The following is a 61,434-nucleotide window of genomic DNA, read 5'->3' as shown; positions in this document are numbered from 1 at the left end:
GGGACAATAATTTTCATTTGGTTAGGACAGACATGTCTGTTGCAATTGTAGATGCACCACTTTCTCAAGTATTGAGAGACAACGGTGTTCATGATAATGGAGATGAGGAAGAATTAGATATTATGTGACTGTTAAACTTGTTGAACATTGCTAGTTATTTATATTTGAAAACAATTCTGTAGTTTCCTTTCCCTCTCTTTCTTTATTATTGTTTTTGTCAATTTAATTGATTGTTTGAAGAATGAACAATGCATTTTACATTTAACTATGTCATTTACATATGTGGCTACAAAATATTTATTCATTATATGTTACATTTAGTCACTATGAAGATAGCAACGTAGTAAAGGTGAATACACAATTGTTCTTTGTTAATTTTCTTCAAGTATTTTATTCATTTGCAAATAATTTATTTGGATCATTATAAATTTACGATTTGACTTGTCTATTTTGCTTGAATCATACTAGAATTCATATGTAAAGCAAAAAGCCTATGGACCCATATCTTCAGTTTCGCTCAGGCAATGTTGGTGAGTTTACTGAGTCAACTCCATCTGAGATTCAGCAAAACTCTAGTCAGCCCAATGATAATGCAGGTATGCAAATTCAAACCTTATAAAAATACCATATTATTTTTTCATATATACTATATTAGTACTATTATTTATTTATTTTTTATAACTAGATGGTGCTAGTGAAAAAAAGAAAACTAGAGGTCCTACTCAAATGCGTAATATTTGGGGTACTCGTGATGATGAGCGCCTAACAGTCAATTGGAACAAACTTGGCCAACCTGATGACAAATTGGCAACAAAATTATCATCGTTCATTGGAACTATTGTGCGTGATGGGAAAAATGCACCACTCATTTACAAGAATTGGCATAAAGTCCCAGAACATTACAAAGATCACATATGGGCACTTGTACAGGTAAATGACATAATATTGTACGAAGATCACATGTGAAAAGTAATAAACATGAGTAATATGATTAAAATAACACTCTTTATAATCTTTTGTAATTTTAATTTTGTATGTGGAAAGATTAATTATGTATTATTTTATTCTTCTCTCTCTCTCTCTCTCTCTCTCTCTCTCTTCAGTCAAAGTTTGATCTTCCAAGTCATGCTAGGACTTGGGTTATGAAGTGCACTGGTAAGAAGTTAAAAGACTGGAAGGCAGACATAAAGAAAAATTATTATAAAAACCACTTGAGTTTTGACCAACAAAAGCATTACAAAGATAAGAGAGTATATGCTGATAAGTGGGAACACCTTATTAAGTATTGGGCCATCGAAGAAGTAAAGGTATATTTGATCTGATCATTATATGTTTTTTTTTACCTGCTATAGTTTGGACACCATTAATTTATGCATTTGTAATTTTAGGCACAAAGTGATAAAAACAAAGCAAGTCGTGCAGAGCAAAAGTATAATCATACTACTAGAACAAAAAGTTTCCCACGTGTTCGAAAGGAGCAGGTTAATTAATCTTTTCATGTTGTATATTTAATATGATAATGTATGCATGATGTGACAAGAAGATATAATTTATATTTTGCAATATATTATTTTGTAGAAGAATAAGTTGGGACACTCTCCAACACGTGCTCACATGTTTAAAGTATGTTATACAAAGGAGACTGGAACCCTGAGGCAACAAAAGCAATGATAATATATATCAAATAATTATATGTCCGTTTGAACTTATAGATTAGTTAAAATTCCCACATTATAGTGTTGAGTGATTCAAATGTATCTATTAAGTTATGTTTATTGCAACCTTATAGGATGAAATGAATGAGAGGACAACTTTAAATGCAAATTTATCAAATGAGGGCCCAAATGATACATTTGGACAAGTGATGGGTAAATAAAAACATGGACGAGTTCGCATGTATGGATTAGGTGTCTACCCGTCTAATTTATGGAGAGATACATCTGGCCATAAAGCAAACCAATACATAACAATGGATGCTATGGAAGCTGAAAATTCGGAGCTAAGGTCCAAAGTTTCCCATGTTCAGTATGTTTCGAATAACTTGACAAACACATCTAACCAGGTAATTTTGTTAATAGAATTTATAAGTTATTAATGTTTTCCTACACATATATATACATACATATATCTATGTGTGTGTGTGTGTGTGTAAAATTAATTAATTCAAATTTGGTTAGGTCACAACAGCTTCTAGTCCTCTTGACATGGTTGCTCGACATCAAGCATGGTCCTTGTCATCAATACAAGATGCCTCTCTTACTCAGGTATCCACTAAGAGCTAATCATATATATCATATTACTTCCAACTTTATTTTAGAATAGCATGCAAAACTTGTCTTACAATTAACCAATGAATGAATATTGTGGACCTAAATTTCATTGTTTAAATCTAAAAAAATTGTGCTACATAGTCAAAATCATGACATGACGAAGCATGTGCTTTTTTTTTTTAATTTTTAATTTTTATTTTCTTGTCAAGCTTCAACAAGACATCTCTCCATCATTTATTACCGCATGGGCTCTTTTTGATTCTCTTAAAAAATATTACTTGAAAGTAATTAGTTGATTGTCATTATAATATTTGTTTTAGTGTGGTGAACCTATTAAGTGATTAAATCATTTGGTATCTACTAGAAAAATGAATATCACTTTCAGTTGTTATCATCTTTACTCTAGCACTTTGTACTAGTTTATTTTTTAAATATTATTTATTAATTGTAAATATATAATTACTTAAGTAATTAAATCTTGATTTGCAAGTGGGAGATATAGTTGTTCTAAAAAGTATCATTAGGCCAACAGAAACAGTTACAATCAAAGTACTTAAAAGCACAGATGCATCTAAAGAAGTAGAAGGAGAAGAATTAGGACTTGACTATTGGGAGGTACATGTTCAAGTGCCAATCAAACCTAATGAGAGCTTGATCCAATCATATGGACTTGTCAAAACAATTGGACGAGCTATTGGAGCTCATGTTGCTTGGCTTGCTCCATTTGTGGTATATTTCTTTCATAAATAATAATTTCATTAACAAAGTTTTATTAACTTAATATAGTGTCAATTACCTTTATAAGTTTATCTTTTGGATGCAGATTTTGCAACTTAGCTGAGAATATTTATACAAGTGAGGCTGAGAGTTTGGGAACTGATTTTGTTTTGATAATTTGTCTACCCGGAATATGGATGTCTCTTCATTATAAAGCGATAGATCAAAATTCAAACAAAATCATTATTAATAAATTTTTTGTATTGATTTTATGTTTGTATATCATTCCTTTTTTAAAAAAATATATATTTTTAATAGTTTTTTCATATCATGATATGTGTTAATTGACAGTTGGTGCAGAACATTACTTCAGAGGCATATAATAGTTTTTCAAAGTTATAGAAAGAAAATATTAATTTTAATCAATTTTTTTCAAAACTATTAGAGTTGTTAGTCAATTATTTAATTATTTATTTTTAATATATGCAGTTTCTCATTTCCTTTATGATACTTCTCTCTCTATTCCACTATGAGTTCATATGTTTTTTTAAAAAAATCATATGTAATTTAAAATTTTGAATCTTTTTATATAGGAAGTTAAAAACTAAATTTTGGAATTTAAAATACAAAACCATATCCTTTAAATATAGCTATATTTATAATTAATTTTAATCTATCTATTACCTATTCTTATTTATATTATTATATAAATAAAAATATTGTACAATAATTGAAGTTCAAAGTCATAATCTATTTTTTTTTTCAAAATTTAAAATTGTTAAAATGCATATCTTGCAATATTATTAATTTATTCCTATTATAAATTTTATTTTAAATCTTATAAGATTTGTTCAATGACCAATATTTAATTTTTGTAAAAAAATTCCAATATATTCCTTCCAAAAGTTAATATAGCTAGTCTACAAAATCATATTTTAAAACTCAGAATTATCAATACATTTATTTATTTTTGTTTTTGTTTTAAATAAGCATGTTAAAGTACAAATAGATATTCAAATAAAATTATACATATTAATAAATATGTCATTAGTTTTAATTGTAATCCCGTATTTTTCATGTCTTTATTGATTTTTTAACTTTTTTTGATATTTTAAATTACATGTTACGATAATTCTTTCTTACTCATTAAGTTTTTAAAATTTCTTTAATTATTTCGCTTTCAAAAACCAACATAACAATTTTTTAAAATTCATTTATTTTTATTCTAAAAATAGTGAAGTATTAGAACTATATCATTTTTTTTTTTAATAACAAAGCATAATTTTAATTGTTAACTGTCAATACAATAATTTTAATCTATCTATACTATATTATAGTAAAGGAACATTTGAAACAAAACTCTTAAACTTATATATAAAATTTTATTTACGAGAGACAAAATAAAAAAAATTAAATATAAATATCATATTTTTAATAAATAATATATTATTTTATCTCGCGCATAACACGGGTTGTAACGTCCTAAAATAAATACACTAGGGTGGAGAAATCAACGGATCTAAGAGAAAATGTAGAGGGAAGATGAGTTTTAGAGAGAGAAACTCAAGATCTAGGTTTTCGAAAAGTTCTAGAGAGAGAGAGAGAAATGAAAAAAAAAAGTGAACTAAAAAGTCGTCCTCAAGGACTGATATACACGCAGTTCGCTTATAGCGATCCCGGGTTTTCCCCTTGATGTGCAGTATTCCGGACTTAGGTTCCGTGGTGTTGATTGTTGTTGATATCTTGTTTCCATCCTTCAATACTTTGTATTTGAGTTATAGGATGTGTTGGGCAGGTTTGTTACAGGTTGGGTGTGATTGGGAGCAAATGGTTGTTGCCCAGAATTTTGGTCCTTCGCTCAAGCGAGACTTTTGTCGCTCGAGTGAGCTCTATGTTCTAGATCCTTCGCTTGAGCCAGGGTTCCTTCGCTAGACCAAGAGTTGAGTTTTGTATCTGGTGGCTCGAGCGAGAAGTCCTTCGCTCGAGCTTGCGTCTGTGTCTGGTTCTGGACCTGAAAGTTGCAATTCTTTGCTCGAGCGAGCGAGGTCTATGTTTTGGGTGTTTCTGGGTTACAGACCTGAAGCTAGAGCGAGCATTCTGTCGCTCGAGCGTGCTTCTGGGTTACAGACCTAAAGCTTCGCATTCTTGGCTCGAGCGAGGCTTTCTACGTTCGAGCGAGGGTTCTTTGTGTCTGGTCGCTCGAGCGACCAATCCTTCGCTCGAGCGAGCCTGTGTTATATCAGTAGACAGCAGCGAGTAAGCACTTCACTTTTTCATCTCTTTTACTTTCAAAACCCTAGATCCGACTGTCCCTCTCTCTCTACACACCTTCTCTCTAGGGATTGATCTACTTATAGTGTGTTTCTACCCTAATCCCTTTGTAAGAAAGATAGAGGGTTGTTTGGGCTACGTTTTAATCTGAAAATTTGTGAATTTGGAGCACTTTGGATTTTCACCATCTTCTCATTTGGTGTCTTCATTTCGAGGTAGGAATACCCTCCTCCATCTTATGAGTTTTATCATAAATTTTGGGCTTTTTGATATGTTGGGGTTGTTGGGTAATTTTTTGGAAAAGTTAGGGTTTGATTTGTAATTTATAGAAAAGGGGGTTTTCAAAATGTTAAATCTTATGGGTGTTTGAGACCAACAAAAATGGAATTAATGTTGTTGTATTGTTGAATTCGAGCCTTTGGGTTGAGATGTGATAAAGGGGGAAAAATGCCCTAATTATGAACTAAATTAATTTGTATAATTAATTTTGGAAAAATGTGGAAATATAGAATTGAGTTCAGAATAATGAAATTGGGACATTATGGGATTGATTGGTGTAGTTGAATAAATTAATCACTCACCTATGGAGTAAGTTGATATTATATCTATTTAATGCATTTATTTTCAGTTTAGAAATAACTGCTTTGGGTTGTCGGTGGAGGATAGTCTTGATTGTTGTAGACACTGTATGTTGATTAGGGAAAACTGAAACTAATCACATTAAATATGTCATTGAATATGACGGTTGGAATAATACATTAAATATGTGTATTAAGTGATCCCTGTATATGATAATTGTTTATATATTTGGAATTTGTGTATCGTGTGGGAGGAGATAGGGGATGTACTCCATGGTTTGAGGGAAGATAGTGGATGGACTCTCAAACCTGTTTGGGAGGAGATAGGGGATGGACTCCATTAATACAGCAAGTATGTGTATTAAATTGAAGTATTGATACAGCAAATATGTGTATCTATTGTGAAATATGGAAGTGTTAGTATATGTGTTATAGTCTCATTAAATTGTTTGGCCAGGTTCCGAGCCATGTATATGAAATGATTCGGATTAAGTAAAGGAAAATGGAATGTAACATGGACACAAGTGTCATGGAACTATGTTGTGATATAACTGGTTTATAAGTGTTAACCATCTATCAAATGCTATTGTTTTAGTCATTGCTTATATTTGGTTTAGTATATCTCTACTGGGCTGTGGCTCACCCTATATGGGACATCATTTTTAGGTCCAGGTAATATGCCACCTCCAAGGACATGGCTTGGAAGGTTTTGGGAGTTGAAGACTCTTTTTGTTGTTTTGTTACCTTTTGTTGTATTATATGTAAATTCAGGCCAAGGGCTTAATATGATATGAGTTAGTACTCTCTTTTGTGTAACCAAGTGTTGGCTTGGAAATTTGTAAGCCGTTGGGCATTTACTTTTGTTGTCAACATGTAATACATTTGCAAGGACTACCCTGATGAATGGAAAAGTGTTTATTTTTCTTATATCAATGCATGTCAAGAATGTGGGGTTTTATGTATTTTTTTTAGGGCGTTACATCACTCGAGCGTGAGAAGTGACGCTCGAGCGTTAGACACATTGTTCCGCTCGAGCGCAAGAAGTGACGCTCGAGCATAGAATACACACTTACAGAATTTTTACCGACGAAAGACATTGCTTAAGCTCAAGATTGGCCGCTTAAGCGTAAGAAACGACGCTCGAGTTATAACGATCTCGGTTTTTACCCGACTCTTGTAATGTCCCGGGCTCGGGTTTGATACTTTTATATTGTTGTCTATCTCTTTCTTCCCTTGTGTACCTTTTAAATTGGTCTTTGGGTTGTTGTGGTTGTGTTTAGAACAGGTTGGTTACTTATTTTTCCGAAACCTTGTTGCCCTGAATTTTGGTCTTCCGCTCGAGCGGGGTTCATACACTCTTAGTATTTTGCATGTCTGCAAAAGTGCTGGAGGAGTATTTTCTACACTCGAGCAGGTGGCGCTTGAGCGGCGTTTATACTAGAAGTGTGCATTTTACGCTCGAGCCGGTAGTGCCTTGTTGTTGTGTCTTGGCGCTCGAGCGGGTCAAATTTATGTGTCTTACGCTCGAGCATCAAACTCTCCGCTCGAGCGGAATGCGCATATATCAGATTGCGAAAAGCACTTTTTACATCACTTTTTCATATCTTTTCAGCCAAAACCCTAAAGTTGAGAGCCTCTCTCTCTAAAATACTCTCTCTCTCTCTCTCTCTCTCTCTCTCTCTACATTTTGGCCTAGATCTAGTGATCTCCTCACCCTACATCCTTTGATAAAAAGTTAGAGCTTCTCAAGATCTTCTCTTTGAACCAATTAAAGTTGGATTTCAGCACTTTTGGGGTTTCTCTCTTGCTTGGCCCATCTTCTCTCTTTGAGGTAGGGATATTCTATACTTTAGTATGGGTTTTAACCTAGTTATTTGTGTTTGTATATAAATGGTGGAAATTTGGGAGTTTTTGGGTAAACTTAGGTTTTGGTCCCAAATTTAAAGAGAGGTTTCTACATTATGTTTCATAGAAGATTATGGGGTTTTGAAAATGAGGTTGACTTGTGTTAAAATGGCAAATTTTATTCTTTGGGTTGATATTTGAATAAGGGAGAGGTTTACCCTAAATGTGTGTTGAATATTGTTTGTATTAATAATGAAATTGATGTAAGAAAGGTGAAATTAGGGAAAAGTATAAATGAATGGTGTAGTTGGATTTGTTTAATCACTCACCCATGGAATTTTGACAATTTATCTGTTATCAAGATTGTATATCTGTTTAGAAATATGTGTATTGGGCTATCGGTGGAGGATAACTATGATTGTTGTAGAAATTGCATGATGATTAGGTAAATTGAAACTGATCATTTAAGTTTGTCATTGAATATGATGGTATGATTAAGGCATTGAGTACGTGATATAGATAGTCATTGTATATGACGATGAATTTGAATACATTGTAGATGTATGTTGTTTTGGGAGAAGAAATGGGATGTACTCCATTATTTGGGAGGAGATAGGGGATCGACTCCATTGAGAATTAAGTTGGCCGGAGTGTCTAGGGTGAAAGTCTCAAAATCTTATGAATACATGGGTGCCGATCCCGCAGACGAAATTTTCGTAAAATGGCAAGGTTGAAGTGTTTGTATGATGGTTATGTGGATAGGGAACCACTGAGTTGTAGTCTCAGTTGGATCATTTGGAAAATTATATATATTTTTCGTATGACTTGAAATGAAATGGATTAACTCGAAATGAATAAATGAGGATGGATTAAGGTGTGAATATCAGTATTTAATGGTTATGGAAGAAATGTGAGTTGATCTTGAATATTGAACATTTATCTGGCACTTATATCTTAGTTAAACTTCATACATTGTTTTAGACTGTTTCTACTGGGCTTTGACTCACCCTACTTAGGAAACCATTTTTAGGTACAGGTGATATGCTTCCTCCAAGGACATAGCTTGGGAGGACGTAGGAGCTGAAGGCTCTATTTTGTCTTTTTGTGTCTAAATGTTTATTCAAGCCAAGGGCTTAACTTGTGTAGAGCTTAGAACTCTTTCTTTTGTTGTAACCAAGTGATACCTTGGAAAGATGTAAGCCCGTAGGGCATTTATTTTGTTATCGTTAATTTAAACTACATGCTGAAGATTCAGAATGGATGTTTATGAATGTATAATGCATGTAATTCCCTTTTTAATAGAAACTCTGATGAATAAAGTAGATAATTTTATTATGTTCATAAATCGTATGGAATGGATTATCGTATTATATTTTGGGGGTGTTACAAGCATAGAATACACTCGTCCATTATTTTGCAAATCTGCAAAAATACTGAGAGTTTGCAAAGCCCGCTTGAGTGCAAGAATGGCCGCTCGAGCGGAGGGGCAAAAATCTGGGCAACAAAGGTTCGAAAATCAAGCAACCAACCTGCTCCAAATAAGACCAATACAATCCAATAACCAAATTTAAGGGAGAATAAGAGGGGAACGACAGTGAACAACATTCAAAAACCATAAGCCCGAGTTCGGAATGCAACAAGAGTTGAGTCAAAACTGGAATCGTTATACGGGTGACATGCTAGTATTATTTAACAAGAATATTTAGCTCTCATAGCAAACACAATCGACAATTTCTTCACCAATTACATCCATCTAAAGAACAAATTCATAATATTCGTCTATAATAGTACAAGTTTATTCAAATCTGTAAATGCCATATCAGTTTTTTTTGGTTGGTATTATAATAAATATTGCCCTCAGCAGCATCACATCTCCATACTTCCAAAATTAAGCAATTCCTATTGCTAATAAAACATTGTTACTCTTAAATGGTGGCAAAATTAAATCAATTCACCATCCAGGAAGAACTATTTCCTTAATTGGAACCGGACTTGTATAGACTTAGTAAATTAAAGAAAATCTAAAATCGTTTCGATTTAGGACAACATAAAAAGATGATATTAGGAGAAACCTATTTAGGAGAATAACTTTTGATAAAGTATCGAGAATTTAAGATTTTTTTTTTTTATGTCATGATTGATATTACCAAATGAGAGAATATAAAATGAGATTTTATACATGTTTCATCACGTTTCTACTTAAACATTAGACTCATGACTCACGTTTCATCAGGTTTTATATGCTCACAACAATCTATAGAAATATGTTATCAAACTTTTCTAATCATTTTGACATATATGTTTCATTAAGTTACCAAACATTTTAGGACAATGCTATAATACATATCAAGTTATGACATTTGTAGGTATGATTATCATAAATGTCATAATTTAATTCTATGATATAGTCACAATTAAAAATCAAAAATGAAACATAGCATGAGGCATATAGGGACCCTCTTTCTCTCTATTCCCAGTAATAATCTCCAATTTGATTCCTTATTGAAGTGTGTCAAATAAGAAGAAAATAAATTATGGTATGTATGTTACATGGTTTGTTTCTTCTTCATTAGAACATTTTTTGAATTCATTTCAAGGCTTTTAATATAATTTATTAGTCCATTCTAAACTTAGCAAATAATTGAATTTGGAGTTTTACTGTTTGTGGAAATTACAGCACCCAGAGATCATGATTCAGTACCCATATGAAACAAAGGAAAATGTTTCAGTGCTCACTATTTTTTATGGTCAAATATATTCAATCTTATTTTCTTTTGCGGCAATGTTATTTTCATAATGTGAACTTATGACGGAAAAATCATAGTGTGCAACTTTTTTCTTTTATTTATATGGAAATTCTATATATATTGATGTAAAGTAATAAATGACTACACATAAAAGTATGATTGAGTAAAAAATCAAAAAAGTCAACCTAATTGCACAGTTTGATTTTCATAATATACGGTTTAATCCTGATTTTTAAAATAGGTAAAATGTAATTCACAGTTTGATCGTGATTTTTTATAATTATTGTAATTCTGGTTTCATGTGGCATGGTTTTCTTTTTTGATGTTGTCTCAATGCTTTATGTAGATTGAATTCCAACAATATTTTTTTTTCTGATAAAAAAAAAATTGTGGTTTTGAACTGGACCAGCCCTTTTAAACACAAATATACATATATAATTTGTTACGTATTGTAGACACTTCTAATTACTATTCTGATTATGATATGTTATTTTGTTTTAAGTAAATTGTGAGTAATATTTGTAATTATGATTTGAATAAAAATGACAACATTTTTAAAAATTATTGTTTTAAACTGAACCAAACCAGCTTTTATTTGTTCAATTTAATTTGATTTGATTTTAAAATTTTCATAATTTGATTTGGTTTATAAATTTCGTAGGACTATATGTTTAATTCTTGATTTACTTCTTAATTGAACCAAACCAAATCATACTTGATGGGCATGACCCACATGGCCCAGGAAAGCCCAACCAACAACTATCTTGGGTGGCCCAAATGGTCATTTAGTTGTGGCCTAGTAGGTGAAACTCAAGAATAGAACCACCGAAGAACTTGCACTGGTCTAGGCCCTGTGGCATTTGGACACCTATTAGATAGGAAGTTAGTCACATGGCAGACAAAAATCTTGTAGAGTTATTGAGCCCATATATTAGGTATTAAATGAGGCTGTCATGGCATTAAATGCAACAAGACCTCTCGTTCCCTGGTATGGTGAAACTGCCATGACTGACGACGAGTAGACCATAGACTTTCGGCTAATAAGATAGCTTAAATGGATAAGGAAATGAACAGTAAAAGATATAAGGAAGCTTGTGAAGAACATTTTAAAAAACAAGTAATATTCTCTCTTTCTCCCCTCTCTCAACCCTCAACTTTATTTTCTCTCTCTTCTTTCAACCACTTCATGTCTAACTTAACCATCAGAGAGTCCACAGGGAGAAACCACTCCAATTTTGGTACCTTCCCACCTAACCTTTTGCAGGTGTGCACCAAGAAGACAAAGGCCAGTAGACCCGTGGAGCACGTGAATCAGTCCGACTCATCTCTCACTGACCGTATTATATTATCAATTGGCGACAAATCCTTTGAATGCATGCTGAATCTATTGTCTATATACCTAGGGTTATTATGCATAGACATGGTTACTAATACCTTTCCCTTGATAATTCTTTCCATATTCAATTTCATATTAATCTGCCTGATCCAAAACAGAGCCATAATATAATATAGTAATCCTTTTATGTTCTTTCTTGTCTTCCTTGTTACCACCACAAGCCAATTATATTTGTTATTCATTGGTTGCAGCTTTCAATCCAAGACTAATAAATAAAAGTCATCAAATGGATCCAAGACTAAAGAGTTGATGAAAAAAATTCACTTAAAAAAATATTACTATATTTAGCTTATTTTTTCTTCTTCTTCTTCTTCTTCTTCTTCTTCTTCTTCTTCTTCTTCTTTTTAAATAGATCTTTGTAGGTTAGATTGACTGAAAAAATTTATAACCCAAAAAAAAAAAAAAAAAAAGTGATATAAATGTAGAATAAATTCACTAAATTAAAGAGAAAAAAAAATATGACTTTTTTAATTGATCCCAAACTTAATTCACTAGGCCAATAACTAGGGACGGAATTAGGAGAAAACTATGGGGGTTATGGCTCCCCGATTTCTGTAAAAAATATGTTTTGTGATGACATTTTACAAATATATATATATATATATATATATATATTTCATTTTATACATAAAATGACCTCCTAATATAAAAAATACATATCTTATTCTTATCCCATCTTGCATTCTCTCTTTATTTTGCACCAATTTTTTTTTTCCATCCTATTAGAAATTGCTTCTATGGTATTTGATTTTTTTTTTGTATATAAATATCATTTATAATATCATATTGTACATACATGTGTACTTATGCATATGATGAAAAATTTTATTTATCTTTTGACCTTTCCGGTGATGAAATCCTGGTTTTGTTCCTGCCAATGACCAACCCAAATAACTTTTCTTTGTGTTTGATTCTAGCTAAACTAGTTGACAACCCTATATATCCCCATGTACCAATTAGAATCCCACCCACCCAAAATCGCCAACAACAAAATTTCAACATTAGTTGAACACGAAATAACTTTTTATTTATTTATTTATTTATATCACCAAAAGAAGGAATTATATTAAGGAAAATTTAGTCAAAATCCTTCTATTGGACTCTTGTTTGATAAAAGGACAGTTCAATTTATTTTACTTTATAAACCCCTTCAGGAGGAGGTTCATAATTGAGTAATAAGAAAGTTAAATATTTTTTTTCTTGGACAATATTGTCAGAGTAACTGTAACACCCCAAATTTCTAGCCCAAATGATAATACAACAATCATGGCTCTTTCAAGGAAAACCAAATATAAATCTCCAAACTTACATTACATGATAAAATAGTTCTCCATGCAACAATACATTAATCCAACAACAAGTGAATAAACAAATAAATACCCCCAAGGGTTTACAAGATTCCAAGGCTTGAACCTGGTTACACAAAATGGTTATTCAAACCCAAACATATACCGCCCTTGGCTTACACAAAGAGTCACAGCAAAATGAGAGTCTCGTACTCTCAACATACATTTGCTCGCCTTTAGTTAGGCGGCATCACCACATCTTTTCCTGCACAAAAATCCCATAGGGTGAGCATAAAGCCTAGTAGGAAATCCTTAACAAAGTATATACATTTTATACAAGTCTCAAGAGATGAAATGCACATACCATACTATGCCCTTTTGAAGGAAAATCACATCTTCATCTTTGAAAACCATCATGCTAAATGATGTCATGCAATTTTAATTCTTCAAAATTTAATAATTCATTTCAAGAGCGGTAAATACGACTCTGGTAATCCCTAGGTCGGTGTCTGCAAGTAGACTATACAAATACTACCAATTTGTCATTTTTACCAGCATTGACTGGAAGGCTCGACACTTATAATCTGTCATTTTCACCAGTATTAACTGGAAGGCTCGACACCTATTCAATTTCATCTACATCACCTGTCAAGACTTAACCACTGTATTTACCCCAAAACCAATTCATGGAAACTTGTTTCTCAACATTCTTTTCTCAATGCAAGTTTTCAAATCAACTTTAAAAGTTTAATGTAATCAAATGAATTGATATGCCAATAACACAAGATGAATATAAATACTTTTATTCCAATTCATCATCCAAGGAATAACACAATTCCCTCTTCTCAAGTATCCTCAACAATTAGTCATTTCAAGACTATTTCAACGTTTTGAACAATAATTTACAAAATGAACAACAATTCTCATATTTCCTGAAATTCATCTTTTATACAAATATAAATAAAGTGAGCTACAGTAGAATTCAAGACACATTATTGTATCTCTAACTGTGATGGAAATTATAGAGGATTGGTACTCTTAAATTAGGCATATAAAAGTTTGTAAAATGGTAATTAGTAGAATAGAGTAGCAAAATAGACTGGAACACAGGGTGCAATTGAATGGTATAAGAAGACAATTGAAAGCAAGAATATCATGCAATCCAAGAATGAAAGGGAAAATAAATACTCAAGAGCTTGAACAGTTGATGTCAAAGAGTTGTCCTAATGTAATCGTGTAGAATTGATTTTGCAATGTTGGCCTTTGCTTTGATAGTATCGTAGCAACTTGTTGCATGGTTGGCCGAGACTGTGGAGTGGTGTGTAAACATGCAAATGCTAGTTTCGCAACAACAACTATTTGTTCTGCCACTTGATTCCTCGGAGGCAGGAGGCGTTGGTCCAAGACGTCCTTCAAAAATATCCCTTGCGCAGTTGATGTTGATGATGAGGACGAGGATGATGATAAAGAGGAGATTAAATCACATGGATGCTTCCCCATAATCACTTCCAGTGCTAGCACCCCAAAACTATAAACATCGCACTTCTCATTCACTGCCATTGTATAAGCAAGTTCTGCCCAAAATTAAAAATGCCCAACAGCAGAAAATTATTAAATAAAGAAATGGTGGAAAAGTAAAGAAAACAGCTCCTGGGCCATTTCCAGACATTAATTAAATTTCTTGGAATTCTTTGATAAATGATACGAATAGTTTAGGGTTCCAAAAGAAGGAAATTATATAAATGCTTGATCAATGCCAATGCCAAAATTTCAGAATATGAAAACCTGAGAACCATGAATATCTTAAAATAGGATAGTTAGTTCATTGAAGCAACTACCTACCTTTCCATACATGATTTTCAAGACATCAATAGGATTGTTAGTCACCAATATTAACTAAAGTCTTTCAAGTGTTATTAGTCTTTCTGATTTTATGAGCAACCAAAACAATTTGAGAGAAATACAGAATTAATGAAAATTTGCTCACTGCCAAATGTTAGCAGTAGAAATATAAGTTTTTGAAGTAATAAACTATATATAGTGGCCTTTGAAGGACTGTTCACAACTGCAAGGATGGATGCATGATTTTAATCATAGGGGGCAAACTTATAATCAAGGAGAAAAAAATACTACTTGTGTTGCTTAGTTTGGATAATTTTCACCGACAAAAATGTGCATTTTGTTGTCACTGTAGACATAGGTAAAGTTAAAAGATGACGATTCAATCTATTGACAAGAGGATAAATTATAGACTTTCTTGCTTTACAAACACTTTGGCACAACTCAAATATTATTAATACTTTTTGAAATTCGGAATATCTAATTTTTTAACTAGAATTTCAAATGTAAATTAAATTTACTTGCAAGCTTGCAAATATCTTTAATTGTGAAAAATCAATCAGTTTTTTTAAATCATTTTTTTTTTAATTCTTGTAATTGAGTATCACATGTAATTGTAAAATGTCAACTCGAAAATGCTCAATGGTAATGTGATCTCTTTGTTGGCAAGTACGACTTCTATCGAATGTAATTAAGTCAAAGAAGAAGAAGAAGAAGAATGAAGAAAGACAAAATTTAAATACAGAAATAAGAAAATGAGGAAGAATTGAAAGTATAAGTTGTTTTAAAATAGAGATGGAGAAGAGGAAGAAAAAGTGAAAATGGAAATTGAGTTCTAGGCAAAATTTAAATAAATAAAAAAAAAAGACAGAGGAAAAAATTGAGGAAAGAGAAGAACAAGAAGAGAAGATGAGAGCCGAAACAAACAAGAAGAATAAGAGGCAGAGAGAGAAAAGAAATCCAGAGTTAGAAAGGTAAGATTGAAACTTAACACTGCAAATCGAGTTAAAGAAAATCAATAAAATCTTGAAGGGGTGAGCCTATATAATTTATAAATATTGATAACTAATACCACTATATTTAAGGAGTTATTTCAAAATTTTGGGGTGGTGGTCGCCCTGCCAGCCCCCTCGATCCATCCCTGCACAAGTGGTAGGTCATTAGAGCGGGCCAAAGTCTCAACTATAACCATAAATACCAAAATAAAGGAAACACATAGAATCCGATTGAAATAATCATTTTCTTAAATGAACGTTAAACAAAGAGAAAATATTCCATGTCTTGCAAAAAAGAGTTTTATTTTTTACTTTTGGTAAATCTTGACGACATAGGGAGAAATTTATTAATAATCTAAAATCGAGAGGGGTAATGAGCCTTATCTCTCAAACAATAGAAGAAAAAAAATATTCATGCAAAAGAATGGGCAAATCACACTTTACATCCTTATACTTATAATCTATTCTCACCTTACCTTCTGACCTTTTAATTGTTTTAGTCAACCCTCCAGACTTCGAGTCAAATTGGAATTGGGCCCATTTGCATAACCTTGTTTCAAAAACTAACAAAGAATAGTCATGTGATAGAATTAATTACAATTAGCACCCCTGCACTTTCATCAAAATCTCACTTTATTCCTTATCAACTTGTATTTTTACCAAAATCTCATTTTAAGACAATGTTATATGCTTAGGCCCAATTGATTGGACTTGAAGTCTAGGGGCTAATTGAAATAATTTAAAGTCAAGGGGCAAAGTAATAAACGGTGTAAACTATAGGGATACAGTGTAATTTGGTCCAAAACAGAATCAGCACTAACAAACTTGAATATATATATATATATATACAAAGTACCCAACCTATCTAAAGCCACAATAGGCTTAACCAATGTACAAGGCTCTTAAAAATTAGAGAAATAAGAATTATTATCACAACCCCAAGTAGCTAACACATCTGCAACTCTATTTACTTACTTCAGTGCATATTTTTCATCTAAAATGGCTTTTCAGTAGCTATGTTCATCATACATCAAAATTTAAGGGTATGCATATTAGAAAAAATGGAATAACAAGCTTAAATCTAGCAATTTGTCATCATTAGCAAGTTAAAATGAACAAACACTACATGGGTAATTTAATTGGAAATAAATCATTGCAATAGAAAAATATATACCAGGAGCAGCATAACCAAAGGTCCCAGCAAATGAAGTCCAATTAGATGAGTTGAGATTCATAAATCTAGCTGTGCCAAAATCAGAGATATGAGCCACATACTCCAAATCAAACAAAACATTCTTGCTTGATATATCTCGATGGATGATTGGTTGAAAACAATCATGGTGCATATAAGACAGAGCATTTGCCACACCTTTAACAGTGTTCACTCTCTTAATCCAATCAAAGACTACTATATCATCGTCCGTGCTTAGTACCTTTTCCAAGCTTCCCCCTTCCAAGAACTCATAAACCAAAAATGAGTGCCTTGGGTGTGAACAATAACCATACAACTTTACAATGTTGTGATGCCGAATCTCAGTTAATGCATGGATCTCACTTGTAAACCCTTTTAGATTAGCCCAGTCATCATCAAGTGTTGCATGAAGTTTCTTCACAGCAACTACTTGACCATTTGGTAGGCCAGCTCTATAAACGGTACCATATCCTCCCTCTCCAACACAATATTTGGCACTGAAGTTCTCAGTGACTTCAATGATGTTTTCATAGACCATTTTTCCATCATAGCTCCATATTGCAAAAACATTATCATGGTTAACTCGTGATGGCTTGTTTTTTGTGTTCCTCACTTTCTTACAAAAAGCCATGAGAATGCCAAGAACCATTAGCAAAAGAAACAAAATTCCAAAAACAAGAAGTACAGTTAGTAACGTAACTTTCTTGCCCTTTTTTTCAACATCCCCATTGTTCAATTTTGTCAAGCAAGTCTTCAGACCAGTAGCATTACCACATAAACCTTTATTACCTTTGAATGCCTCGAATGGAGCCTCTTGGAACGCCTTGATGTTAGGAAGAGGACCCTCTAACTGATTGTATGACACATCAATGGAAGTAAGACTTGCCATTTTATTGAAAGATGATGGTATAGAACCAAAGAACTCATTGTGGGAAAGATTCAATGTTTCTAAGCTTTGCAGATCTCCAATCTGTTGTGGTATCTTACCAATTAGCAAGTTATTACCAAGATCAAGACTTTGAAGAGTGTTGATCTGGCCTATTTCAGTAGGAATGCTTTTCCCAAATCTATTATTGCTCAAATTTAAGTTCAATAATTTTAAGTAGTCTCTAAGTTCTCTAGGGATTGAGCCACTTAGATTATTTGCTGCCAAGTTAAGGTTCTCTAAATTGGACAACTTACTTAATTCTGGAGGAATATTGCCGACTAGATAGTTATCATCCAGCTTAAGGTTGAATAGTGAAACCAACTTTCCCAATTTCAATGGGATCTCTCCAACTAGATGATTTGAAGAGAGATCAAGAATGGATAGTTTAGTTGCCCCTACTAAATTAGATGGTATCTTACCAGAAATTTTATTGTTAGACATTTTGAGACTAGTTAAATTGTGGCATTTTCCCCAGTTTTTAGATAGTTCACCATAAAAATTGTTATGACTCAAATCAATGTAATCCAAGCTTGGGTATATGCCAAAATCTTCTGACATATTTCCCGAAAGTTGGTTTCTTTCAAGCCTAACTCTATATAAGCTAGAGCAATTTCTCAAGCTTTTTGGAATGGGACCTATGAGATTATTATCATTTGCTGTAAAATTAACCAGCAATCCATTAAAGCATAGGCCTTCTGGGATATGACTATTGAGCATGTTTCCACCTATATCAAACTCGGTCAAATGTGTCAGATTGTTGAACACTAGGGGAATAGATCCAGAAAGTCTATTGTCGTAAAGGTACAAAGTGGTTAAGTTGCCCAAGTTCCCTATTGATGCAGGGATTGAACCTGTGAGATTGTTCCTTGAGAGTGCGAGATTAACGAGAGACCTTAGCATCCCAATTTCTTGAGGGATTGATCCGGAAAGTTGGTTGTCATAAAGGTACAGAGTTGTTAAGTTGCCCAAGTTTCCTATAGAAGTAGGAATTGAACCTGTGAGATTGTTCCTTGAGAGTGCGAGATCAACAAGAGACCTTAGCATCCCAATTTCTTGAGGGATTGATTTGGAAAGTTGGTTGTCATGAAGATACAAAGTTGTTAAGTAGCCCAAGTTTCCTATAGAAGCAGGAATTGAACCTGTGAGATTGTTCCTTGAGAGTGCAAGATCAACGAGAGACCTTAGCATCCCAATTTCTTGAGGGATTGATCCAGAAAGTTGGTTGTTAAAAAGGTACAAAACGGTTAAGTTGCCCAAGTTTCCAATTGAAGAAGGGATTAAGCCCTTGAGATTGTTAGTAGACAAGCTGAGCTCATTGAGAGAGCTGAGCAATCCTATTTGTTGAGGAATGGAGCCACCGATTTGGTTTCCATACATGTACAAGATCCTTAGATTAGTTAGTTGGCCTATTTCGGTCGGAATTGTTCCAGAGAGATTGTTGAGAGGCAAGCTAAGGTAGGTGAGTCTCCAAAGGCTACCAATATGAGGAGGGATGGTCCCATAAAGTGAATTGTTAAAAAGTTGAAGGGTGAGGAGATGAGGAAAGGATGAGAAACTAAGATTAGAAAGAGTACCTTTCAAACCATAATTGGGAAGGTCTATATGGGCAACTCTACCGGCCTTGTTGCAACGAATTCCACGCCAACTGCAATGGTTGGTTCCAACCCAGGAGGACATGAGAGTTTGAGTTTGGTTGTGAAGACTAGCTTTCCACGTGAAGAGAGCCGTTGCTTCACTTGTTTGTTTTCTAGTTAAGGAAGAAGCAAAAGCAGCATAATCAAAAAAAGTGGGCAATGCAAGGATGATGAGGCAGAGTAAAAGGGCTGGGAAAGAAAGATAGTGGTTGGGAAGTGTATTGGCTAAGAATGTCATTGTAGGCTTGTTATTAATAGAAAGCTATTAAAGACAGTAATATGATGCAGGGATGAAGAGCTGCAAGAGCATACAAAGGTATTTATAGATAATAGAACTTGGAAAATTATTAGTTGGGTTTGAAAATTCTAGTGCAATTCCTTTCAATAGTGTTGGTTTGGATCTTCCACTAAGATCATGCCAGATCAATGCATATGAAACACATGTCTTTGGACCATTACTTCTGTAACAAATTATACAACATTAGCGTTCGATCATTTGGATCAATGACCTTGCCCTGTGTTTGGTCCTCCAATAGTTTCATTTGCGGCTCTCACATTTTATAAATTAGGACAAAATACATTTCTTTATATATATTTTTCGTATTACTTTGATTTTTTAAAATTTTTAATGTTATCATTGAAATATTCACGGAATTGAATTGATTCAATTTTAAACGGATTGTCTAAATTAACAAAATGATGAAGAAATAGTTTTTAAAATATGAATTTCGTGTTATTTTGATCTCTAATATTTTATTTTTTCCACTTTGAATCCTAGACTTTTTTATTTTTATTTTTTAAGGGCACCTTTGAATCCGAAACACTAATGAAAAAAAAAAAAAAAGGGTAAAAGATAATCATTCTGTTAATTATTTAAACAACACAATGATATACATAATTTTCAAATCACAACCAGTTTTAATAATAATAATAATATTATATGTAGACTTGACTTTACTTGACTTTTGGGAATTCCTGTCGTTTTGTTTTTTCTAATAACAATAATATCAGGAGAAAATTTTGAAAATAATTATAAATTAATAATAAATTTTATTAATATTATTAATAATTAAAATTATAAATTTTTTCTTACAAATGTAATAATTTTATCAACTCACATCTTTTTGGTAATTTTCTTTTATTATTATTATTACAAAAATGTTATGGACAATGACATATCTTTTCAGATTTTTTTAGGGAAAGTGATGTACGATAAATATTGAATTTGTACAGTATAAAATTTATATATGAACTTAATAGGAGTCATTAATATAAAATTCTGAATAATTTTTAAATTTTTATGTTTGGTCCATAATATTATTGTTATTATTAGAGCAAATTACATATACCTCCTTCGAGGTTTAGTTAAATTACAGATACCCTTGAGATTTTGAAAATTACAAATATCCCCTAAGGTTTATATTTTCATAACAAATTGCCCCCTGAGGTTTATATTTTCATAACAATTTGCCCTCTAATTTGTTATACATATAGTACCTTCAGGGGAAGTATCTGTAATTTTTCAAACCTCAGGAGGATATCTATAATTTTACTAAACCTCGAGGAGTATATGTATTTTGCCCTTATTATTATAGGTAGACTTGACTTGACTTGGGTCATCTTGGTCTTTCTCGGTGGACCATAAGTCAAAGATGCAAAGTTGGTGCATTTTAATATTTAAAGCAAATTATGAATATATTGAGATGTCACACGCTTATGTCCCGTTTGAAATCACAATAGAGTGTGTTGTGGGGTTTCATAGGCTGACTACGGAGTTTATATTGATGATTTAAATTGTTTAATATGTAAATTTTATTAAATATTTTATTTCTGTAAAAATCACATTGATCAGATATCGATAGTTGCTTGATCAGACCAAATTTATATTAACAGTAACTATAATTTTAAAAATAAATTATTAACACAAATGTGATCTAATCAAGTGGTTCTTGTTATTTAATTAACGTGATTTTTTATAAAGATAAAATACACGACGAGCCATACGCATTGAACAGTTCGAATCGTCAATGTGAGCTCCATAATGAGCCCACAGAAACCCAACAACATGATCCAGTCCAAACTAGAGAGAAGTTGTTCCTTATTAAGATTTGTTTAAAATATTAATTGTAATTTTGAAAAGAAAAATGTTTGGGAGCTCTAGTTGAGCACCTCTAATCTACTTCTAATAATGTGAAACAGACCGCACCCCTAACTCCTCATCCTTCCTCTCTCTATCTCTTTCTATTATCTCTTTCTCTCTAAACTAAAGGTCAAAATAGATGTGATATATTAGGGGATGTAGCACCACTCTTTTGAAAATTATATTTTTCCTTTAAATTTTTAATTGCATAATAAATGGCTCATTTTGTTAATAAATCATTAAGTCATAAATAAATTTTAATGATATTAGAAATATATTTTAATTAGTATTTCTAATAATTTTATTGTTATATAGGAGGGTAGTTAAAAATTTCTCTTTTTATATTAATTTTGTTAAATGACAAATTCTAACGAGAAGTATTCGTAATTTTCAAAATTACAAAGGGCAATATATATTTTAAAAAGTTCTCAAGGAATGTATTTGTAATTTATCATAAAAGAATAAGTCAAAAAAATATATATATCAAAAAACGCAAATTCCAAACACCTACTTAATCCGCACCAAACACCTCCCGTTGTATAATATCAAGACTTTTTTTGATTATCACAAATATCATAATTATTTATTTTATTTTTTTCATTGCCATAACTTTAAAAAAATAAAAAATAAAAATAAAATAAAAAATACAAAATAAAAATAAAAAAACAAACAAACAAACACTACATAAAGTATAACTAGAGACTTTTTGAATTATAACTATAACCAAACTAATAATCACGAAAGGTTTTAATTAACATCACTATAAGTCATGACTAACATTACAATGAATTATAACATAATCATAATCAAGTTATAACTAACACCATAATAAATCATAACAAAAGACTATAAATGTCACAATTGATACATATAGTACACATCCCAAAATGGGGTGTGTATTGTAAAATTTCCTTTATTTTGATTAGCCTTCTTTAACTTATATGACAACAAATTTACACATAAGATTTGGATTGTCTTTCATCAGGGATTTCATTTCGATCATCCGAATCATTCATTTTGGAGAGTCTTTTATGTATATCATTCACACAAAAAATGTAATTGATCCAATAATCGTAACATATTCAATTTATTATGCTTATTACCAAAAAAAAAAATGAATGATCTTTTTTAAAAAATACACATTGTCAATATTGCTTTGAGATAAATTTGAGAAATTGAATACGTTACAATTATTAAATTGATCTTCTCCTTTTTTTTATGTAAATAAAATGGTTGGCTTTTCTCTAATCCAGAGGAATGTACTGTTTAGGCGTGTGGAGCTCACCATGCACCCCAGTTTTCAATGATCTAAATAATTTATTTTATGGACCCTTTCATGTATATTATTCGCACAAATAAGTTAGATTAATTTGATAATCGTAGCATGTTTAATTTATCTCATTTGTTTAAAAAAATAGATGATAACTATATTTTTAAAAATAGACTTTGGTGACAAACACAATAAATTGAACAAATTACGAATATCGGATCAATCAAATTTTTTTATGTGTAGATGATATACATAAAAATTCTAACAAAATGAACAGGTCATATCACCAAAATAATATATGTAGTGAATTTTCTAGGCTCGGACAATACCCTTTAATTCAATATCTGAGCTAAAGAGAAACTAGATTTGAAAAACATATATATACATATTTTTTGTACAAAGAAAATAAAATAATTTTAATTATACATGAGATGATAGAATCTATTATAAATGTACTGCTTCACTCAAATTACTTCACCTACGTTCGTGGCATGCAGTCGCGTGAAGAGGGCAAGAAAATCATAACCAAATGTTTATGCTGCCCCACAATAGACTTGACTTGACTTGACTTCACTTTTTCTTCTTCTTTTTTAATGAGTCCAATAGACTTGACTTTGATTATTCAAAATTGGACAAGTACATGTTACACAACCACACTCAATTTTTATTTATTTATTTATTTATTAAGATTTGATTGATATAAGATATTATAAATTTACAATAAAATTTAATGAATTACAATTATAGTAATAGAGATTAAATACAATATAAATTTTTACAAAGAAAATCCTAAAATAGGAGAGAAAACCGCATATTTTTACAAAGAAACTCTCAAAATAGGCGAGAATGTCCCAATTAAATTACAATCATCATAATGAAGATCAAATACGATACAAACTTTTGTAAAGAAACTCTCAAAGTATGAGAGAAAACCCAATTAATACACGAGGAATAAAACTCACATATAGGTGTGGAGATTTGAATTACTGACCTCCTAGCGAGGAGTAGGAGTTTTGGCGAATCGAGACCCACACACACTTTTTGAGTGTGTACCATACATTTAAGGGAAATTGTAATATACAAACCCTTGAAAGGGATGTACCATATACATTCATAATTATGTCATTTTTTTTTTAGTTATGATTAATTTTCTTATTTAGTTATGACATTATTTTAATTATGATTCATGAGTTTTTTAGTTATGGCTCATGTTATGTTTAATAATGACTTGTTGAGATGATTAGTAATTCGCAATGCGTAAACTGAAATGAATTGAATATGCAAAATGTAATGTATGGTACATACCGGGGTTGGCCCTCGAACTCCGACAAGCGCGTGGCCAGCTGGGGCAGGAGCGATGGGAATCTGATAAATCTCTCCAGCGCATCCCCGGCAAGTCACGGTAGTAGGCAGCTCCGGCCATCCTGCTCCCCGCCTCGCCTAGGGGCCTCTCCTGTCATGGGCCTGAGTCGCCCTAGATCCACCCGCTCTCTCTGCTGCTGCTATAGGTCTATCTCTCTCACCTCTATGAATGCCAGTCAGAGGTGGCATGAGATATGTCTGGATAAAGGCAGTATAGTCGCCATCAAGCCTGAAGAGATCGGCGTCCCAACCTATTGTGAAATCGATTATCTCCTGTGGGGTGTACCTCTCTGTAATCCTCATGTGAGTGGGAGGCGGCATCGGAACCACTGGCTCTGGAAAACCGAGGCTCTGTCATAGGAAGCGCTCCCCCAAGAACCACGCTCGACAGACTGGGCCCTCAAGCAAAACCCGAAATCAGGACGTCTCCCAAGCACCGGCAAACTGATCTCTAACCCTATCAGGCATCACTGCCCACGGCTGCCAGGTAATCTGTAAATGATGCATGTACAGGTTATTAGCTGTCATTAGAGATGCAATGTTAATCTGAAGTAGAACTGAAATGACTGAAAGGTTTGAACTACCTTTGCTGCGGCTACAGTATCGAAATATCAACGGAAGAATGAGAAAGACTCTCGGGGCCTCCGCTGACATCTCACGTCGTATCCGTGTGAATACGATACCATGGGGGGTGTCTTCAACTCCGGCTCTGGGACAAGCCTCGGGAAGTAGGCATATACCCATAGCTGTGGAATGTAAAAGGGTAACAGTGAGTGTATGTCGAACAAATACAGATCAATATGCAGTGCATCATGTAGTGTGAGCAGTATACAGATGATGTAAAGCAGTAGGTAGTGTGTGCAATGTGCAGTGTACGGAGTACAGGTAATGTAAAATGAAAATATAAAGCAGAAAGGAAGGACATACTTCCTAGGCCCTCCAGTATCCTCCCAGCCGGTGCCCGCTCCGGCGAGAAAAGGAGCTCATGTATCCATATAATGTGGCGAGGCCGGCGCTGCTCTAATCATAATAACGAACCTGGGATAGGTCCACCAAGGCACTCAGGAGGTAGAGCCTGACGGTGTTTGCCCAGTAGGCGAAAAGAGTAGTGCCAAACAGGAACATGAGGAACCCCCGGGCATAGTACTCGGTCTCCTCGCGGGTCGTCGGTGTCTCCCCTCTAAAGTAGTCCGCGAACCATGAATGTCGCACCATCCCTGGTCGGAAGAGATGTGGACGAGTCTCCAGCAAGTAAATCTGAGCAGCATCCCACTCGCCCATGTCTGTATCATAAGGGATCGAATGACCTCTTACCCCTATGCCGGTGAGCATGGAGAAGTCAAAGGGAGTCATCATCATCTCCCCTGCTGTAGAGAAATGGAAGGAGTCGGTGGTATCCCACCACCTCTCTACTAAAGTGCCTAAGAGAGGCTGGCTGGTAGTGAGACGTGATAGTCCCATGCAGAATGTGCTGAAACCAGCCTCATCGACGATGTGATGGACGGCATCAGGCAGCTCCATATACCAGTCCCGTGCGACAATGGTCCTGTAGCCTCGGAAAGCGTGTGAATCTCCTTGTAAGCAAGATAAACAGATGCAAGGTGTGTCAGACTTTGATACAGTGTGTGAAGGTGTTCAGAATAAACAGAGAATACAGTGTGCAAGTGTGACTGGTTTGAATAGCTGAAGAGAAATACGAATGCAATCTACATTGCGAAAAGTAAAGAGGAAGTGTATACCTCAGAGGCGCCATAGGATAAGTATGACTCCAACTCGCGTAGCAGGAGGTCCTCCGGTGCACCTCGCGCGAATTTCCTGAACTGACAGATGTCGTCAGGAGGCAACAAGTGTACCTCAAGGTCATACGTCGCCGGATCGAACGGTCGAACGCCTAGTGGAAAAGGCTCAAACTCGGGATCCATCCCCATCTCCAGAGGAGCTCCGCCATGTGGGATGTCATCCGCCATCTCGAGAAGGATGGGAAAATGGTCGAAAATGTGAAAAATGGGTAGGAATGCCGAAAGCCAACAAAAAGTCAACTCCAAGGGGTGAAAATTGGAAGAAAATGTCAAGGCTCGGAAGAAGGCACGAAAACCAAAGGTGACTCGGGGGAAACAAACCCCAAGTGAGGGAAATCAAGAAAGAGGCACCGAAAACACTTTTCAATCGGTTCAAAATGTTGAGAACAGTGAGGGTTTTGCAAATTAAAAGTTTTTGGTAGGTTTGAAAACGTGCGTAAAGAGCAGATCGATGACAGGAAAGCAATCTAGAGAGAGAGGAGGAAGGATTTCGGCAAGGGAGAAGTGAGAAAATAGGGTTTAGAACCCTATACTTAAAGACCCATGGTGAAAAGTCAAAATTGCCCCGAATCTGCCATTCATGGCCGACCGACCAAATTGTTGGCCGATGGACTTGTTTTGTGGCCGATTGGTGGCCGATGGCTCCCTATGGTGGCCGATGGATCTCCAATGCTCTTCTTTGGGATTTTGTTGATAACTTATGCCCTCCTCTCTCAAGAAAGTTCAAGAAAATACACTTTTGAGCTCAAGTGGTCTTTGTGGAAGCTCCGAACTGTGCTTCCGGGGCGTGGCACTCTATACGAACAAAGTGTATCCTTTTGTATACCGCAAGATTGATGAATCGCCTTTGAATATGTTGCATTAGCGCATTTTTTCATGTACTCAAGACTTGCGTTGTTAAGCACCTTTTCACTCATGCATTGAATATGCACTCTTTGTTTGTATAGAATGCGCATGCTGCATCGTGTTGCGTTGTACATGCTCTTTCAACTCGCATAGAAGTTGTCCATACCTGTTGCATAGAATGTGCATTGTAAGTTGTATAGAACGTGTATTTGTCTCTCTCGCATAAGATATGCACTTCTTACGTTTGCATAGAATATGCATTTCTCGTATTCGCATGCAATATGCATTTGGTGTCTAGCATAGAGCATGCTGATTGATCTTGCATTGAATATATATTTGTATTGCATTGTACTTGTCAAAGTTTCTTGCTTGTACAGGTACGATATTGTATGTACGGTTCATTCAGAGGAGCTCCAGAGATCATTCATGTCCTTTGAACGCCTTGTTTGAGTTAGAAACATTGGGTCGTGTGCCCGATGTCTAGACTCCTTTGGTTAGAAGTGTTTGGATCGTGTGTCCGACGCTTATACCGTCTTGTTGGTTAGAAACATTTGAACGTGCTCCAATGTTTATACCACCCTCCAGTGCGTGCACCGTTCTCTTCTCTCTCTCGCGTGTGATACGTTGAGAGGTGTTGCCTTTCCCTCTCTCATGTGTGATACGCTAAGAGGTGTTTCTCTTCCCTCTCTCACATGTGATATGCAGAGAGGTGTTGCCTTTCCCTCTCTCGCGTGTGATACGCAGAGAGGTGTTTCTCTTCCCTCTCTCGTGTGTGATACACTGAGAGGTGTTGTCCGTCCCTCTCTCGCGTGTGATACATTGAGAGGTGTTTCTCTTCCCTCTCTCGCATGTGATACGCTGAGAGGTGTTGCCCTTTCCTCTCTCACGTACGATATGCTGAGAGGTGTTGCCTTTCCCTCTATCACGTGTGATACGCTGAGAGGTGTTTCGTTTGAGACTTCGGGTGTTTCCTTTAGTCACTTTTAGCCTTTCCTGTGTGAGGCGCAATGAAGATTACATATTTTCTTACATCTTTTCTATGTGAAAGGCGGCTCGGTTTGTGATTCTCACGCGTGTCATGTTTATTTGCTTACTTCTTCTCATGAGTGAGATTGTTGTGCCTTATTGGTTTTCTTGAAATGTTGTATTTTCTTTGCATAACACTTGCGTTTAAATGCTTCATTACAGCTTTCTTTGCATGATCATAAGTTGTGTTCGGCATTGTGCGTGTCATTTGCATTTTGCCCCGGCATGCGAGTACATCTGTGTATTGTGATCTTGTTTGTTTGTCCAAGTCTTCGGCCTTGTCAAAAATGGGTCGTCTCTGGTCTTTGACATTCATTCCCGTCATTTCCTGACTTCTGAATTCTGTCAAAGAGAAGCAACTGTAGACACCCCATTTTTGACCGCTCTCTAGACTTGGACGTCATCGTTTGAACACTCGATGATCATCCATGTTCGTGTTCGTTTTGAGTTGCTGAAGGTCTCGGCTGAGCGCCTTGCCTTGGAGCCTCTCAACTTGTTTGTTTTGTGCTTGGTTGTGGACCAAGGGTGTCACGACCCCAAACCGCCCCTAGTAGTTTGGTGCCGTGATGGCCAGTAATCCGAGATTACCGAAGGCCAACCTTCAAAATTCACACACAATCAGAGTATAGATATAGGGGGCTCACAAATGCGGAAGCAATAATTCAAAATACAAGTGGTCCATAAGAGCAGTGCATAAGTCAAATGAAATGGCATACATCTTTACATAGCTTAAAAACTTGAATACAAATAAAATAATCATACAAAAATACATGTTACATCTTGATAAAAGGCTTCTCGAGCCGACATGTTCAAAATACATAGATTTCAAGATCGCCGACGTAAACAAAACACTTGAGTTACAAATCATGGAACATAATCTTCGGTATTGCCGACATCCTTACAGCCGACCTAACATGCAAACAAAACACACATCTCGGCGAAGCCAACTTCTTGCTTGTTACCTACATATATACATAGGGAGGGTGAGTTTGGAGACTCAGTGAATGGTATAAGTAATAAAGTGGTTAAATGAATGATACCCGAGATCCTTTCAAAACAATACATAGTATATCATCATCAAAACCATACATAACGTAGCTTAGCTTGACTTGTAACAAAGCATCAATCAAATCTTAGTCTTTCAAAACTTGCTTGGAATACTTAACATACATCGACTTAAAACATGGGGTGATGACATTCCGGGCAAAACAAAGCATAACCTCGGCATCGAGCACACCCGTTCATAGTCTGTCGGTGGCCGATATCTTAACAAGGGTGCTACTTAGGCTTAACGTCCCCTAGCACGAAAGGACGGTGCTACCTAGGCTTAAAGTCCCCTAGCACGGAAGGACTATGTTACATAAGCTTAACATCCCCTAACACGAAAGGACGGTGTTACTTAGGCTTAACGTCCCCTAACACGAAAGGGCTATGCTACATAGGCTTAAAGTCCCCTAGCACGGAAGGACTATGTCACATAGGCTTAACATCCCCTAACACGAAAGGACGGTGTTACTTAGGCTTAACGTCCCCTAACACGAAAGGACTATGCTACATAGGCTTAAATTCCCCTAGCACGAAAAGACTACGTTACATAGGCTTAACGTCCCCTAACACGAAAGGACGGTGTTACTTAGGCTTAACGTCCCCTAACACGAAAGGACTATGCTACATAGGCTTAAAGTCCCCTAGCACGGAAGGACTATGTTACATAGGCTTAACGTCCCCTAACACGAAAGGACGGTGTTACTTAGGCTTAACGTCCCCTAACACGAAAGGACTATGCTACATAGGCTTAAAGTCCCCTAGCACGGAAGGACTATGTTACATAGGCTTAACGTCCCCTAACACGAAAGGACGGTTCCAAGAATGTCATCCAAAACAAAGCTTATACTTGATACATAAAATAGGGATATCATTCATGCTTAACAAATACTTTTATCAAAACAAAGCAAAGCTTTATTAAAACTTGATAACATAACTTTATCAGAAATACCACTCACATAGTTCTTGGGACGTCGGGATCAAGGCAAAGGTCCAAGTCCTACAAACACATGGCAAGGTCTAATGAACATACTCCCCCAAAACAAGTCTTACATGCATGCAAATGATCTCGGGAAAACATGCTGGAAGTCAAACACTCTTTTGCCGAGGTCCCACACCTCCTGGCCGAGGTGTGGCTACCTAGGCTTCGGCATGCGGCTGCATGCCGAAGTGCGCACAAGACAGGCTAAAGGTGTAAGTGATCATGCAAGGTAGGCCAAGGTGAGATACGATGCTTGGCCTAAGTGTGAGGTCTAAGTAAGAGTGATCTCGGTGACTACACTAAAGGAAGTGAGGTCTGGAGATCTGGGTTTCCACCCGTGAAGAACATGAACATGAAGATCATGAAGAACATGAATGCTAAAATCATAACTTCTTTATAACAAAAATCTGAGATTTCATGCTATGAGTTCGAAAACATGGACCTGGGTACCCACACTTGAAAATCATATGGAAATAAACACAAAAACATGGATCTAGGCATGAGCTTTCGGATCAAAACATGACTTTTCTTGAAGAACACATGAATGCCATTTTCTCTTTCTAAAGCCGAACTTCAAAGCAATGCAGGGCTTACAAATCATATTCAATCATGCAATGCAATAACATGAACATAAAGGATGACAAGAGCGGATCAAGAATCTAACCTTAGAACACGAATCTAACGGTTCGATCTCTAGGGATCAAGCTTAGAAATCCACTCTCTCTTAAGAACTCTTCTCCCTTCTCTAGAGCTTCTCTCTCTTCTCTTCAAACAAGTTTAGGAACAAATGATGAGTTTCTCTCTCTATCGGCTGACTTAACTCTCAGCTCGGACGCGTGGCAGCGGCGGATTGGTTCTCTTCAAAAAGGTGATAGATTGACAAGACCAGACTATGACAAAGCGTATCTAACAAGCTACTCGGAATGGCACTCCGGCAAGTGGTGACATCGGCTAAGGACAAGGCTTCGGCAACTAAGGTTCCAATGACCTCGGCTAGGAAGGACAACACTTGACTAAGCTGTGCCACACCTTGGCCTAGATGTGCCACACCTCGGTCTAGGTCATACCACTCCAGGACAAGATCACTTAGGTGCAAAGGTAACATCTCGGCCTAGATGGTACACATCTCGGCCTTGGTGATGAACACCTCGGCCTAGATAATGACATCTCGGCTAATATGTCAGGGCGAGGGTGGAGGTCGAACAAAGGGGTTTCCAAGATGATTCTAGGCTAAAGATGACCTCGGCTAGACATAACCTAGGCTTCAAGCAGCAAGAAAGGAAACAAACATGCAACACACTTAAGCAAAACAAGGCAAGATTCATGAATTCAAACTTAGCAAGACAGGATTATATAAATGTATGCAAGCATGGCTAAGATATGAATGTGGGTCCTTACATCCTTCCCCTCTTAAGGAAGTTTGGTCCTCCAAACTTAACTTACCATGTTTCCCCAAAACAACTCCGCACGTCGGATTTTCATTTCTTCTTGTCACCTCTAGCTTTTATCTTGGGACAATCCTTAATGCGATGACTCATCTCACCGCATCCGAAACATGCTCCAGTTGTCCGAAGACAAACCCCAAAATGTCGCTTTCTGCAACTTGCACATGTCGGCCTGGTGCCACCTTCCTGATTCGCGTTGTCGGGACTATCCTCCTCTGTCCTCTCCTCGGCATCGTTCGGGTCTGCCTCTTCTTCGCGATTGTCGTAGGTCTGCCTCTTCCTTTGACTTTTCCCCGAACTTTGACTTCTGTTCAGGTTGGCTTCTGCAAGGAGGGCTTTGTCTAATACTCCAGCATACGTCGGCATGTCGAGTGAATTAACCTGATCTTGTATCGGCCCTCGAAGTCCACTCTCAAACTTCCTAGCTTTCATGTATTCGTTGTCGACCATGCGGGGTGCATACCTTGCCAACTCAGTGAACGCACGATCATACTCTGCCACTGTTTTGCTACCCTGTGTCAACATCAGGAACTCTGTAGTCTTGCGATCTCGGACACTTAGTGGAAAGTGCTTGTCATAGAACAGCTCCAAAAATCTGGCCCAAGTCAAGTCTGGGTTGCCTTCTCAAATCATCATCCACCATCTACGGGCGTCGTCTTCCAATGTGAATGCTGCTAGTGCCACTTTCTGAGCGTCGGTGCTGGGAAAAACCTCGAACATTTTCTCCATCTCGAGAATCCATGTTTCTGCTTTCATCGGCTCTATACCTCCCTGGAACTTCGGCGGTTTCATCTTCTTGAATTCCCTGATCAGGGTCAATGTGTCATCTCTATACAAAGCTGGCTGCGGAGGCACTTGTGGTACTGGCGATGGTGGAACTGCATGTCGGCCATCTGTCTGCTCGGCCTGGGTGGAGGTAGTACCGGTGTTCTGCTGCCTTGCTTGCCTTAACTCATCGGCCAAACTTTCAACCAATCTTTCTAACATGTCTATTCTGTCCTCGGATTGACCTCGGCCAACTGGGGGTCACCCTCTTCTCATGATGCTAGGAGTATGCAGAGTATGACTCTTAGAACAAAATGAACAAATGAACATGCATGCAAGGGAACATGATCATGCCGATGTAACAAAATGTTCATGTCGAGATGATGCACACCTTGTCAAGTAGCAAGCAATATGATGCAACCCTAAAATCATTCTAAGGGACATCCTATGCTCTTTAGGACTCAAAGTGTGTGAATAACGTACTATAAGGAACGCGTGCTCTGATACCATTCTGACACGACCCCAAACCGCCCCTAGTAGTTTGGTGCCGTGATGGCCAGTAATCTGAGATTACCGAAGGCCAACCTTCAAAATTCACACACAATCAGAGTATAGATATAGGGGGCTCACAAATGCGGAAGCAATAATTCAAAATACAAGTGGTCCATAAGAGCAGTGCATAAGTCAAATGAAATGGCATACATCTTTACATAACTTAAAAACTTGAATACAAATAAAATAATCATACAAAAATACATGTTACATCTTGATAAAAGGCTTCTCGAGCCGACATGTTCAAAATACATAGATTTCAAGATTGCCGACGTAAACAAAACACTTGAGTTACAAATCATGGAACATAATCTTCGGTATTGCCGACATCCTTATAGCCGACCTAACATGCAAACAAAACACACATCTCGGCGAAGCCGACTTCTTGCTTGTTACCTACATATATACATAGGGAGGGTGAGCTTGGAGACTCAGTGAATGGTATAAGTAATAAAGTGGTTAAATGAATGATACCCGAGATCCTTTCAAAACAATACATAGTATATCATCATCAAAACCATACATAACATAGCTTAGCTTGACTTGTAACAAAACATCAATCAAATCTTAGTCTTTCAAAACTTGCTTGGAATACTTAACATACATCGACTTAAAACATGGGGTGATGACATTCCGGGCAAAACAAAGCATAACCTCGGCATCGAGCACACCCGTTCATAGTCCGTCAGTGGCCGATATCTTAACAAGGGTGCTACTTAGGCTTAACGTCCCCTAGCACGAAAGGACGGTGCTACCTAGGCTTAAAGTCCCCTAGCACGGAAGGACAATGTTACATAGGCTTAACGTCCCCTAATACGAAAGGACGGTGTTACTTAGGCTTAACGTCCCCTAACACGAAAGGACTATGCTACATAGGCTTAAAGTCCCCTAGCACGGAAGGACTATGTTACATAGGCTTAACGTCCCTTAACACGAAAGGACGGTGTTACTTAGGCTTAACGTCCCCTAACACGAAAGGACTATGCTACATAGGCTTAAAGTCCCCTAGCACGGAAGGACTATGTTACATAGGCTTAACGTCCCCTAACATGAAAGGACGGTGTTACTTAGGCTTAACGTCCCCTAACACGAAAGGACTATGCTACATAGGCTTAAAGTCTCCTAGCACGGAAGGACTATGTTACATAGGCTTAACGTCCCCTAATACGAAAGGACGGTGTTACTTAGGCTTAACGTCCCCTAACACGAAAGGACTATGCTACATAGGCTTAAAGTCCCCTAGCACGGAAGGACTATGTTACATAGGCTTAACGTCCCCTAACACGAAAGGACGGTTTCAAGAATGTCATCCAAAACAGAGCTTATGCTTGATACATAAAATAGGGATATCATTCATGCTTAACAAATACTCTTATCAAAACAAGGCAAAGCTTTATTAAAACTTGGTAACATAACTTTATCAGAAATACCACTCACATAGTTCTTGGGACGTCAGGATCAAGGCAAAGGTCCAAGTCCTACAAACACATGGCAAGGTCTAATGAACATACTCCCCCAAAACAAGTCTTACATGCATGCAAATGATCTCGGGAAAACATGCTGGAAGTCAAACACTGTTTTACATGTCAGGGAGACATGCTGGATACCAACCAGGTCTTTGCCGAGGTCCCACACCTCCTGGCCGAGGTGTGGCTACCTAGGCTTCGGCATGCGGCTGCATGCCGAAGTGCGCACAAGACAGACTAAAGGTGTAAGTGATCTTGCAAGGTAGGCCAAGGTGAGATACGATGCTTAGCCTAAGTGTGAGGTCTAAGTAAGAGTGATCTCGGTGACTACACTTAAGGAAGTGAGGTCTGGAGATCTGGGTTTCCACCCGTGAAGAACATGAACATGAAGATCATGAAGAACATGAATGCTAAAATCATAACTTCTTTATAACAAAAATCTGAGATTTCATGCTATGAGTTCGAAAACATGGACCTGGGTACCCACACTTGAAAATCATATGGAAACAAACACAAAAACATGGATCTAGGCATGAGCTTTCGGATCAAAACATGACTTTTCTTGAAGAACACATGAATGCCATTTTCTCTTTCTAAAACCGAACTTCAAAGCAATGCAGGGCTTACAAATCATATTCAATCATGCAATGCAATAACATGAACATAAAGGATGACAAGAGCGGATCAAGAATCTAACCTTAGAACACGAATCTAACGGTTCGATCTCTAGGGATCAAGCTTAGAAATCCACTCTCTCTCAAGAACTCTTCTCCCTTCTCTAGAGCTTCTCTCTCTTCTCTTCAAACAAGTTTAGGAACAAATGATGAGTTTCTCTCTCTATCGGCTGACTTAACTCTCAGCTCGGACGCGTGGCAGCGGCGGATTGGTTCTCTTCAAAAAGGTGATAGATTGACAAGACAAGACTATAACAAAGCATATCTAACAAGCTACTCGGAATGGCACTCCGGCAAGTGGTGACATTGGCTAAGGACAAGGCTTCGGCAACTAAGGTTCCAATGACCTCGGCTAGGAAGGACAACACTTGACTAAGCTGTGCCACACCTCGGTCTAGGTCATACCACTCCAGGACAAGATCACTTAGGTGCAAAGGTAACATCTCGGCCTAGATGGTACACATCTCGGCCTTGGTGATGAATACCTCGGCCTAGATAATGACATCTCGGCTAATATGTCAGCGCGAGGGTGGAGGTCGAACAAAGGGGTTTCCAAGATGATTCTAGACTGAAGATGACCTCGGCTAGACATAACCTAGGCTTCAAGCAGCAAGAAAGGAAACAAACATGCAACACACTTAAGCAAAACAAGGCAAGATTCATGAATTCAAACTTAGCAAGACAGGATTATATAAATGTATGCAAGCATGGCTAAGATATGAATGTGGGTCCTTACAAAGGGCTTGTAGATTTGCTTTTGGGGGAAGAAATTGGCCTCTCGGCCAGCTCTGCAACCCATCGGCCAGGGCTTTTGTCCATCGGCCATCAGTGGTGGCCGGTCGGCATCACTGATGGCCAGTCGGCCTTGTTAAAGGCCGGTCGACCACTAATAATGGCCGGCGGCCTTTTTTGTGCTTTTTTAGATATTTTGTATGCCAGTTGTGCCAGCTGTTGAGTACTAAAGCCATCCTCCATATATGGAGGGATGGAAACAAGCTTTTAGCTTGCCAAGGAAGCTTTGGCTTGCTTGTTCTATATAAGGGGAGGTCCCTCTCCCTTTTCAGAGGTTCTGAAAATTTGAGAAAGAAAATTTTCACTCTCTCTCTAGAACTCTCTATATATATATATGTATTGCTTGAAAGTGAGTGTTCTTTGCATTTTTGGCACACAACCTCTTTGCCAAACACCATTACATTGTTGCTGAGGTGCTTGAGGATCTTATTTGGGCTATTGAAGGTTGATTTTTGGCTCAGAAGTTGTTGTTTTGCTGCTGCTCTTTAATGGTAAGCTTCTTCCCCTTTTAAGCTTGCTTTTGTACATTGGATTGGCCACCTTTGCATGCTGTTTTGGGCCTAGTTGTCAACCGCAAAAATCTCTATTTTCAAGTGTTAAAAATGATGGTTTAAGGCCCTCTTGGGGTTAGGGGTGTTCCACCCTCTTTTGTAGCTTATTTGCTAAGTTCTTTGCCATCTTTTAATGCCTTTAAAACAATATTTTCTTGGCCTTTAAACCACTGAATTCCAGAGGAATTTCAGTAGTGGAAATGTGGTTTTGAGGTCTAAAATTAGAGGGGGTGGTCCCCCCTCTTCATCCCTTGTTTACATGTGTTGATGGCCTACAAAGTGAGTATGCTTTTCTACCCTTTTGAAGCTTGGTTTAAGCATGTTTTTGCCACTGATTTGCCATGTTATAACTCTATTTGTGGCTGGTTTGGTCACCTCTTGCATGCTTCTTGCACTTGTAGTGTAATCTTGCTTACTAGCCTAGCATGTGTGATGATTTAGCCTATCATTCTACCATGAGTTAGCTTGATTCCAGCATGCTTTTGGCTCTGATTTAGCATGCTTAAGGACTGTTTTGAGTGGTCTTGGCCTTTTGAGGATTGCTTTGTATGGCTATGGTAAGGTGCCTTAACTAGCTTTGAGTTTTAGAGCCTTTAGCATGCCTTGCTCGTGATGATTATGTGTTTTGGCCTCATTTAGCATGTAATTTCAGATCATGTTCCACTGTCACACTCTCAGATATATCACTCTTTAAATGCATTTGAGAGTTGTGCCTTATGCCTTGCTTGTTGGCTAATTGGTATGCATGCTTCTCTTGCCTTTTGTGCCTTAGTTTCATCATGATTAGGCCACTGTTTTGGCATAATGTAGCTCTGTCTTGGGCTGGTTTGATCATTTGAGCATTGTATTGCATGTCTCTAGTGTTATGTCCTTTACTAGTTTCATTGTATTTGGCCCTTAGCATGTTATACATGAAGTGTTTACATGTTATTTGCATTGCTTGTGTTTGGATCGAACGTTAGTCCAAACACAAGAAATGTGAGATGTTTCATACTCAAAGTGACGAAACGTGTCACATTTCTTAGTCGTTATCCCCCTTGATTGTGCATGATAGGATAGAGGCCTTTCGAGTCTTATGTGCGCATTCATTGAGCTTGTATAAGCTTGGTCCTTTGGCCATCATGCATTGAGATGCTTGATTGGTGGCTTGAGAGCCAAGTACTACACCCCTTTGAGCTTGAAACATGATAAGGAGTGCAGTAGTACACACATTCCCTTGAAAATACATTTCCATGCCTTTGTTTGCTCTCTGTTACAGCAAAAGGAGAAAATTTAGGGAAACAGTGGCCGACCGGCCACATGTCCTAGCCGACCGGCCACCCAAGTCAGCCGACCGGCTACCACTACTGACCGATGGCCACCAATCATGGCCGATCAGCCATCAATGTATTCTTGAGATCAAACGGAAGCAGTCTGGAAGTTGGCATAATTTTCAGAGGTCCAGAGATGTGCAAATAGAGGCATCTAGAGGCAAGGTAGTGGATTTTTGAGAGGACGCAAACGAGCCTGCATGCCTCCCTCACGCGCGAGGCCATCTTTATCGCTTTATTAGCTAGTTGCAGTTAATTACATGTGTTGTAATTAATTTAGCTTAGTTCGTGTTGTAACATTCTAATTAGCTTAGATTAGCTAGTTATTCAATTATGTTGTAATTAATTAGCTAAGTTAGTTAATTAGTTGGTTTGTAATAAGTAGCGTAGCTTAGTGTGGCTTAGCCTATTTATTCGGACCCTCCTTCGCAAGGGCATATTGTTGTAATAAGTGTGCGTGTGTGTGTGCATGCCTTCCAACCCCATTTCTTTCTCCCTTTTACTTAACCGTTTTCGACGGTTAGTTTTAGGACATTTTCAATTAGCATACCTTATGCTTTGCATGTTTGCATCATTCATTTGTCTTGCATGCACCGGGCTCAGCGCATCGTTCAAACTGCATTGTATTTCAATACACTTTCTTGAATACATGTATCAAGTGTTGCATTCATATGCCATCTTAGATAGCCGAGCCTATTTAGTTGCATTTTTACATGCGTTGCATTAAGCATCTTGTATAGTTAGGGTCATGCATGATTTCTAACTAGTTTTCTGTTTTGGCTTGGAGTACACTGTAAGTGTTTACGCTTTAGCATCCTTGCATGAGTGTGGGTGTTGCCATGATTTCATGTTTGCCATGAGGCTATGTGCTTACTTGATTAACTGCATGAATGCCTGTGGGTGAAGACTTGATTGCCTGAATTGGGACAATTCATCAAAATGTGAGTTTTAAGCCCATTTTGCGAAGTGACAAAATCATGTTTTAAGCCCACTTAAGGGTGGCAAATTTGTGTTTTAGCCTACTTGCGAGTAGCACTTTCAAACTATTTTTGAAAACAAGCATGAGTTGTTTTGTTCCAATTCTTGCGATTTAGTCTATATTTGTATGATGTGCGCATCACATAATAAGTTAGCTAATAATCGGAATAAGAACACATGTGTCTATAAAACAACATATCATGATAATAGAGGTCGATCCTTTGATCGGGCGAGCGGGGGTGCTCATTTCATGACCTTCCCCCCACGTACCTAAGTTCCCGAGTCGAGGCAACTTTGGTGATGACGGACACGTGGCCTTTGGCACGAGTCAGGGTTTCCTAAATTTCCCAAAATAAAATATGTAGGTGGCGACTCTATAATCTGGCAAAGTAGTCCAGTTTTGGCATTATTTGATTCAAAATCGATTTTTCAAAATAATTTTCCGGATTGGACTCTTTGGTGTTTATCAATCTCACATTGCACTTTGTGAGATTAGATTCGAAACCGTGACAGGAGTCTGAACTGTAGTAAGACCAATTCGCGCCCTCTCTGTAAGGGGGCACGCGAAGAAAATCAGGTCTACACTCGGGTTGACCTGGATGCAGGCTTAGACGATCTGTTTGCCTGATCTTTGTTTTTCTTTTTTTGAAATTGTAACTGGGCTGAAGCCCCACCTCTTGTAATGCACTTTTTAAATCTTGAATGAAATCTGCTATTTTCCAGTCTTTTTGCCAGGTTCAAACCCTGGTTGTAATTATCTTTCAACTTTAATTGGCATGTTTTGAACATTTTGCTCGATTGCCTTTTCTTAATTCTTATGGCCGAGATAGCCATCTCGGTCAAGAGCTTTGTAATCTCTTTACTATGTGTTGGTCATACCTGCCAACTTTCTCCAGCCTAGATCCTTATCTCAGCCGAAGAGATCTAACTATTGGTTATTCCTGCCAACTTTCTTTACCCTAGATCATTATCTCGGTTAAAGAGAGCTAAATGTTGGTTATTCCTGCCAACCGTTCTTCAGCCTTGATCCTGATCTCGACTGAAGAGAGCTAAATATTTGGTTATTCCTGCCAAACTTTCTTCAGCCTAGATCCTTATCTCGGCTGAAGAGAGCTAAATGTTTGGTTATTCCTGCCAAACTTTCTTCAACCTAGATCCTTATCTCGGCTAAAGAGAGCTCAATGTTGGTTATTCCTGCCAATATTCTTCAGCCTAGATCCTTATCTCGGCTGAAAAGAGTTAAATGTTTGGTTATTCCTGCCAAATTTTCTTCAGCCTAAATCCTTATCTCGGCTGAAGAGAGCTAAATGTTGGTTATTCTTGCCAACCTTTCTTCAGCCTAGATCCTTATCTCAGCTGAAGAGAGCTCAATGTTGGTTATTCTTGCCAACGTTCTTCAGCCTAGATCCTTATCTCGGCTGAAGAGAGCTAAATGTTGGTTATTCCTACCAACCTTTCTTCAGCCTTATCTCGGCTGAAGAGAGCTCAATGTTGGTTATTCCTGCCAACATTCTTCAGCCTAGATCCATATCTCGGCTGAAGAGAGCTCAATGTTGGTTATTCCTGCCAACGTTCTTCAGCCTAGATCCTTATCTCGGCTGAAGAGAGCTAAATGTTGGTTATTCCTACCAACCTTTCTTCAGCCTTATCTCGGCTGAAGAGAGCTCAATGTTGGTTATTCCTGCCAACATTCTTCAGCCTAGATCCTTATCTCGGCTGAAGAGAGCTAAATGTTGGTTATTCCTGCCAGACTTTCTAATTGCCCCTAGCTGGTGCTGTCTAAGAACAACTTTTACAGTAGAAAGAATTATGCTGAAAAAGAAACTAGTTTTATTTTGAAAAAAGAAAAATTACAAGTATTTTAAAAAAAAAGCTAAAAATAAAATATTTTGAGATTAGCAGTATTCCATGGCCTCGGAATAGCCTTGTTGTCTCCATCTTCCAAGTGATATGCCCATTTTCCTGCTAAACTGACCACTTTGTATGGTCCTTCCCAGTTTGGTCCTAACTTGCCATCTCCGGGTACCAAAGTGCTGCCCATTGCTTTGCGTAGTATCCAATCTCCAATCTTGAATTGTCTCGGATGCATTGTTTTGTTATATTTTCTGGTTAACTCCTGCTAGTATGAGGCAATGTGAACTAGAGCTCTTTCTCTTCTCTCTTCTGCAAGGTCGGGTTCCAAGGTTATGGCCTCTTCATTCAAGTCAGGGTCAAAATTTTCACTTCTGATAATGGGGAGGCCTACTTCCAATGGGATTACTGCCTCCATGCCATAAGCCAAGGAAAAAGGTGTTTCTCCAGTTAACCGCCGAGGTGTGGTACGGTAAGCCCATAAAACATGAGGAAGCTTGTCAGCCTACTTGCCTTTTGCTCTTTCCAACCTTTTCTTCAAACTATCTAAGATGACTTTGTTTGATGTTTCTGCCTGGCCATTCGCTTGAGGGTATGTTGGTGTAGAGTTGTAGAATTTTATCTTGTATTCCTCGCAAAAGCCCCTAAAGATTTTTCCATCAAACTGAGTGTCGTTGTCAGATATTAAAGCCTTGGGTATGCCGAATCAAGTTATGATATTCTGCCAGACAAACTTTTTAACATCTTTCTCCTTTATTGATGAGAGTGCTTCTGCCCCCACCCACATTGTGAAGTAGTCTGTTGCTGCAAGAAAGAATTTTCTGTTGCTGGGTGCTATTAGAAGTGGTCCCACTATGTCCAGGCCCCACATTGCGAAGGGCCATGAGCTAGTTAATGGTAAAAGCTCTCAGGCTGGTTGATGTATTTGGTGTGCGAACTTCTGACATTTTTCACACCTCTTGACATATTTATCTAAATCCGCTTGCATGTATGGCCACCAATATCCTTGTGAAATTGCTTTGTAAGCCAATGATCTTCCCCCTTGGTGGCTTCTGCATATGTATCTCGAACAAAAATTCCTCGACCTTGCTAGGATGGACACATTTTAAGTAAGGTCCTGTGAAGGATTTTTTGTATAACGCCAATGATGGGGAGAGCCAAAATCGCTATGATTTTGCTCTAATTTTGTTGGCCTTTTTCTTTTCTTCAGGCAAGATGTCGTCCTTTAAAAACACTATGATAGGGTCCATCCATGAAGGGCCTAGTTCGGCACAACATACCTCAGCTACTTCAGGTTCTTCAATGCTTGGTCTGGATAGGAAGTCGATCAATAATGGGTGTGGAATAGATGTTTCCTCCATTGAAGCAAAACCTGCCAACTCGTCTGCTCTACTGTTCTCGTCTCGGCTGATTTGTTCAATCTGAACTACTTCGAACTTCATGATCTCCTTTCTAACTAACTCTTAGTACTTAGCCATCCTCTCATCTTTTGCCTCGTAGTCGCCTGAAATTTGGTTTACTACCAGCTGGGAGTCACTGTAAACCACTAGCTCAGTGGCCTTTTTAAAAAGTACTGATTTTAGGCCTGCTAACAGTGCTTCATATTTCGCCTCATTATTTGATTCTGGAAAACCAAGGTTGACTGTCTATTCCACTATTAGGCCGTCTGATGAGATGAGGACTATGCCAAGTCATACACCATGCCTATTGGATGATCCATCCACGAAGAGCTACCACATCTCTCCGACGAATAGTTCCCAGCAAGTAGAGGGGTCGGATGATGTCTTGGGGTCATGGGTGTTGCAGATGTTCTCTTCCAGGTCCATGCCTGCAGTTAGGATTTGATTTTCACTATCTGACTGCCCCAAGTGTTTACTTTTTAATGAGTTCTCGCTGGGAATAGCGTGGTTTGCCCCTTCCTTCCTGTCCTCAATCCTATATGGTTTGGCATGTAGTTGGGCATCTTGTTTTAGGGGCTGCGCAGTTCCCGCGGCACTTCTCCTCCCTCCCACTTCGGTTATATCGGTCAAGTCAACTGGGTAGATGTGATGGCTTCCTGGTGTGAACTCAACCACAAAGTCTGCTAAACCCTAGGCTTTTATTGCTGTTCTGGGTTGAAACTTGATATCGAACTACCCCAACTCCACCGCCCATTTCAAGATTCGTCTAGAAAAATCCGCCCTCTCAAACAAGGCCTTTAATGAAAAAGCCGTTAGGACGATCACGGTGTGAGCATGGAAGTAGTGTGACAACTTTCTTCAGGTCATCATCAAAGCTAATGCCAGCTTCTCCAATGGTAGGTACCTTGTTTCGGCGCCCAGCAAGGTTTTGCTAACATAAAAGATAGCCAGGTGTTGGATTCCTTCCGCTCTGACCAACACTGCACTGACTGCATGCTAAGAAACTCCTAGGTATAAAAAGAGTTCTTCTCCTAGCACTGGGGTTACTAACAACAGAGGAGAAGTCATGTAGTCTTTTAGGTTTTCTAGGGCAGGGTCGCATTCCTCATTCCACTCAAATTTGGCCTTTAAAGCTTGGAAGAATGGTCGACATCTGTCTGACGACCGACTTATGAACCGATTGAGCGCGGCTGCTAGACTAGTGAGATGCTTCTTTTTTTTTTGGGTGAATAAGACTAGTGAGATGTTGCACCTCTTTGACTGTGTTGGGCCTCTCCAAATCTTGGATTGCTTTGATCTGAGAGAGATCAGCTTCTATACCCCGGTTGGTCACTAAAAAGCCTAGGAATTTGCCTGATCCCACCTCGAATGCACACTTAGATGCGTTTAGACGCAACTTGTGAGACTTCAAAATTTGGAACATTTCATCTAGGTCCCTGAGGTAGTCCTTCTCATCCTTGCTTTTGACTACCATGTCATCTATTTAAGCCTCTATTGTTCTGCCTAACATGGTTCAAACATTTTGGTGACCATCCGTTGGAATGTAGCCCCTGCGTTCTTTAGGCCAAACGGCATGACCTTGTAACAGTACAATCCTCTAGGCGTTGTAAATTATGTGACCTCCTAGTCTGGTTTATACATAGCGCCCCTGCGTTCTTTAGGCCAAACGGCATGACCTTGTAACAGTACAATCCTCTAGGCGTTGTAAATTATGTGACCTCCTAGTCTGGTTTATACATAGCAATCTGATGGTAACCTTGATACGCATCAAGGAAGTTAAGTCGGTTATGTCCTGCCGTTAGCTCCACCAGTTGGTCTATCCGTGGTAGGGGAAAACTGTCCTTTGGGCATGCCTTGTTGACTGTTTTGTAGTCCATGTAAACACGCCATTTTTCATTCTTCTTTGGCACTACAATGGAATTGGAGATCCACCTGGGATCGTGCACTTCTCTGATGGCTCATGCCTCCAGTAAGTTTTCCATTTCCTCCGCCACTATCTCTGCGTGGTGGAGTGCCGATCTGCGAGTGCGCTGTATAATTGGTCTGGTAGTTTGGTGGACATTAAGTTGGTGGCAGATGAAGTTTGGGCCAATGCTAGGCATATTGTATGGTGTCCAGGCAAACACTTCGATGTTAGAGGTTAATAATTCCATAACCTCTATTCTCTCAGTGCTAGACAAAGACGAGCCGAGCAAAAAGAACTTTTCTAGGTTCTTTTCATCTATCCTTACCTCAATCAAGTCTTCCTGCTCTGCTACTTTGCCGACATCTGCAAACAGTTCATTGCTTTATGGCTCTTCTACCATCTGAACGAACCCTTTTGCAGCACGACTTTCATTTACTGTGACGAAACATTTCTTCGACATGATTTGGTCTCCTAAGACTTTTTCGATCACGCCGGTTTTGTTAGGGAACCGTAATGCCTGATGGTAGGTTGACGCCACTGAGCTCATGGCATGCAACCATGCCCTTCCCAAGATTATGTTGTAGGTGGAAGGGACTTTCAAAACCCAAAACTCTGCATGTTTCGTCATTGTTCCTGCTTTGACTGGTAGGATTATCTTGCCCACTGGCCACTCTGGCATTGAGTTGAAACCGACAAGGGGAGATGTCGCAGGTGCCAAGTCTTTGTCCTCCAATTTTAATTGTTTGAAGGTCTCGTAGTACATTATCTCGCATGAGCTTCCTTGGTCAATTAGAATCCGCTTGATGTCGAAATTCTTGATGCACAAAGTGACCACTAGCGTGTCATTGTGAGGGCAATGTAGTCTTGCTAGATCCCTGTCTGAAAAGGATATGACGTTCATAGCCTCTATTCTGCCCCTTTTGATGGTAGATTGTGCACTTAATATGTCTCTCAAGTGTTCAGCCATTTTGATCATCCCCCTGAGTTCACATACCCGCTCAGGTTCGACGATCCCATGTATGACGTTGATTACGCCTTGGAGTGGACCATCGTCTGGCATCCTGTTTGGTTTGTTGAGGTCCTAGGGAACTGGCTGTGTCCCCCTTCTATGTACTGGTCTAGGTGCCCAGCAGCCACCAACTCCTCCAGATGTTGCCTCAATGGCGTGCAATTTTCAGTGCGATGCCCTTTCTCATCATTGAAGGTACATCGGGACGTCTCGTCATAGCCTTTTTGTGCTTCTCCCAACTTGGTTGGCCGCCGAACGAAGGGTTCATTACGTTTCTCACTGAGAATCCGGTAGATAGGTTTATTGAATAATGTGGTAATGGCAGTGCGTACTCTTAAGTTCCTTTTTTCTGTGTCTTCTCTATTGGCTCGCCTGCCTCGCCCATTCCTGCTTGGTTGTTCCACCGTGTTGACTTTCGCTGTAGTCTTTTTATCTGGCATCGCTGTTGTACCAGATTTTGCTTTAGCACGGGCGCTATCCTCCTCTACTCAAATATGTTGATGTACTCTCTCTATTAGGGCCTCCATCGTGAGGGGTGGCATCATTGTTATTGAGTCCCTCAGTTTGTTACCGACTGGTAAATCTCGTTTATATTGTGTAATGGCGAGATTGGTAAGGCAATCCCCAATCTGGTTGAAGGTCTCCCAATATCGATTGTTGTAAGACCTCAATGTTTCCTTTTCGCCCATGTTAATGGAGATTAGCTAGTCGATCTCCACTGGTGTCTTAGTATTCGTTCTGAACCTAGTCACGAACGCTTCTGCCAACTATGCCCATGAGGTTATGCTGCCTTCTGGCAGTCTTTCGAACCAGGTTAGACCTAGGTCACCAAGGCTAGATGGAAACATGATACACATTAGGGCCTCGTTTTACTGGTATACTGTCATAACCTAGCGAAAGTGGCTTAAGTGCATGTAAGGATCTGTCTTCCCTTCATAAGTGGTGAATTTGGACTGGTGGAAGCCCGAAGGTAGTGGTGCGTTCTCAATTTCAAGAATAAACGATGAGCTTTGTAGCCTTGCTAATACTTTATCCGTTGGTTCGTAAGTAAGGCGCGGGATTGGCATTCCTACCTCGACACTCCAATGTGTCCTAGGGGCCAATCGCTGCAGGGCTGAAACTCTACGAGGGTCACCAGCCTTGGTGTCCTCCTTCCATCAGGCCTTCTCCACAAGTATTGTTCGTAAGTCCACTGACCTAGGCAACTCCGTGTGCCTAGATGTCGTTTGGCGCATGTGCGAGGGCCGATAGCTACTTCCCTCTGTTTGTGACCTTTCAGTCCTCGTTCTCTCAGACCTAGAGTAACGAGTCCTGGAAGTCCTTGATTGAGTGTCGCCTGTTCTAAAGCTCCTACTTTCTGCTTGCGATGGTGTGGTATGTCTGTCACGATCTTCTGAGTGGCGAGGGGGCGTGTTGCCTTTACGCCCCTCTTGTCGCCACCCCTTTTCCTTTTATCTGGCGCTTCATTTTCTCCATGTCCTCCGACATTCTCCTTATTAATTCGTCTTGCTCCCTTACGCGATCCTCCAGAACTTGAGGATCCAACCTCCGCCTCTGTCTTTCAGGACTTTGAGAGCGACGGGGACTAGTGCCCCATCTTTCCCTTGTGTCCCTCTGGGAGTTCGGTCACTGGGGTTCTAATTCTGCCATGGGTGGAACAGAGGGTAAACCTTCGCGCCTCCCACCCCCCTCCGGGGTTTGCCCATCAATAGCAGATTACAGCAAGTCTTCATTGTGCGCCATTGATTTCAACTAGAGAGAAAAACTCGATCAAAAGGTTTTGTTCTTCGTGAAATTCCCACAAACGGCGCTAATTGTACGAGCATGAAATAATCTTCTCGTATAATCCTGTTGATCAAGTTTGCACTTCCTCCAAATGTCATCGCTTTACTCCCTGAAAACACAAATGTGAGCTAGCCGGCGAGTGTGCGCCGGATACCTCTCTGATGCCTAAGTCAGCAAGATAGACAATAGACAAAAGCTCCGTGTATTCGAGAATCAAAGTTGTGATACCTGTAGATAAGTCCTGCTATGAGCTTTTATAGATTCTGTCTAGCACAATCCTAGTAGGATTCCAACTCTCCTCATCAGAGTCCTTCTAGGAACCACACACCCTACTCACTACTAACCAAGTGAGATGGTTTGCACAATCCTAGTAGGACTCTACTCTCCTTAGCAGAGCCCTCCTAGGAGTCTCAAGCTCAATGAAGAATGTCTATTATCATAACACTCTGCTTTCCACCTACCAAATAAGATGGTTACCTCCTTTGTTTAGGCTGCTGCGACCTAACCGAGCTATATTACCTCGGTCATACACTCAAGTAATGACGTAGATAGCATTCGGCCGAGCTATACCAAGCCTGGCATCCCTTCTCATCAATACCTCGGCTAACCACTAAGCCCACTTATTTAGGTTGCTCGGTTCAAAGTACATCTGCCCAACTTTCATACAACATGGGACCGAGCTACTCGAAGCCCATACCTCGGTTCAGAATACATAGATCGAGCTAATTGCCACCATTCCAGACCGAGCTTACAGAAACAAGGTCCAGTTGAGAAGCCATTTTCACTATGGCCCACAGATCGGTCCATTACAATGTCTGGGCCTAGCTCGGCCCTAGTTCACATAAAATCTCCCTCTCATCCATGTACTACCAATTTGTCTACAAAATTTAACCATCTACGCCTACTTAATTTCTTAAGCTTAGTAGACTGAAAGAATTTTACAATAGCTTCACAATCTGTTCTCACTGTTATCTCTTTCATTGATATAATAAAAGAGTTCAAATTTTTGTAAAGCATAACTAACAGCAAGAACTTCAATATCAATGCTAGAGATATTACCCTGCTATTTTTCCTAATTGAACTTCAACTTGGTCTATTCTACTTTTAAGAGTGTCTTTATTAAAATTACTTATGTTCACTAAAGTTTCCATGTTATTCTTAATTAAACTCATGTTTTTGGTATAATCTTTGTTCATCCTAATCATCATCAAAATTAACAAATTATTTTGTAATAATATCATTTTATCAGCATCATTCTTTGTTGGATATGTTGTTATGCCTTCTGGTCCAGAATTGTCTATTCTATAACCAGAAGCTTCTCTTAAACTTTCATCACAAAAAGTTCCAAATTTACTCATCCTTTAGCTACTGCTAATAACTCAGTAACTAAATCTTCTATTCTCGTGGTTTTTGTAACACCCTGAAAATTTGGCAGGGTATATCTATTTATGTTACAAAATTCACCTGATAGACAAACACATATGTATAGCTAATTATTCCATACATCCATTTCCATTAAATCCCAAATGCCGAATACATGCTATTCACATCTCAATGCCCCAATTCCAATCCCAAGCATACATTTTACAACAAATATGAAATGGATACCAACAAGATAATAAGTGCCCTACAGGCTTACAAATTTGTCCAAGAACATTCTTGGTTACACAAAATAGAGTTTCAACTCAACGAAAATACAGCCCTGGGCTTACATTCAAAAAATAACAATAAAACAAAAATGAAGCCTTAGCTTCGAGTCCTCCCAAGTCAATGCCTTGGTGAAGGCATAGCACCTGTACCTGAATGGTTTCCCTTATAGGGTGAGTCACAACTCAGTAGAGATATACTACACAACATATGAACCATGACAAGACTAAAGAGGAGTATGCTCAATCCATTCTCATGATAAAATAATTTATCTCTCTTTTTATAAAGCATGCAATGCTGAGATGCAACAACAGATATAAAACCATTTCCATTTTAAACCATATCTGTTACATGAATACAGGCTCTGTGAATCTCTAGGTGAATGTTTGCAAGCAGGACCTAATGCACTACCACTGTCATTTTTACCAGTAAACTGGAAGGCTCGACATCTAACTGCGCGGTTCCACACCCTCTACCCAGATTCACCAAGTATTCATCTTTTCACAAATAGATACCTTTTCCAATATTTCTCAAAAACAAATACATTTCCAATGAAATGAATGTAATGCAATGTCCAATGTAACAAATGAGGAATGTGGTTCAATTTACCTAAGTCTCATGCATTTCTACAACAATCATGGTTATCCTCCACCGATAGCCCAACACAAATATTTCTAAACAGATATTTAAATAATTAAATTCTAAAAAAAAATTGATAAATACAATCTATTTCACATCTCATCAAATACGAACAACTACACTAGTTTTCATATCACAATCATGTCCGGTGACCTCTCAAGGTCCATTTCTAACCGTGTTGGTTTTGTTCCAACAGATACATTAAGCAAAATAATACCGTTAATGCCCAAGAAAATATCATTTTCTTTCCAAACTCATTCTCCAAGCTTTATTCAACTATGACATCCTATTTTGATCGAAAGCCCAAAAGTTAATCATAATTCTTTTGTTTTCTTTAAAAATGCTCTTTTGGCCACAAACCGGTAAAAATTTCAAAACCAAGCGAATCGAAATCCATTTTTGTTCAAATTTAAAACATAACTCTTTCATAACCTTACAAACATATTTCAAGTTTACACTTTCATAATTTGGGCAATCAACTTTTTATTTTTCTCAAAATTTCTCTTTTAAGCAAATAAAACACAAATTTTTTAAAAATTCTAATTAAATTTTATACAACTCTAAACTCCATATAATCAAGTAAAAGTGCATAAAGAAGTGTAAAAAAAATCCCTACCTTTAGAAGAGAAGAGGAGAAAAGCCCTAAAAATCAATCCTCCTGAAATTCAATCTTCACCAGTCAAAACGATGTCCTCAACACACTCATCATTTTGGCCTATAGGACTAGGGTGAGATTTTAACTCTAAATGTGATGGATCAAGAGTTTTATGTCTTGAAAGTTAAAAAAAATAAAAATAAAAATAAAAAATAAATTGAAAGAGAGAGAGCAGCCGAGAGAGAGAGAGAGAGATAGAAAGTGTCTCTGCCAAAACAACCAAAACAAAATAAAGAAGAATAAATAAAGAAAATGAGTAAGGGAAGAGGGATGGGGGTAACCCACGTGGGTTGCCTCCTTTATTGCTTCAATTTATTATGTATATATATATACATCTATCTATCTACACATACATTTATCGATATATATATATATATATATTAAAATTTTATTTTAACATCTTAATATTTTATAATATGAAATGATATAATTTTTTTCTCATCACAAATATACATTTCGTTTCGTAGTGCACATCGTAAATATTTGCAATCTTCTCATAATAACAATAACAAGTAATTAAAGATGACACATAATTTAATCAATTGAATCTAAAATGAATGAAGTTTGATAATCTAAAATAAATTTTCGATTGAGACTAGACAACAAATATTTTAGATGGGCTCAAGATAGTCCCCACTATTTGTATAATTAAAAAAGACCAAACAGTTAAGTAAAACTTACATACATAAATCCAAATTAATATGTCATAGGTCTTAAAACCCAAAACTTCACCAAAGTTCTGCTAATCCGTCAATTTTGGAGAATAAACACCCATTATTTAAATTCTGATTTTTTTTATTTTGTTTTTGGTCTTTACAGTTTCTCTAGTTGCCAATTCTTCTAATGTTTTGACTAACCTTTTTGTTTCAGTATTTTGGGATGCTAATATATCCATTTGTCTTACTATGAAATTACACTTATCTTCAAGATAGTTAGACTGCCTGCTAATATCTCCTAACAAATTTTTGGTCTCAATTTCAATTTGTTTAGGTTTATCATTTGTCATTGTTATAAGATCTCCAATGTCTGCTTTACTTGGTAAGGTATCAAAGATACTAATCTTATTTACTTCTATCTTGATATCATTATAGAGGTCAATCTGAGTATCTACTCAATGATAACACAGAGAAAGATGGATATGATAACCTTGGAAAAGACCAACTTTTGAATTCCATCCAAGGATGTACCATCTTTAGTAAATTTGATTGTAAACTTGGTTTCTGGCAAGTGAAAATACATCCAGATTCCATTAATTGGACCGCTTTCTCTTGTCCACTTGGACATTTCAAATGGTTAGTCATGTCATTTGGATTGAGAAATGCACCATCTGTTTTCCAAAGGAAAATGGATAAGATTTTTGGTGAATGGAGGAAGTTTGTCTTAGTTTAAATAGATGATATTCTTGAATTCAGTAAAAATGAAAAAGAACATTACCATCATCTTCAACAAGTATTTGAACTCTTTGTTGAACATGGTATTATTATAAGTAAGTCTAAAATAGAAATTGGTAAAAAAATCTTTCAACCATTAGAGCAAATCATGGAAGATAGTAGAGAGAAAATGAAATATTTAACTTTTTGATATAAGTTGTTGATTTTTTAATTTTTTTAGTACTTTTTAACTTCTAAGCTAAAAAGTGAAGTTGCCAAAGGAGGCCCCACTCCTGCCAACTTCTCCAATTGGCTCTTAAAAAATCATCATCCACTTACTTGAATACCCACTATACTTGTTATGGATATTATAGTCTGGTTTGAAAAGTTGGCTATTTTAGTTATTTTTTAATTTTTTAATTATTTTTATTTAACTAAAAAAATTATATTTGAAAAATAGATATTTTTTTATATATATAATTGATTTGATGGTTGTGAGAAAAAAAGTGAAATGATTATAGATTATATATGACATTTTTGTTTATTAACTATTTTAGTCTATTTGTCTTTATTAGCTATTTTAATCCAAATAATTCTACCCAAACAAAACCTATATATATTAGAGAATATTATACTTTTAATCCTTATTTATTAACTCAAATTATTACTTTAATCTTATTATTTTAATTTAAATAATTTATTCTCTATGCTATGAGTTTAGTTTCAATATGACACTACCGTTTAAATTGAATTTTAAAATTAATAATTTTATAACAATTGTCAGCCTCTTGAAATGTATATGTAGAAGAGACAGATAATTCAAAAGGAAGAAACAAATTGCTACTGAATTTAATATATAAGAATTAAACTATTCAAATTAAAATAATAGAAATAAATTGTAAAGATTAAAAGTATAATTTATTTTAGGGCGAATTACACTAACAGTCTTTATAGTTTGGGACTCGTATCACTTTAATCTCTGACTTTTCAATTGTGACACATTTGATCCTGAATTTTGAATCTTGTTCTAAATAAGAACAATTAAAGATATCATTACTTAATTTCAAAGACAGAGTCGTCAATTTGATAAAATATAAACTAATTTGACAAAAATAAATGTCAAAAAAATATTTTTGAATTTTTAAAAATTATTTTTACCTACCAAAGATAAAATTATGTAAAATTGATAGATCATCTACACATTTATTTATTTATTTTAGCAAGTTAATTTCTATTATGTGTTTGGATAATGGTCATGTAAGAGGTGATTGTTAGACTTTTAATGTGTAATCGATGTATTTAATATATGAAATGTTTTTAGTTTTGAATTTTTTGATTGAATAGATTGGTGTAATAATGATATCAAAGTTGTCATCATATTTGACTTTTGGAAAAATAAAAACTAATTTAATAAAATAAAAACAACCACTCAATACATGATCATCATCCAAACACATAATAAAAATTAATTAGGCAAAATGGATAAATAAATGTGTAAAAGATTTATCAATTTTATATAATTTTATCTTTGGTGGGTAGAAATAATTTTTAAAATTTTAATAATTTTTTTTTATTTATTTTTGTCAAATAAGTTTATATTTTATCAAATTAACAATTTTGCCCTTGAAATTGAGCAATGGTATATTCAATTGTTTTTATTTGGAACAAAAATCAAAATTCATGGTCAAATGTATCAAAATTGAAAAATCATGAACCAAAATGACATAAGTCCCAAACTATACGGACCTTTAGTGTAATTCGCCATTTATTTTATATATAAACTAGTGTATGTGCCTGAATGTATGGTGTAAATAAATAAAAAAAAAGTGAACAAAATGAAAAAAAAAAAAACAAATAGGGAGAAAAATAAAAAAGGAGGGAAAATAAAAATAAATAAATAAAAAGAGGGAGGAAGGAAGATGGGATCATGGTATCATTCATGAGATTATTCATGGGATCATGTGAGGGTGGGTGAGAAAAGAAAAAAAGTAAAAGAGAGTAGCGAGAAAGTAAAATAGGAAAAGTAAGAGAGAGTAGCGAGAAAGTAAAAAAATATACACATAGGTTATTTTTTAAAAGGGTAAATTACTCTGACAACCCTATGGGTATGGTCCAATTATATCTCATCCCTTGACATGTTGAAAATTACATTCCCACTCCTATGATTAATAGTCTCATTTCATAAACCCCCTGTTTACATAAAAAGCAACAACTCCTAGTAGAAAAATAAAAGAAATTACATTAAAAAAAAAAAGAGTAAAGCAAAGGAAAGGGGAAAAAAAATAGAAGAAGTAAAGCAAAGTAAGAAAAGAGAGAGTGCATGAGTCAATGTTTTCATTCCGTCTAAATAATTACAATGATAGAAGATTAGTATAATTTCTTAAATATCAGTGGGTGATATATATTAAATCTAAACCTCAAGGGGTGTAAGTATAATTTACCCTTTTTAGAAAATATATCTCAGTTGTTAATTATTCTATAGTTTGAACGGATCTAACTAGTCCAAAAATCATAGTAGGACAAAAATATATTAATGATTCACAAATACTCCTATTTTTATTAACGGTAAATTACAAACACACCCCTTGAGATTTACTTAAATTACAAATTATTCCCTGTGATTTTAGAAATTACATTATGCTTCCTAAGATTTCTAATTTCATAACAAATAGGGCCTTTTATTAATAAATCATCAAATTAATTAATAGTTTTTAATCATGTTAGAATTTTATTTCTATTAATAATTCAGACAATTTTATTATTATATAAGTGAACAATTAAATTCAATTAATTCTGTTAAATAAAAAATTATGACAAAAAGATATTTGTAATTTTTCAAACCACAGAAGTAATTTATATTTTAAGCAAATCTCAACGAGTGTATTTATAATTTACCCTTTTATTTTATATATATATATATATATATGCATGTATGAGAATGTCCAAACTGTCACAATTAACATACAAGTTCCAAAGTCAACTTTGTAAAAGCTATTTCTAATCATAAAATTGTTGATATGCATATATCATTCAATATTTATAGTCTTTTTTTAGCTTTCGAAATGAGGTATTCTCACCAAGAAAACAGTCCCCATGTATGCTTCATGAGGTGGATGTTGAAAATTGTCTTCTAACTTTCCGAACAAGTTAGTTGTGTTAGGGATTAATTAATTTCATAAAGATCAAGAAATGATTATTTCACTCAACTCTATCTTTTAATGAATCAACCGAAGCATAAGTGTAAGATTATATATATAAACCTACTAAATATGAATATTTCGATAAACATGTCATACCCATATTGCATAATACTAGATATTAATATTTTGTATTATATTTTTACATATGTATCGAGTATATAAAACACTTGCTAAAAAAATTTCCTCTTAATTTTCATCGTAAAGTTGTACCTCAATCTGCATAGTATTATTTTATATAAAGGTGAAACTAATTCCATTGATTTTTTTTTTTTTTAATACTTAACATGATTTTAAGATTAAGTTTTGATTTGTCAATTGTTTAATATGATGACATTTAATTGTGATCAATGATATCCCACTTCATCTATTCTAACATATTTATGTCGTAGTTTTGACATTGAATGGTAGGATGGATCTTAACCAACTAAACTAATTTAACTAATCTTTAAATTATTCTAAATTAAAAATAAATATTTTTTTTACAAACATATTTATTCATACTTGTATCCTACTTTTTTTTATAAAAAAAAAATTACCGTATTAATATATCCAGACACATGCTCATTTTTTTTTACTTTTTTTTTTTTTTTGTAAGGTAAATTGCACTTTATTTTCTTGAAACTATTAATATCACTTTAATTCTCTCAACTAAAAAATAATACACTTTGTCACATTGAATTATGAATTTGTACTAGTATTAAATTTCCTTTAAAAAATCATCATATAAATGAAAATTTTAACATGCATGTTGCATTAGATCTCAAATATTATGAAATGTTTAAAGGGCAATGGTAGAGGGTCACAATTTTTGTGGCTCAAATGGCTCAAAACTGTCAAAACGACGTCGTTTTGAGCACAAAACATGCCAAAACGACGTCATTTTAGCAGTTTTGAGCCATTTGAGCCACAAAAATTGTGGCCCTCAAACACTATTCATGTTTAAAATGATGTCATCTTCTACCCACGTCAGCTGTCATGGCTACCTACGCTTTGGCTACCATGGTAGTTGTGCCCAGTAGGTTAGAAGAAAACAAATTTTTCTTAAAAATATGTATATATATATTAAGCATTTTATAATATTTGAATGGCTATCATAGTTGTAGCCGAGTGGGACGTTAAAAGAAAATAATTTTATTTTTAAAAAAAAATTAAGATTATTTTAAGCATTGTATAATATTTTAAAACAAAATTAAGATTATTTTAAGCATTGTATAATATTTAAGATGTTAAGTGTAAAAAAAAAATTAGAATAAACTACTAATAGGTACTAATATTTAGACTTAATTCCCATCAAATCCTATTGAAAATATGTAACGCTCCTAAAATAATACAATAAAGATAACTCATATGCGGAATAAATATGAGAAATAACATATTTTCATACATCAGAGTCTACTGTTTAACAACCAGTTAAATATCATGTAGGCTTACATCTTTCCAAGTCATTGCTTGGTTACACAAATTGAGTCTCGCTCATTACATCTTAAGCCATTTGCTTTACAAATACCAACATACACACAACAAAACATAATTAAGAAGCTCTTGCTTCCTGAAAGTCCATCCACGCTATTGTCTAGCACTCGGCCAAACAACAAGTGAAGTAGTACAATCCATCACTACATTACACATATGAAATAGTAAAATCCATTATTTGATCTTCAAATCCAAAAAGCATTCTCTGTATACATGTACAGGTAGGGGGTGAGCAAAGCCCACCGAACAATCTCATATTAAAATATTAAAAGATATGCGAGGACAAAGATACTTATATATATACGTGAAATCATATCATGTCAAAACTATATGATTTTAATACATAATCTCTTAAATCCAAGGTCTGCATATTCATATGCCACTAAGACCAATCTTATTCTATTTTCCTTCAATTCATATCCAGTTCATATATGTTACTCAATTCATGAGTTAAATTCATTATATTTCAACAACTAAAATGAGATTACAACTCAATGGTTTTCCAATTATGCACAACACACATAAACATTTCAAACTTTGCCATTTTATAGATATTTTGTCCGAAGGAACCGACACCCATTTATATATAGATTTTCAGGTCTTTCACTCAGGACACTCCAGCCAACTTGCTTTAAATGGAGTACATACCCTTTCTCCTCCCAAATAAATATACATATACAATGTATTTATAAACATAGTCATATATGGAGTACATCCTTTTTCTCCTCCCAAATAAACATACATATATAATGTATTTATAACATGGTCATATATGGAGTACATCCCCTTTCTCCTCCCAATAAACATACATATGCAATGTATTTATAACATGGTCATATATGGAGTGCATCCCCTTTCTTCTCCCAATAAACATACATATGCAATATATTTATAACATGGTCATATATGGAGTGCATCCCCTTTCTCCTCCCAATAAACATACATATGCAATGTATTTATAACATGGTCATATTCAATGACAACCAACAATAGATTAGTATTATATCGCCTAATCCTCATACAATTTCTACAACAATAATAGCTATCCTCCACCGATAGCCCAATACATTTATTTCCAAGAGATGCTCAATATCGGAATAAATAGTTTATTCAAAACTTCCGTAGGTGAGATAATACATATTCAATATCACCATCTATATCAATAACCATTCAATTCAACATATTCAATGTTAATTCCAATTATTTATACAAAATAATTATTTTATCAAATTAGGGCAAAAATCCTCATTTTTCCATTATTGACCCAAACACCCAAAATCAACTATTTTGGTACACCAAGATCTTATATTCAAACCCCACACTCATTTATCTCTTATATATAAAAAACCACTCTTTTCATTTCACACCCAAATCTTAGATTTGTCCAAACTACAACCAAATCTCATCATCTATACACAATAGCAAATAACTAAGCTAAAAATCATATTAGAGTGTAAAAAATCCCTACTTATTAAATATTACCATATTGATCAAAATTCTCATTTCTCATTTCAATATAATTTCTAATACAATTCCAAGAGATAATACAACCATATCCATATTCATATAGTCTCCACATGTTAATCAACATTCCCAATTTAGTCATTTCAAGACAAATTTATAACATATTATATATCAAACTTTCAAAATTTCATCATTTCTCATTCTTCCAAGAAATCCCTCATTTAAATGCAACATGGTAAATTTTCACCGATAGCCAAAATAGTTATATCTAACATATTAATTAAAAGATAACAACATGGACATACAATCCAACATATAACTATAACTTGGAATCTCCCATGATTCCCAACATTTTGAAATAAATCATATTCCACATTTTATCAAATATGAACAACTACACTAGTTTTCATATCACAATCACGTCAGGTAACCTTTCAAGGTCCATTTCTAACCGTGTCGGTTTTATTCCAACAAATACATTAAGTAAAATAATACCGTTAATGCCCAAGAAAACATCATTTTCTTTCCAAACTCATTCTCCAAGTATTATTCAACTATGACATCTTATTTTGATCAAAAGTCTCAAAAGTTAAACGTAATTCCTTTGTTTTCTTTACAAATGCTCTTTTGGCCACAAACCGGTAATAATTTCAAAACCAATCGAATCAAAGTCTGTTTTTGTTCAAATTTAAAACATAACTCTTTCATAACCTTACAAACATATTCCAAGTTTACACTTTTGCAATTTGGGTATCAACTTTTTATTTTTCTCAAAATTTCTCTTTTAAGCAAATAAAACACAAATTTTCCAAAAATTCTAATTGAATTATATACAACTCTAAACTCCATATAATCAAGCAAAAGTGCATAAAGAAGTGTATGAAAAATCTCTACTTAACAATTTACACAATATTTCTCAATATCAATTTATTTTTCTCAAAAATAGATTCCAAAACTCAAGGATGAGATAAATATTTCAACATTAATTTCTCAAAATAAATTATCAAACCATAATATGATGTAGATATAATCCATACAACTATTAAATTCTATTTTCAGATTTATTTTACAAAATTAACAACACAAAATGATTTTTTCAAAATCAATCTCAAAATACCAACATTCTTAACATTTCAACATAATTTTTCTTTTAAAAATTACCAAACAAAAATCTGAAAATATATCTATATGCAATGCCTCTTATAATGATATATTTTCTTAAAATAACCCTAACATAGTTTTAATGTAAAAATATGAAAAAAGTCTCTGCCTCAAATAATGAAGAAGAGCAAATCTAGAAGGCAAATATCGCCCGATCATGAATCCGAAATCACCATTGCAAAGATCACAACGAACTCTCCGACTTTTATTTATAATACTTTTATAAAATCTCACTCTAATGACTCTCACTCTAAATTCAAAGATTGAGCATTAATGGAAGAGAAAAAAAAAAAGAGAGAGGGCGAGACAGATAGAGGAGAGACACGTTGTCAGAGAGAGGGAGAGAGAGAGGATCCAAAGTGAGAGAGAGAGAGAGAGAGAGCGCAAAGCAACTCTCTGGAAAGCAAAGCATGGCAAAGGGGTGGACAACCCCATGTGGGGGTTTGTCTTTTTGTTTATTATTATTTTTTTATTTTCAAATCAATACAAATATCTAACTTTACATATACATCAATATATATATATTAATTAAAAATAGATTTTAATATCATTGAAGACAAAAAGAATATAATATTTTCTCACCATAAAATATATTTCGTTTAATGGTACACACTATAAATATTCACAACTCTTTTATTGTAGTCAAATAATAATAATAAAACCACAATACTATTGCATAGTTACTAACGGGTCACAATTCAATCAATTGGGTCCAAAATGAATGGAGTTTAATAATTTAAAATAAATCTCCAACTAATTTATCTCAAATCATGGTCCGAACACCTAAAACTCAATTTTAAATTTTGCAATAAATTAAACTGAACACCAATCAGTCCGTGAATTTTCATAAAATAAATACTCATCATTAAATTCTGAAAATTTTATCCAACACGCTAAACTCATATGAGAACAACATTTAAAAATTTCATAATTTTCTGAGATCGGTAACTATTTTTAAAAAATACAAAACTGAACTGTTTTCACACAGAATTTACACAGCACTCAAATTCAAAAATTTGCTCAATTAAATTATGCACTAGCTATTTTTTTTTAAAAAATTCTGGGTCACTACAAAATAAGTTTTCGTAAAATTTTCACTAAAAATAAATTTTTTTTGTGACAATTTTTTACATATATCGCTAAAAATTAACAATTAGTGAATTTTTTATCATAATTTTTATAAATTGTAGTTAAAACTTACAAATAGTGATGTTCTTTTATGACAAATTTTTTTCATAGAACCTACTGAATAATAAGTCCACTTATTAAGACTTTCATGTAAGTACCTCTATAAAATTTATAAGTCAATTTTTATTCACGAATTGTCAACTAAAAGGTAAATATTGGTACAAATTACTAGTTTAATGTGATTTTTTTAAGTTAAGAGGGCTAAAATTTGTCTTTTTTCCATTTAGTAGACTTCTTTTTCCCCAAAAGAAAAATTGCTTTTTTTAAGGGGCATTTACATACAAGTCCCATTTTGTGAACTTATACTTCATTAAGTCCTAAATAAAATTATTTGCTCTTTCAAGTCCCATTAATTTTTAATAGCCCAATTTATCTTTCCAAGACCTACTCATAGCTGCCAAACATCATTACTGTCTTCATTCTCTCTCTCTCTTCACAGTTGCAATTTGAAGTTCTATGCAACTTCAGTTCATTTTTCTCTATCACCCCCTCTCTCTCTCTCTCTCTCTCTCTCTCTCTCTCTCTCTCTCTCTCTTCCTGAGTTCGTCGCCACCGTCCCCAACGACGCCGTCGTCTTCCAAAACGCCATCACTCAAATCGTCGTGATCAGGTCGCCGAACGATTCAGATCTAGCAGAAATCGTTGTCGACTTTTCGTGGACGATGACGACGGAGCAATAAGGCTAGGGTTTTGAAAATCTCCGATTTCGGCCTCTCTGGAGTACCGGAAAACCAAGTCCGTCGAGAGATGCTCCACACAGTTTTCGAAACTTCAGTGTACACCTCACAAAAAGTCTTTCGCCACCGCGGCTACGACGACACAAAGGCCGCCACCTGATCTCCTCTTCTCATCTTCGTCATACCTTTCGCTATGTTCTACTACGAAGGCGATCAGGACAAGTCAGTACATTTCTAGTGTTTTTTTTTTTAATTTTAATTTGATTTTGATTATCTTCATTGAAATTTCAGTGTGTATGTGGATTTTTGAAATGGTGTGGGTTTGTTGAGTTAGCGGCAAGTCCATGAATTCCCGTGAATGTGAAAAAGTTTCCATCAATTGGGGTGCTAGAGTTTGTAGAGACTATGAAGTCTGTTAAGATATCTGGATCGCATTGGTTTAGATGGTAAATTAGTATGAAAATGGGATTGTGTTTTGGGGGGATGATTAGAATTGGGTTAGAGGATGATGATGAAATTGAGAGCATTCTCAATTTATAATATTCTCAATTTTAATTATGAAAAAAATTGATAAATTTCTCAAAATTGATAATTATAAATTTCTTAGTTTTGATAATATTCTTAGTTCATATTAGAAAAAATTGAGAAATTTCTTAGGTTTTGATAATTATAAATTGAGAACATTCTCTGTTTTAAAATTGAGAACATTCTCAGTTTTGGATTAAAGGGCAAAACGTCTTTTTACCTATAAATGAGACTTAATGGTTTAAAAACTTTTTGACAGGACCTAAGCTACTACCAAATATGTAGATAAGACTTTTTGGTAATTAATCATTTTTTTAATTTGTAAAATTGTCTACGAGCTTAAAATTGTCAACACGTTTACTCTTAATTTTGATGGTGTCTATTGAAGGAGTTTGGTTGGGAAACGGAATTGAATTTTTTTTCTATACATCGAAAACCAACATGATACAAATCTCACACTTTGAGGATTAAAAATGAAATTAAACATCCCATTGATTAGTTTGCCCACAATAGAAAAAAATTTAGCTATTTTATTTATTTTTTGCTTATTTTCTCTTTTCTTTTTCCTTTTTTTTTTTTCATGAATTCATGATTGAAACAAAACATACATTTTGACTAAAAACTTGTTTTATATGAAAAGGGAATTAACAAATTAACAATTTATTTTTATTTATTCTTGAAAGAAACTATTTTGTTGAACAATTATATTTTTGAATTTTCGTTTATGGTGTCAACATGGCAATAAATGTTTTCCATTTTATAACATTAAAGTTGACAAAGCAAT

General features: G+C 35.8%; 1 protein-coding gene and 1 long non-coding RNA gene across 2 annotated transcripts; one reads left to right on the top strand and one right to left on the bottom strand.

Moving 5' to 3' along the window:
- Window positions 1–689: 689 nt before the first annotated feature.
- Window positions 690–1,308, top strand: LOC145823325 (uncharacterized). The gene is made up of 2 exons (XR_014365612.1): window positions 690–930; window positions 1,104–1,308. It is a non-coding gene; the product is annotated as an uncharacterized LOC145823325 (long non-coding RNA).
- Window positions 1,309–13,185: 11,877 nt separating this feature from the next.
- On the bottom strand, window positions 13,186–19,972 carry LOC114300197 (uncharacterized). The gene is made up of 3 exons (XM_082924810.1): window positions 17,119–19,972; window positions 14,299–14,684; window positions 13,186–13,375 (listed from the first exon to the last, which is right to left on the bottom strand). Exons 1-2 carry the CDS (start codon window positions 19,934–19,936, stop codon window positions 14,299–14,301), a joined length of 3,204 nt encoding a protein of 1,067 aa, XP_082780936.1. The 5' UTR covers window positions 19,937–19,972; the 3' UTR covers window positions 13,186–13,375.
- Between the last annotated feature and the right edge of the window lie 41,462 nt (window positions 19,973–61,434).

Source organism: Camellia sinensis, chromosome 4 (assembly GCF_055761805.1).
Source record: "Camellia sinensis isolate YWXY chromosome 4, ASM5576180v1, whole genome shotgun sequence".
In the NCBI taxonomy this organism is placed as follows: Eukaryota; Viridiplantae; Streptophyta; class Magnoliopsida; order Ericales; family Theaceae; genus Camellia; species Camellia sinensis.
This window is presented reverse-complemented; position numbering and strand designations above follow the sequence as displayed.

What these genes read in the sequence shown, in the direction of transcription:
- LOC114300197 (XM_082924810.1), bottom strand. Translation starts at nt 19,936, where the DNA reads ATGACATTCTTAGCCAATACACTTCCCAACCACTATCTTTCTTTCCCA. An exon ending in CTTTGGTTATGCTGCTCCTG is followed by an intron (nt 14,685 to 17,118) that starts GTATATATTTTT and finishes AATTTTGGGCAG; the next exon opens with AACTTGCTTATACAATGGCA.